Source organism: Apodemus sylvaticus, chromosome 10 (assembly GCF_947179515.1).
Source record: "Apodemus sylvaticus chromosome 10, mApoSyl1.1, whole genome shotgun sequence".
In the NCBI taxonomy this organism is placed as follows: Eukaryota; Metazoa; Chordata; class Mammalia; order Rodentia; family Muridae; genus Apodemus; species Apodemus sylvaticus.
This window is the reverse complement of record NC_067481.1, coordinates 28,625,000-28,695,862: the sequence shown is the minus strand read 5'-3', so window position 1 is coordinate 28,695,862 and position 70,863 is coordinate 28,625,000. Positions and strand designations below refer to the sequence as shown.

General features: G+C 47.3%; 2 protein-coding genes and 3 pseudogenes across 2 annotated transcripts; 2 read left to right on the top strand and 3 right to left on the bottom strand.

Moving 5' to 3' along the window:
* Positions 1–36,777: 36,777 nt before the first annotated feature.
* On the bottom strand, positions 36,778–40,845 carry LOC127693247 (transmembrane protein 92-like). The gene is made up of 5 exons (XM_052193894.1): positions 40,765–40,845; positions 37,928–37,950; positions 37,385–37,468; positions 37,047–37,245; positions 36,778–36,879 (listed from the first exon to the last, which is right to left on the bottom strand). Exons 1-5 carry the CDS (start codon positions 40,843–40,845, stop codon positions 36,778–36,780), a joined length of 489 nt encoding a protein of 162 aa, XP_052049854.1.
* Positions 40,846–43,112: 2,267 nt separating this feature from the next.
* Positions 43,113–44,524, bottom strand: LOC127694364 (cystatin-C-like; annotated as a pseudogene).
* Positions 44,525–45,768: 1,244 nt separating this feature from the next.
* Positions 45,769–46,380, top strand: LOC127695063 (histone H3.3A-like; annotated as a pseudogene).
* Positions 46,381–58,072: 11,692 nt separating this feature from the next.
* LOC127695483 (transmembrane protein 92-like) lies at positions 58,073–59,707 on the bottom strand. The gene is made up of 5 exons (XM_052197678.1): positions 59,627–59,707; positions 59,261–59,283; positions 58,686–58,769; positions 58,348–58,546; positions 58,073–58,174 (listed from the first exon to the last, which is right to left on the bottom strand). Exons 1-5 carry the CDS (start codon positions 59,705–59,707, stop codon positions 58,073–58,075), a joined length of 489 nt encoding a protein of 162 aa, XP_052053638.1.
* Positions 59,708–69,197: 9,490 nt separating this feature from the next.
* LOC127694363 (transmembrane protein 92-like) lies at positions 69,198–70,817 on the top strand (annotated as a pseudogene).
* Positions 70,818–70,863: the final 46 nt, after the last annotated feature.

The following is a 70,863-nucleotide window of genomic DNA, read 5'->3' as shown; positions in this document are numbered from 1 at the left end:
GAGCATAGAGCTGGGAGCACCACGATAGAAAGCATAGAGCTGGGAGCACCACCGCAGAGCCTTCCTACTTTGCCTCCTCTGTCTCTGTTCTTGACAGGGACCTTATGGGAGACTGAGAGGAGCTAGGTGAAGGACCTGGGTACATCTCTATGGTTGACTGCTTTGGCCAGCAGATGCAAGGATAGAGTTTACCATGGGAGGTTTTATCAGAAACAACACCTGACTAAGGGAAGGGGAGGGACTCTACTGCACAGCAGGAGTGGGTAAGGGTGTCTCTAGGCAGGCTTCATTCTGTGGTAAACTTAGACATATCTGAAATTCAATGAGTTTATTTGAGCATTCGGTGCCCATGAATCAAGCAACACCAGACAGAAAGCATTCAGGCTCCCTGGAGCTTTAGAAGGGATTTGTGGAAACAAGACAAAGGATATATCTGATTGATTTAAGTGGAAAAAAATCCCTTAGTTTCAAGTTAGTGGCTGGCTTCTGACGGAGCAAATTTACATTGTACTGTTTTGGGTTTCTGTCTGCTTACATAGGAATCTAATACCTTGTAGGCGTCGCAGCTACACCTCCCCTCCCAAATAGCTATTTTACAAACAAAAAAACCATCTTTTTTTGTCCTTGGATATGGGTCCCATGAAATGAGAGATGGTCTGGGTTGAGGGAGATGGCAGAATTCCTAGGAGTTGGGATGATTTCTGCTTAAAGGAGTTTGGGGACAGCGCATTCCAGACCCGCCATCGAGCAGGAAACATCTTGAAGAAAGCCTCATATATTTTTAAAGAAGTATGAATAGGGACAGAAAAGAAAAAAAAGGTAGGAGTCTTAAGGGGTCAAAAATCATGAGAAGGCAGGGAGATGGTAGAGACGGAGACTTGGGGACTCTTTGTGTAGAGTCCTCTGGGCTGGGAAGGGTCTGGTGTTATCCCTGGTTATCAGTTTCTGTTTTTCCATGTAGAGGGAAATAGGAAGAAGTTGGGCTTGATCCCCGGCACTGCAAAAACTTGGCATGGTGGCACATGTCCCAAATCCCAACACTGAGGCAGAGGCAGGAGGACCATCTTTGGTTACAGAGCCTTGTTTCAGAGCCATCCTTGGTTACATAGCAACTGAGGCTAGCTTAAATGAAGCTGGTTTGTCTCTAAACAAATGAATAAACAAGCAAACAGATACCTTGCCCATAGGCAAGTAAGGGGGTGCAGAGAACAGTCAGACTGACATAGGTCATCTTACTGTACACCTCAAATACTGTGGTGGCGTCTTATTTCGCTCCCCCCCCCGCCCCTTCCCCCCCCCCCCCCCGCGCCATTAGAGGGTTTACAGCACTCTGTGTGGGTGTCTGCCGATGTCTTTCCGACCCCAGGTGTTCTCTTCGGGTCTTGGTGACTCTCATAGAGTTTCAGAGTTTTCCGTTATTGCTATATTTACCATGCCGACTTGCCATCAGTGACCTCTGAGGAGTTGCTTTGGGGTGCTACATACTGTGCCCACACCGCGGAGGAGTTAATAGTTAATCTCTGTGTGTTCTAATGGCGCCACCTACAGGCTGTCTCCCCCTTCCTCTCTCCCTCCCCTCAGGCCTCCCCCATGCCAGACACAACAAAGTTGAAATGAGGTCGATTAATAACCCCACGGTGGCCTCCAACCGCTCAAGGGAAAGGAAAAGCCACACGTCTGTCACTTCAAATAAAAAGCTAGGAATGGTTAGGCTTAGCGGCGACAGCGACTGACGGTTCAGATATCCCAAAGCCAGGCCTCTTATGCAAACAGCCTAGTTATGGGTACAAAGGAAGAGTTTGGAAGGAAATTAAGAATGCGTTTCCAGCCCACGAGGCAACGATAAGAAAGTAGGACAGGCTTCTTGCTGCTGAGTGAAAGCTTTAGTGGTCTGGGTGGGAGATAAACCTGCCAGAGCCTGCCTCGTTGTTCAAGTCTAATCCAGATCAAAGCCATACCGCGCTTCAGTTCCGAGAAGGCTGGGAGAGGTCAGGTAGCTGAAGACGACAAAGCTGCTTCGGGAGGTTGAAGCAATGACAGTATGTGCAAACAGAACCGAGCAAGGCAAGCCAGGAAGCCAGTGGAGGAGCCGCAGCACGCTACCGCTACCGGGGAGTGTGGGCTAAGAGCGCTGCTGCGGGTGACTGGACCACACCTCGGAATTCAGGGAGTAAGTTCAAACCATGTTAAAATAATTTAAAACTCTCTGAGACAAGGGCTTATTATGTAGTAGAGGCTGGCCTTAAAGTTGGAACCCTCCTGACTCACCCTCCCAAGTACTAGGTTTACAGGGATGTGCACAGTTCCCTACTCAAAATATTCTTTTTTTTTTTTTTTTTTTTGGACAGAGTCACTATGTAGTCCAGGCTAGCCTTGAACTCCTGCCCTAGCCTCCAGAGTACTGAGATTATAGGCCTGTATACTTTCATATTTCTTTCATAATACACTTCCAGTTAATACATATATATATATAGGTATATATGTGTGTGTATATATATCTATATGTATGTATATTATATATGATGCCATATATATAATATACATATACACATACATACACATCATATACATGTACATCATATACATAAATCATACACATATACACATACATCATATACATATACATCATATGCATCATATACATACACATCATATACATACACATCATATACATACACATCATATACATACACATCATATACATATACGTCATATACATATACGTCATATACATCATATACATATACATCATATACATCATATACATACACATCATATACATACACATCATATACATAGCCTTAATCAGCACTGGAGCTGGGCAGATATCTACCCTCTATGCTATTATGGCTACTTCCCTGCCAATAACCCCTGGGGAGCAAGGTTATTTAGCATGGCTTGGGTCTAAATGAGAATCTCCTGGTCTCTGGGGGAAACCAGGGCCAGTACTTAGCATTAGGGTACATAGCAACAAATGGAAACATCAACAAACAATCTAGAACATGCCCCGCAGACGTGCCCACAGGCCAATGGATGGAAGCTATTCCACAGTTGAGGTCCCCCTTCCCAGAGTACTGTAGTTGTGACAACACAGGACAACTAACCAGCACTAATACCAGAATCCCTGTAATATATTTTTAATGAACTTTGCTTTTGTTTTTTCATGGACAAAATGCTATTTCACACTTAACTGACGACTGTGTGGCATGAACAGTGTGTGTGTGTGTATTTTATTTTTTATTTAGGAAACAAAAAACATTCATGTGGCTTATTTTACTATTTGCTGTATGGAGACTTGGAGTAGACTCTCATTATTTCCTGGGTATGTCTGAATATGTTTCCTCTCAGCTATCTGCAGCTCAAAATAATTCTTAGGCCAAAGAAACATACTGCAGGGATAGGGCTTTAGTTCAGTGCTAGAGGGCTTGTCCAGAAGCACAGTGTGCTGGGCTTGGGCCTCAGCTTGGGGGTCGGGTGGCAGGGGTGGGGTGGGGAAAGGTATACTCTATAATGACTCAAAGAAGCATCGCCCTGATGGAGAACTGGTGCTTCTTACATTTCACAACTAACTAGTTCCACAACTAGTTAGCTTAGTTTCGTGACTTGAAGGAATAACGAAAGATTACAAGCCTGTGCCTGGGCTTTGAACTAAGATCTGGAAGAACTGGCTTGGGAGAATGGAGAGGCAGTTAGCGATCTATCTATAGTGTACATGACGCCATTGGATCGAAAACTACCTGGCCCTTCGTGATAACAAAGTGGAACAGGTCCTCCATGAGACAGATCAGCTGTCGTCCTGCACAGTTTAACAGAGGCTTGATAAGGGAACTGAACCTTTAACAGGAAAAAGCATAAAGGCAGGCTGTGAGGGAGGGAGTCTGCTTCTGTGTGTGTACCTAGAGTCAAGCACAGCTGTTCTGAGGTAAACGTCACACACAATGAAGAATGGAAAGTACCAGTGTACAAAGCCCAACAGTGCAGGAGAGAGTCCCCCATCTCTACACGATCAAGGGCTCCTTGGAGATTAGGGTTAAACCATCATGTCAGCCACAGAGAAGTGTGGGATGGTTCTGGCAGAGACAGTCTCTCTCCTGAGGGTGTTTAGATATCTTCTGTTGCTTAAATAAATGTGGTTTGGGATTTTGTTGAAGCAGATCAAGGTCAACACCTGTGAATGAATCAGTTAGGTGGAATCTACCCAGCATGCCCTGGGCTAGGCTGGAGAAACCACTTCCTGTGTAGTGGTTGGGGTTGTGACCTAAAGTCTCCTTGGATCCCAGAGGGGCAGCACATCAAACACTGGTGCTACATATTTGCTCATTTCCAAGCTTTATACCCCTATGTGTGTGTGTGTGTGTGTGTTCATATATGTGCATGTACATGTATACTCTGAACATGTGAAGGCCAAGGTTGACTATTCATGTTTTTCTCCACTTTTCTCTGCCTTATCTTTTGACCCAAGATCTCTCACTGAACCTGGAGCTCACCAGTTTAACTGGACAGGCTGGCACTAGTATTCTGGGCACATATTGCTATACCTGACATTTTCTGTGGTGTCTGGATCCAAACAAAGTTCCTCATGCTTGCACAGCAAACACTACTAACTAAGCCATCACGCCAATGTGCCTGTGTTTCTGTTTCTTCTTCTTCTTGTTCTTCTTGTTCTTCTTCTTCTCCCTCCTTCTCCCTCTTCCTCCTCCTCCTCCTTTTAAGATTTATTTATGTTATTGTATGTATGAGTACACTGGCACACTGTAGCTGTCTTCAGATACACCAGAAAAGGGCATCTGATCCCATTACAGATGGTTGTGAGCCACCATGTGGTTGCTGGGAATTGAACTATGGACCTCTGGAAGGGCAGTCAGTGCTCTTAACCACTGAGCCATCTCTCCAGCCCCGGGAATTATCTTTTCTTGCAACTAAATATTTCTGTGCCCTACTCTAAAAATAGCCTGTCTGGTGCTTTAAACACTATTTTAAACATAGTCAGTTTAGTGATTTGAAACAAATCTATTTGTGTAAGAATGCCTTCCTAGTCTTCTCCAATGTATTATTTGCTTACATTTAGTATTATTTGTGTGTTTGCACACGAATGTGCCATGGCATGTGTATAAACACCACATTCCCCTCAACTATCTGGAAATGGCTCCATCCTTCTATCCACGTGGGTTCCAGGGACGGAACAGAGGCTTGAAGGCAAGTGCCCTTACACCCCGAACCAAGTCTCTGACTCTACAACTGTACATCTACATCTACATCTCTAGCTCTATATAGATGTATTTGTTTGTTTGTTTAATGTATATGAGTACACTGTAGTTGTCTTCAGACACACCAGAAGAGGGCATCAGATCCCATTACGGATGGTTGTGAGCCACCATGTGGTTGCTGGGAATTGAACTCAGGACTTCTGGAAGAGCAGTCAGTGCTCTTAACCACTAAGCCATCTCTCCAGCCAACTACATATTTTTACGAAGAAACTCATCGACCATTCAGCACAAGCCATATGTCACACTTCTACCACTGTGGAAATCCGTGGTGTATACACAAGCTTTGACGGACCCACACCCTGGCTGGTCCCACACACTAGGAACCTTCCAAAGTTTACGCTGCCCTCGTTTTTCAAAGCTCCAACAATCCAATTATTTATTTTAGGAAAATGCCAGAGCCATGTGGGGGAGCAGCTTCCCCTACTGGTCCCCATCTCTGGGTAGCCTCCTTCCTGGACGAGGATGACAGCCTTTGCCAAATAAGTCTTGATTCCACTTGGGAAGAGAGACCGTTTATAAACAAGACAGACAGCCGTCTGAGTGTTTCCTGGACTCCTGCTGTTCTCAGATCTCAGCTGGAGTTCCCTCTCTAGGTCCTCCAGGTCCAAGAGGCAGGAGCCTCCAGGTCACATTCCAGCTGCCCCCCAGCTGGCAGCAGGGGGACTGAGGCAAGGAGAGGTAATCCCCCCACCTCCCCTTGTAACTTTGCCAAGATGCCTTTTGTAGCGGGGCCTGGCCCTTTGTCCCATGCCCTTCTTGGTGGGCCTTCCTGCTGCGGGCTGCCACAGAGGCCCAAAGCTCATTAACCTCTCTCCTACGAAACAGGGTGCTCTTTTCTCGCTTTAAGATTTGTTTTGATGATTTTTAAATTTGTGTGTGTGTGTGTGTGTGTGTGCACATGCGCGCACATGTTATGTACATACAATGTTCAAGGAAGCCAGAAAAGAGAGTTGTATGCCCAAGAACTGAAGTTACAGCCACCATGAGACACTGAACAGGGTGCTAAGAGCAGGATGTGGATTATCTTCAATAGCAGTAAGCACTCTTAACAGCTGAGCTGTCTCTCAAGCTCCACAACCTTCTGTTTTTAACAGCTACAGAGCTGTTTTGCTCCTCCGTCTGTAGAAGTTAATCCCACTTTTCATCTCAGTCTCATAGTTACACGACCACCGAACAGTCCTCTTCCAGAAACACAGTGAGCAGAGGAGCTAGAGCAAGACCAGAGAGCTTGGGAGCCATTACACAGTCACATCCCATCCCGAATTCCCAAGAGTCACTTCCAGTTTGGAAATTGAGACCCAGTGACCATGTTCTTTCTCAGAAGTGCCAGGCCCATCCCTGGTAGTAACTTATGTTCACTGCAGACTCAAGGGCACTTTCCCTCTGTCACAGTCTGGCAGACTACCAGGCATCCCGTCCCGCTCTGAGTTCTGGAAGCAGGTCTCCTGGCTCTTCCAATCCCAGATCCTCAAAATCTTAGCTAACTAAGTTGAGGCCTTAGTGCTTCCAGTTCTCATCCGCAAAGGAGCCACACAGGTCACTGCAGGCTATGCACCAGGAGATGCCTGCTCAGTGCAAGGCTTGGCCTCTGTTTCAGGGACAGCCGCTGGCTCTCAGTATTCTCACTATATTCATATTGGTTCTCAGGCCTTGCTGGACTAGGGAACAGGAGGCCTGAGCTGCTCCTCCGCTCCTCTATGAGCCTCAGAAGATTGATACTTGCGCCTTGATTACTGAGGCTAGGACAAGCACTTGACCCCTGAACTGTGTCCCTGCTGTATACTAGTCACTTGCCTAGTGGAACAAAATATCTGACAGAAGCAACATCAGGAAGGAAGGGTTTCTTTGGTTCATAGCTCGAGGGTACAGGCCATCAAGGTGGAGAAGGCGTGGTGGGATCTTGAGGCAGCTGGCGAGGCAGCTGGCCACACAGCGTCTGCAGTTGGGGAGCAGAGACAGAGGCAGCTGCAGCTCAGCTTGCTTTCCTCTTTCTATTCAGTCCTGGACTCTTACGTGTGGGATGGAGAAATCCAAATTTAGGGTGAACCTTCGGACCTCAGTTAATTCCATCTACGAAACAAACTCACAGTCATGGCCAGAGATGTGTTTCTAAAGTGATCCCAAATCCTGTCAAATTGACAAGATTAAACGTCACAGCAGACCTCTTTTTTAAACTCCTGATTTGGGTACAGAAGAAGGGAACTACTCCTTTAAAAAGATTTCAGTTTTGTCCTATATTCTAATGCATTAGCAGCACTTTTAGAAGGCTTAAAAAAAAAAAAAAAAAAAGAAGCAAGGATTTACGCAACCTGGGCTAGCCTTTAACCTCCTGTAAAGCCGAGGATGACATTGAAGTTCTGACCGTTCTGCCTTCAGCTACTGAATGCTGGGAATACAGAGTGCTCCACCATACCTGGCTTATGCCATGCTGGGGATGGAACCTAGGTTTTCACACATGCTAGGCAAGAATTCTACCAACCAAACTGCATCTGCAGCCCCAAGCAGGCACTCTAAATATCACTACAGTCTTCATGCTCCGTTCTCATTTTAAAAAAATATATGATAGAAACACATAAAAAAGCCAGGTGGTGGTGGTGGCGGCGGCACATGTCTGTAATCCTAGCACTCTGGGAGGCAGAGGCAGGCGGATTTCTGAGTTCGAGGCCAGCCTGAAGTTTCAGGACAGCCAGGGCTACACAGAGAAACCCTGTCTGGAAAAAACCAAATCTAAAAATCCAAAGAGAGAGAGAGAGAGAGAGAGAGAGAGAGAGAGAGAGAGAGAGAGAGAGAGAGAGAGAGAGAGAGAGAGAGAGAACACATAAAAGTTTTCATTTTATATCTGGGATATAGAACATTTGCTAAGCATATTAAGACCCCGACTTTGATCCCTAGCAACACACACATACTTCATTTTAAACCACTTGGGCATATGGGAGTTGGTACTGAAAATGCCCACTGTCACTGTCGTGGCTGCCACCACCATCTCCCCAGAACCTTCCCATCACCAGAAATGAAACCCCATGGGCACCTCCAGCCCCGTCAACTTCTGATCTGCCTTCTCTCTTCATGGTTTCAGGTCTTTAGGAAATTCTGTATAAATGAAGCCAGGCAATACAAAACTTTCCTTTCTGTTAGCACAGTGTCCCCAAGGTGCGCCAGCATCACAGCAGGGGTCAGGGCCTCTGCTTTGGATGAAATGGCATTGCACTCTACAGCCCGTGATGCCTTGCTGCTTTACTTACTCGTGGAACTGGGGAGGGTCTTCCCTCCGCTTTAAGCTATTGTGAATTGTTGTATTCTGTAGCTGCCTGCGGCTACAAACTGGTTTCCTGGAACAGAAGCTGAGGGATGGATAGGAAGGGGTGAAAAGAACGAGGCCAGGACAATAGTTTACCGATTGAGGCCCCAACTTTAATGGGGGTCAGACAATTTAACAGTTTGGGCGAGCCCCTTCCCCCAGACTCCAGGCTGAGTTCCCGGGAAATCTTCTGGTGGTCCTTGGTTCTACTGCTCGGGCAGCTGGGTGGGCCACCTGCTTAATTCAGGAATCTGTTGACCTGGAAGAACAATCAACTTAACCTTCACTCTGAGCTTCTACACTCTAGGTGGAGCAGGATCCTGACTAGCACTGGATTCCCTGCTCAACTAAGGCCCGGAGAAGTTCACCTTGACCAAAGTCAAGTGCACTCTGAGCACTCCACCCTAGGATAAAAATTCCTGCTGTAACCTACTTCCCTATTATGCCCTTATGTCAGATTCCTGCCCAAAGCCAGGAATTGTCCTTGGCCAAAGTCAAGTTCCTACCATGTGGCATGACACCCCAAAATGGCTCTGTACAGTGAATTGCATGGTTGTGAACACTTAGGGGCAAAATTTGAGGAACCCCTGTTTTAAATTCTTAGGGTTTTACTGCTGTGAACAGACACCATAACAAATGCAACTCTAACACGGACAACACTTAATTGGGGCTGGCTTACAGGTTCTGTCCATTAGTACCAAGGTAGGAACATGGCAGCATCCAGGCAGGCATGGTACAGGAATAGCTGAGAATTCTACATCTTCATCTGAAGGCTGCTAGCAGAATACCGGGCAGCTAGGATGGTCTTAAAACCCACACCCGCAGTGCCATGCCTACTCCAAATAGGCCACATCTATTCGAGCAGGGCTACACCTTCTAACAATGCCACTCCCTGGGCAGAGCATATACAAACCATCACAAATTCCTTTTTTTGGTACAGACATAAGCATGGAATAGCTTGGTCATTCAGTTATTCTGCATTTAGCATTTCCTAATTTGGGGACAAGCACGCCCTTCCTCACTGCCTGCATGGTCCTCAGATCTTGGTTACCAAGCTTACTTCTGGACTGGAGTGCTTTGCCTCCTTTCTTCCAGGCGGTGAGCTATTTGTAGCAGACGTTCTGTCCTCACAGTTTCGGAAGTCCACTGTCAGCTTGGCGCCTGGCACACTGGTAGTTTTTAGTCTATGTTTAGTTAGTTCCTTTGCTCATTTATCAGTTTTCTACTTCGTCGTTTTGAGACAGGACCTCGTTTTATAGCCCAGGCTGGCCCGGAAGTCACTAGGTAGTTCAGGCAGGCCTTAAACTTACGACCCCTCCTACCTCATCACACCCAGCTCAAGCCTACATTTTGTAAATGACTGTGTCACCCTGTGAAGCCATCTGGGTAAGTTCTATTCCATGTGGCCTCTCTAGAGAGAAGTAAAGACACAGGGAAACGTGGGGCATCAGAAGCTTGAGTGGGCGCGAGACTCCTCCCCACCAGCCACGCTGTCTACAAGGCTGAGTGCTCGCTGGGTGCCAGCTCTTGGAACAAACTCTCCCTGGCCAGAAACGCTTCCTGCAGAGCAGCGTTGCAATCACCCCAGAGAGATCTCCCACAACTCGGCGGCTCTGAATTAGAACCTTCCCATACAACAGAGGAGAAAGCCCAGCCAAATGCACGTTGGAGGACCCCCAGAATGGCCCCCATTCCTTTCAGTCTGTCAGCAAGCATTGATTGAATATCTACAACCTGCTGGGCCCTGCACTTCACGTGCTACTCTTAAATGAGTTCTCGACCCACGGGACGCACGTGTCCTGCTTTTACAGACTGCGGAGTTTGATGGATGAGAAAAACACCAACAAATGCTTATTCAAATAGAAACTGAGTGCACTGGGCTAGAGCAAAAGTGGGGCTCCCAGGGTGCTGTAGGAAGAGACATATCGAGGGAGCCTCATCTCAGTTGTGATCAGGAAGAGCCTTCCTGGGGATGAACATTTCAGGCTGCACCTAATGGTGAGCGGGAGTCATTGAGCAGGAGGGTGTGTTAGAGCAGAAGGGCATTCTGGGAACTTGAGCAGAGGACTTGAGCGAAGGTCTGAGAGTGCTCTGGTGCCTCAAGTCGATGAGTGGAGGGAGGCGGGGGCAGTCCCTAAGCTGGGAGGCTGGGAGGCGCTCAGGCTGGGGTCAGATTGTACAGGGCTTTGGAGATTATATTAAGGTCTTGTCATTTATTCAAGAGGCCATGGGAGATCCTGTTCATTTTTATGTGTGTTTTCCCAAGAAGACTTAATAAAATGTCTGTCTGACCACTCATGGAGTCTCCCCTTTAACTTTCATGGGTTTTTTAGAGTAGTTGCCCTTTAATGGAACCCCCAAGATGGCACCCACCAATTCTTCCTGTCTAGTGTTCTTACCCATGGGGGAGTCTGTCCCCAACCTTCCCACTCAGGATTGGTCTGCGACACTGTTAGAATATGGTAATAATGGTCGCACACAGGATATGATAGGTAACAAAACACTCCCATTTTTACTTCTCTTAAGTCATGTACTGTTGGGGAGCCAGCCCTGTTATCAGGACATCCAGGCAGCTTCCAGAAAGACTCACAGTGAGAAGCAGAGGTCTCCAGCCAGCAGCCATGAAGGAGTCTAGAGTCCTCCAGACGTCTGATGGCCACAGCCTATTCCATGGCCAGACCAGGACGTCTTAAGAGACCTTCAGTCACACAACCAGTCTCAGCTTAAGTCATCCCAGGATGCCGACCTCAGAACCCTGATGATGAACATTTGTTTTAAATTACCACATCTTATAGCAACTTGTAGCACAGCGACAGTTAGTACAGCTGCAAGTATTTCCTAATTCAAGTTCTTCAGTTAACAATGAACAACTGCTGCTACCAAAGAGAAATCACAGCTACTATTATTATTGTTGTTGTTGTTATTGTTTTTATTATTGAGACAGAGTCTCATGTGCTCCTGTCTGGTCTCAGAATCTCCATGGTGACACTGAACTCTCTTGCATCTACTTCCTGAATGCTGGGATTATAGATATGTACCACTCTGCTGCATTTTTGGGGTGTTGGGGATCAAGGCCACAGTTCCAGGATACAAGGCAAGCACTGTAGCAACTGAGTGACATTCCCAGCCCCTAACCTTTGATCTTTATTTAAAATTTGAAGATGTATTAACAAGATTGATTTAATCATTTAATATTATGTTGTGTATTATTCAGGGCTCTCTAGAGTAACAGAACTTATATAATTCTCTCTCTCTCTCTCTCTCTCTCTCTCTCTCTCTATATATATATATATATATATATATATATGCATGATTTATTAGAATGATTTACAGGCTGCTGTACAGCTAATCCAGCAATGGCTGACTATGTCCAAGAACACAGTAGCTGCTCAGTCCACCAGGTTGGATGTCTCTGCTGGTCTTCGGTATATGCTGGAATCCTGAAGAATCGGCTCTAAGGCCAGTGAAGGAATAGATGTGCTAGCAAGGCAAGGGCAAGTGGGGCAAAGAGAAACTCCAAAAGTCCACCCCCAAATACACTTCCTCTAACAAAGCCACGCCTCCCAATCCTTATCAAGAAGCACCACTCTCAGCAGGCAGTAGTGGCGCACGCCTGTAATCCCAGCACTCTTGGAGGCAGAGGCAGGTGGATTTCTGAGTTTGAGGCCAGCCTGGTCTATAGAGTGAGTTCCAGGACAGCCAGGTCTATACAGAGAAATCCTGTCTCGAAGAAAACAAATCCAAAAAACCAAAAAAAAAAAAAAAAAAAAAAAAAAAAAAAAAAAAAAGAAGCACCACTCTCTAAGGACATTAAATACGTGAGCCTATGAGGGCCATTCCTATTGAAACCACCACATGCTGATGATCATAAGATCATCTTGTGCCCACTGGGCACACTAGTGCATGTCTTATATTCCTGCACTTAGAAGGCAGATGCAGGAGGATCTCTCTGGGTTCCAGGACAGCTTGGTCTATAAAGAGTCCCAGGTAGCCAAGGCTACACAGTAAGACCCTGCCTGGCTCAAAAACTAAACAAGGGGCTGAAGAGATGACCAGAGCCTTGGCTGCCTCTGGAGAACCTGGGCTTGATCCCCAACACCCACAAGGAAACTCACAACCAGCTCTAACTCCAGTTCCCAGGGTCTGACTCCCTCTTCTGGGCTCCATGGACACGGCATACACGTGTTCCACATAGGCAGGCAGAGCACCTATACACATAAAATAGATGTTAAAAAAATAACACTTTATAGTCCATAAATGTCTCCATTTTGGCCGGGCAGTGGTGGCGCACACCTTTAATCCCAGCACTTGGAAGGCAGAGGCAGGTGGATCCCTGAGTTCAAGGGCCTGGTGTACAGAGTGAGTTCCCAGACAGCCAGGGTTACACAGAGAAACCCTGTCTCAGCACCCCCTCCCCAATAAAGTTGAAGAAAGAAAAGAAAAATCAAAACAGAGGGTGTGGGGGTTTCGATCTAATTTTTGTGAAAACACGCATGTAGATGGGTATAGAAAATATCAGAGCAAGACTTTGCACAGCACAGCGTCCATTGCTTTCGTCTTGAAATTGTCCTACACTGTCTGAATTTCTCTCCGGTCAGTGTGTAGACGCTTTATAATGCTGCTCCACCATACCAGCTCCAAAACCATGCTAATGGGGCTCTGAGGAGAGCTGTAGGCAGGGTATTCGAAAGGAGCCCCTAACATTCTTTGCCTGGGGCCTTAGACCATGCTAGCTCAGTGCATACCCAGAGAATCCTGAGCCCTGTCTTTGTTGTTTATTTATTATGTATTTATGTTTTAATTTTTAATTATCATCATCATCACCATCATCACCATCATCACCGTCATCATCATCTTATTGTTTTGCCATTCAGGGCATTGTAACCAAGGGCTTGCACCTGGTATATAGACAATTCTACTACAGTCAAACACCCAGCCCCTACACCTTGAAATTCTCCCGTCTCTAGGTGCCGGAGAGAGGAGCCCCAGATTTCAATCTCAGGGTTCTGGGAGCAAATCCTCACTTTGTCCCTAAAATATGGCTCAGTTCAACCTTGGGAACTATACCTATCTGCTTTAATCTTAGGTCTCCGTCTGTCGGGGGATGGGGGATGGGGGGTGGAGACAGAGCTAGAATTTTATGTATTTATTTATTGGATATATTTTTTATTTACATTTCAAATGATTTCCCCTTTTCTGGCTCCCCACTCCCCGAAAGTCCCATAAGCCCTCTTCCCTCCCCTTATTCCCCCATCCACCCCTTCGCACTTCCCTGTTCTGGTATTGCCCTATACTCTTTCGAAGGTCTGAGTTCAAATCCCAGCAACCACATGGTGGCTCACAACCATCTGTAATGAGATCTGACGCCCTCTCTGGGGTGTCTGAAGACAGCTACAGTATAAAATCTGGGCCTGAGCCAGCAGGGACTGAGTGATTAACCAGAGTGAGGGGGGTTGAAGCAGAGCGAGCAGAGGTCCTAAACTCAATTCCCAGCAACCACATGAAGCCTCACAACCATCTGTACAGCTACAAGTATACTCATATACATAAAATAAAATAAATAAATATTTAGATGGCTTTTTAGGTCATTGTCTGGGTTCTTTCCCCACCAGCGCCACTGAGTTTTTATAGCTTTCTTGTGCTGCATCTCTGTCATCCCTATCACTACCAGCAGATGGCAGTAGAGAACCAGGAGAGTCCCAGAGGGAGGCTTCTGGCTTCTTAGCTGATTCCTTGATGGGTGGGTATTTGTTATTTATTATGGTTATTATTTATTTGATATGCTTTTGCCTTTATGAATGGTCTGTGCACAATATGTGTGCCTGGTACCTTCAGATGCCAGAAGATGGAGTTGAATCCAATAGGTGGGTACTTGTAAAGTAAGTGTGTGTGTGTGTGTGTGTGTGTGTGTGTGTACCTAGGATTAAAAACAGGATCTCAGCCAGGTGGTGGTGGCGCATGCCTATAATCCCAGCACTCTGGGAGGCTGAGGCAGGTGGATTTCTGAGTTCGAGGCCAGCCTGTTCTACAGAGTGAGTTCCAGGACAGCCAGGGCTATACAGAGAAACCCTGTCTCAGAAAAAAAAAAATCCAAACAAACAAACAAACAAACAACCCCCCCCCAAAAAAACAAAAACAGGGTCTCTCACAACCAGGTAAGTCCTCTACTAGTGAACTACATTGCCGATTGTTTAAAAACACTTTAATTTGAGAGTTCACTAAGTTGCGGAGGCTGGTCTTGAACTGTGATTTCTGCTGCAGCTCACTAGAAGCTGGAATTTCAGGCGTGTGTATCTGTAAGCCTGACTTCTTTGCCTTTCTCTCATTCGTTCCTGGACAGTTTCCCTAGGCACCTCCACTGCCCTCCGACTCTTGGTTCATCCCCTGGGTAGCTGGGGCTTCACACATGCACCACAACTAGCTACTTGCAAACACTGTAAGCTCTGTTTAGCAGGTTCCAAGACAAACCGCACCATTTCAAATTCCCATTTGTTTTACTTGCGTAGGAGCTAGATTCCAGCGCTTCGGTGTTATGCTACGGGCAGAGCTCGGGACTGAAAATAGGTCATTGTGGAGCGCCACAGTACACGTCTGCTGGGAGCAAATATTCTTGGCACCACAAAAAGAAACACATGAACAAAGCGAAAGAAACTCAGCAAGGCCATTGCTTTTTGTAAAAAGGGCACCGTGCAGCGGAAACCAGGCCGGCAAGCACGCGGGAGGCAAGAAGTTACTTCCCTTAGCTTTTGTCCTAAGGCTGGTGATAACTTGTTTCTTTTCTCCTTGGCAGGGATCCGACCTCACAGTCTTTTGTGATTGGCTAGTTTTAATAGAACTGATAGCCAGGGTTGAGTGTGGAAGTCTTTAATCCCCATAGAGGGGTAGAGGTGGGGGAGTTCTTCAGGGACTTCAAGGACAGTTTGGTCTGCTTATCGATCTCCAGGACAGCCTCCAAAAAGGGGAGGGACAAGGAGGAGGAGGGGGAGGAAGGGGAGGAGGAGAAGGGGGAGGAGGAGGAGGGGGAGGAAGGGGAGGAGGAGGGGGAGGAAGGGGAGGAGGAGGGGGAGGAAGGGGAGGAGGAGGGGGAGGAAGGGGAGGAGGAGGGGGAGGAAGGGGAGGAGGAGGGGGAGGAAGGGGAGGAGGAGAATGAGGAGGAGGAGAAGGGGGAGGAGGAGAAGGAGGGGGAAAAGGAGGGGAGGAGGAAGGAGGGGGAGGAGGAAGGAGGGGGAGGAAGAGGCACAAAGGAAATGAAGAAAAGGAAAAAGAGCTGAGGACCCCAGGCCGCCAAGTTCATTAAGTTTCCAGACTGGGGGAGTGGCTTTTCACAAACAAAACTTTTTCCAGGGTTTGGACTTTTTTGTTTGTTTGTTTGTTTGTTTGCTTTTTCAGACAAGGTCTCTGTGTAGTTCTGGCTATCCTAGAATTTTCTTTGTAGACTAGGCTGTCCTCAAACTCACAGAGATCCCCCTGCCTCTGCCTCCTGAGTTGTGCCACCACATCCCCTTCTGACTTTTTACTTTACTTATTTATTGATTGCTTAGTTTTGGTTACAGAGATTCAAAGACTCAAATTTCTTTGCATAGAAGTTTTGCACAGTGGGAATTTATGGAATACTGGCCCTCAGTGGGGTAGCCACTTTTGATAGAAAAAAAAAGCTTATTTATCAATGTATCTATTATTCTATCGCTCAGGAAGCTGAGACTGGGGGATGGAGAGCTTACGGCCAACTTGGGCTATGTAGAGACTGTCTTAAAAGGTAAAAGTGCGCATGGTGGTGCAGTCTTTAATCCCAGCACTGTGGAGGCAGTGGTAGGTGGATCTCTGTTGGTTCCAAGTCAGTTTTGAGACGCTGTCTCGAAAACAGCAGTGAATAAAAAAGTAAATAAATAAATCAATAAAAATTCAGAAACCCTACAAAGGCCTTACCTGGCACACAGCTCACTCTCGGGTACTAACTTTAGAGTTGGTGAAGTCTCTGTGAAGGTCAACCGTGAAGCACGCTGGGTATTAGAGCCATGGAGGAGGGGGAGGCGGGGCGACAGCGGCCTTTCTATCAGGCTGCAACTGGACCCAACTGTTATTTTACAGCCATGGTTACAACCTGAGGGGGCAGAATCCTATTTTATGCACATGGAGATAGATCCACTGAGGCTGGCTTCATGACATGGTCCTCATCTTGTCAAGTGACAGGGTAGGGGCTGCGGGAGTGAACTCCAAGTCCCTCTGCCTCCTGCTGAGTGGTCCTGGGTTTATTTTCAGGCTGCAGACACATTCCCACAAGGGGGCAGTGTTGCTTCCTTGGTTCTCTTGTCCCAGGGCCTAACTGATCAGGAGTGTGTGTGTTAAGGTGACCCAGGGGCCAGCATGGTCAGTGGACTCTAGACTATCAGACATCGGACCCAGACAGACCACTGGCTTGCTGAGAGCTGAAGAAAACAGAGAATTTAGCATTTATAGTGTCTGGGGCAGAACCAGAGCCTGTCTATGCTAGGCAAGCACTCTACCACTGAGCTACCCAGCCCCAAACAGGAAACCAATTCACTGAGACAGAGAAACTGCTCTCACAGGCCTCTGTTTCCAACCACACCAGGTCCGCTCGGGCTGTCCCTCAGTTTATGTCACACTTCCTCATCCCTGAGGTGGCTTCAAGCCTCTGCTCAGCAGGCTGCCCAGGCCACCATGTTACCTCACAGGGAGGCCTGCTAGGCTAAGCGTGGACTTCCTCACTCCGTCAGGCTCTTCTCGGTGTGCATCACCCACTAACACACTACATATCTGTCAGTTACACTTGACTTATTTCTGCGGGTCCTATGATGCCACGATTATAGTTCCTGTCTTGAACATAGTAAGCTCTGCTTTCTAAACGGCTGTTCCCACAGAGCCTAAAGGAATGACTGTCGCAGTAGGAACTCAATACTAGCCAGGCAGCAGCGGCAGCGGCGGGCAGCGGGCGTCACACGCCTTTAATCCCAGCACTTGGGAGGCAGAGGCAGGCGGATCTCTGTGAGTTCGAGGCCAACGTGGTCTACAGAGTGAGTTCCAGGACAGCCAGGTATGTAGAAATGCCCTGTCTCAAAAAACTAAAAAGGCATGGGGTGGAGGCGTGGGGTCACTCAATACCGAATGAATGAGTGAATGAATAAATGAATGAGTGAATGAATGCATGAATGAACACACAAACTACCTTCATGATCACAAGTCATACATGGACTGGACCTACAATACTGCCCCACAAATGAGTGAAAGTCAGGCCTAGACATGTGGAGACAGGAGACCAACCATGACAGGCACTGTACCAAAATGTGACAAAACACTTAAGGAAGCATAAAACATGCCGGCACACACATGTAGTAAGTGATGGGGCACACATGCAACATGCTGGCACACACATGTAGTAAGTGATGGGATGTACCACTCATACAATGGAAATAAATATTCAGGCAGTCCAGGTGAGGGCACTTCCCTCACTCCACCTGTGGGACTCCCCAAAGCTGATCAGTATTTATTTTAGAGACACAGTCTCACTATGCAGCTCTGATTGATTTCCCTGGAACTCTGTGTGGACCAGGCTGACTTCAACTCCCAGAGGACTGGCTGCCTCCGCCCTCTGAGTACTGGGATTAAAGGCATCTTTGGGTTCGGTTCACCTCAAACAGTGCTTGCTTTCCTGGGTCATTCTAGCTAAAGCTTTGCAAATTCGTTTGTTTACTTAGTGGGGTTTTATTGCCCTTGTTGTTGTTTGGAGACAGGGTTTCTCGGTGTAGCCCTGGCTATCCTGGAACGCACCATGTAGAGCAGACTGGCCTTGAACTCAGAAATCCGCCGGCCTCTGCCTCCTAAGTGCTGGGATCAAAGGCGCGCTCCTATTTTTGTTTTGCTTTTCTAGTCTGTTCCACTTCCGCTCTGCCCCTAACTATTTCCTTCCTTCCGCTCACTTTGGACTTTTTCCCTTGTTCAAATCCTGGGCTCCAGGATCCTTCTGTCTCAGCCCACACCATGCTGGGATGTCAGTGTTCCTGAAGGAGTAGTGGCCAGCTGTTTATTTGAGATTCTCCTTCATTTACGATGTTTATTGTTCCATAAACTAGAATCTGGGTAACAGGCTTTTGCCTCGGGTCAAACACTTTCCTTTAGGCAGTTCTGTGGGGGGGGGGTGGGGGGGTGGGGGGGGGGAGTGGGGAGGGAACCCAAGGATTCTCTCAGGCTAGGTAAACACTTCTGCCTCTGATTACATCCAAACCTGATTTATAAACTTTGACGTGTTGTTTATTTTTGTTGATCGGTGGACCCATTTTTTGTTGTCTTTTATGTTTTTTGGTTTTTGAGGCAGGGTCTCACTACGTAGTCCTGCCTATCCTGTACTCTGTAGACCAGGCTGACCTCAAACTCAGAGAGCCACCTGCTGGGATTAAAGGCTCAGGCTCAGTTTTTCTTCTTTCTTCTTCTTCCCCCCCCCCCCCCCCCCAGACAGGGTTTCTCTGTATAGCCCTGGCTGTCCTGGAACTCACTCTGTAGACCAGGCTGGCCTCGAACTCAGAAATCCCCTTACCTCTGCCCCCCAGAGTGCTGGGATTACAGGTGTGCGCCACCACCGCCTGGCAGTTTTTGCTTCTTAAGAACATTTAGATTCTTAAGAGATTGGGGATAAACTCAGTTGGCACACAGAACTCCTCCTTTGATTCCTAGCACTGAATGAACTAGATGTGGTGGCACAGGCCTCTAATCCCACCATTTGGGAGGCTCGAGAGCTGTAGACCAGCCTGGCCTGCAGCAGCGGTACACGCGTTTAATCACTCAGGAGGTAGAGGCAGGGGGTTCTCTGAATTCATTTTATTTATGCGTACACTGTTGTTGTCTTCAGACACACCAGAAGAGGGCATCAGGCCCCATTATAAATGATTGTAAACCACGATGTGGTAGCTGGGAATTGAAATCCGGACCTCTAGAAGAGCAGTCAGTGCTCTTAAGAGCTCTCTGAATCTAAGGCCAGCCTCCTACAGAGGGAGTTTCAGGACAGCCAGGGCGTTCAGTTTCAAACTGGGACAAAGGGCTGAGGGGCCTATTTAACACCTCAAAGTGGAGCTGGCCTGCAGGCTCTCCCAGCATCCCTCAGTCCTTGTTTCCGCCCAACCCAGTCCTGAATTTTACAGCCCAGGGCTGGGCTTCCCCTCCCTCAGAGGTTCTTCCCTGTACAATACATTTTGATTACCCGCCCTCTTTTGAACCTTTGACCTCCAGGCTGCTGTACTAGGTTTTTTTTTTTTCCTCTCTGCTTTCCTTCCCCGCCTCCTCTCCCCACATGGCTCTGGGCCCTGACCATTGGGGGGTAGGGAATCATTTGTCCCACCCCCACCCCCACCCCTGCTGGCTATGCTCTCCCACATAGCTATAATAAACTTTCTCCTCCTCCATACTAGGAATAGCCATATCTTTCTTTCTTTCTTTCTTTCTTTCTTTCTTTCTTTCTTTCTTTCTTTCTTTCTTTCTTTCTTTCTTTCTTTCTTTTTCTTTCTCTCGCTCTCTTTCTTTCTCTCTTCATTCATTCAAAAGCTAAACAGAAAAACCCTGTTTCAAAAAACGGGGGTGGGGGGTGGTATGGGGGGGATGGGGGAGAGACAGAGGGACAGAGGCAGAACGGGAGCAGGGCAGAGAGAGCCACGTGGAGAGGGAAGCCATGAGGTGCCAGGGTCCTCAGGGTGAGTTAGATGGGCTCCAGTAAACAGGCCTATGATCTATACTATATAGATAGATGCCCCTGTGTCTTCTCAAACCACAAGCGGGTCCCCTGAAAGCCGTGCAGTCAGGGCCCCTCCAAAGGCTTAAAGTGCCACAGCTAGGGATGATAGAGCCCATCACGCCATGCTCTGAGGTGAGACTGGACACTCCTTAGGGCTGGGCTCTGAGGCTGCCTCCCCAGGTTCCCTGCATCAGTGCCCGCCATCGATGTCTGGCTAAGAAACGTCAGGACTAGAGCCTGTGGATCCTGTGCCTTCCTGAGTGGTGGCCATGACAGACAGTCGGCCTGGCCTGGGTGAACATTTGGCAGCTGTGAGGAGGCCCACTGTGTATCCCTCAGCCACCTCACCTCCTTCTATTGGACACAGTTCTCTCATGGGGTTGTAAAAGCTGCCTTTGGTGAGTCGGGCCTCAGGGGCTCACCACTCTGTGGCTGCGGAGGGGGGAAGACCAACTTGCCCGTGGTGGATGGGACCGTTCCCTGGCTGAGATCCTGGCTCTGTGCACTGTAGCATGCTCTCTCTCTCTCCCTATTTAACCCAGATACAGTGTAGCCAGCATCCTCAAGCCCCTGCTACCTTGACTACTATGATGGACTATGCCTCAAACTGTGAAGCCAAAGAAACCCATCTTTTTCTGAGTTGCTTTTGTCAGAATATTCTATCAGAACAGGAAAAGTAGCTAGGACATCTGACCAGTGCCTGAAGGACCCATTACACCGACCTCTCTGTTGCATCCTGGGTTTTCAGGATGACTTGCGGCAGCCCTGATGGCATGCTGGGGCACTGTGGGTACCTAGGAGGGCTGGGTCTAGCAAGTAAAGGAGTTGGGAGCAAGAGAGGTCAGGTGGTGTCAGGTGCGGGAGCTGAGGGCGCCTGCAGGGAACGGCACAGTTCTGCCGACAGGACACCTGGCCTCTTCCATAAGCCATCTGATTTCTATTAAAAAGGAACGGTGGACCCTGAGGTCAGCTAGGCGTGGGGATCCACAGGCAGCCGGCACCTGCGAGAGTCTCTGATCTCTTTTTAGCTGTGCTTAGGAAGACGTTAGTTGGCTCCATTTCATGTGAATCCTGCTTGAAGGGTTTAAAGACCTTCTGCAAGAGAGATAAAGACCCACTTTCCTGCTGTCTTACTTGTGTGAGAGCAGGGTCACGGATGGAGTGTTCTGTCCTGCCTCACACACGGTGGACATTTTTCTCTATTTCTCGTGTCAACTCTCAGGTCCTGGGTCTCCAGTTACATTTCCATGGTTACTTTTTTTGTTGTTGTTGTTTTGTTTTATTTTGTTTTTTCTCTTTCTTTTGTTTTGTTGCTAGGAGGAAGTACAGTTTAATCTGTAACGGGCTCCCAGACCTTAGCACAACACACTCCATGATGGAAGTATCAGTCAGGCTGTGGCAAGACTAAAACAAAGACCCGATCTATCAAAGTCTATATATTTCTGGAAAACTCTCAAAGGGTACTAACCTTGTGTTTTAGCTTCTGTAAGTCCACTTCTTGCTAACGATTCTTGTTAACTGAAGTGTATCAACCCAGAACATGTTTTTTTGGTGTGTGCTTAGCTCTCATTAAGAAAGGCTCATTGTGGGGCTGGAGAGATGGCTCAGTGGTTAAGAGCACTGACTGCTCTTCCAAAGGTCCTAAGTTCAAATCCCAGCAACCACATGGTGGCTCACAACCCTCTGTAATGAGATCCAATCTTCTGGTGTGTCTGAAGTCAGCGACAGTGTACTTGCATATAATAATAAATAAATAAATCTTTAAAAAAGGGGGGGGGCTCATTGCTACACTGAGCTGGCTGGCTGGCTGGTAGCTAATAAAGACTCTGGAGGTCCCAGTGAGATCTCAGAGACCAGAACTTGAGACATTAAGGCCACAGAAAGAGAAATGGTCAAGGGACTTGTACAGGGTACGCAATCTGAGACTCCCTGTGAACAAGCAATGCCTAATCTTTCAGAGAGGTCTGACATCTCCACAAAAGGAATCAAATTAAAAAGACACCTGGTCTGTCATCTCCGGAAGCAAATCTGGTTAAGGAGCCTTCTGTTTGGATCCTGTAAAACTTGACACAAGCTGAGTTACTGCAGAGAAACTCAAGGAGCCTCCCTTGAGGAAATGTCTCCATGAGATCCAGCTTTAGGGCATTTTCTTTCTTTCTTTCTTTCTTTTTTTTTTTTTAAGATTTATTTATTATATGTAAGTACACTGTAGCTGTTTTTAGACACACCAGAAGAGAGCATCAGATCTCATTACAGATGGTTATAAGCCACCATGTGGTTGCAAGATTTGAACTCAGGACCTTTGGAAGAGCAGTCAGTGCTCTTAACTGCTGAGCCATCTCTCCAGCCCCTTTAGGGCATTTTCTAATGGGGAGGTCCTATCCCATCCTGAGCTGGTAGTCTTGGATTCTATAAGAAAGCAAGCTGAGCAAGCCAGGGGAAGCAAGCCAGTAAGTAACATCCCTCCATGGCCTCTGCATCAGCTCCTGCTTCCTGACCTGCTTGAGTTCCAGTCCTGACTTCCTTTGGTGATGAACAGCAGTGTGGAAGTGTAAACTGAATGAACTCTTTCTTCCCTAACTTACATCTTGGTCATGATGTTTGTGCAGAAATAGAAACCCTGGCGAAGAGCCACGTAGGAGAGGTTGAAGGGGGCTGTTGATCCAGCAGCTGGGATTCATGGGAGATGTTACTGGATCCCTTGTCTGTTTAGATGTATGAATGTGTGGTGAGGTGAGCACCCTTGGTTGTCTTTACTGTGTCTTTGTGTCTTTTTGTGCGTGTTTGTCTATGTCTTAAAAAAAAAAAGGTTTATTATTATATGTAAGTACACTGCAGCTGTCTTCAGACACTCCAGAAGAGGGCATCAGATCTCCTTACGGATGGTTGTGAGCCACCATGTGCTCTTAACCACTGAGCCATCTTTCCAGCCCTCTGTGTGTCTTTCTAAGTTTCTGTCAGTTCTGTTTGCCTGTATTGGCCAGTGGCTTTCTCTGATGTGAGAACCCCTTCTGCATGACCTACTCGAGGAGCAGGAGTCCTTGCTTGTTTTGTTGCTTGACTCCTCCTCACAGTCAAGGTTGGTCCCTGTGAGGAGGGAGAGGGGCGGGGCCTCCCATCCAAGGTCCTCACATGTCTTAGTGGAACCCACAGAGAGGAAGAAATAGTTGCCCCAGGTGAGCGGTCCCTCCTCTCTGGGCTGCTCTAGGCAGTCCCAGGGAAGGGGAAAAGTTCCCCTGGGCTGAACCCTAAGGAAAAGAGAAGTTCCACTCCTTTCTCTTTTGTAATTTATGTAAATCCCACCTTCCTCTTGGTGGGTGGGGGTGGGGGTAGTAAAAAATAAAAATAGCAAAAAACCAACAAACAAACAAACAAAAAAACCAAAAAGCCTGCTCCTGGGCTAGGTAGACAAAGCAGTCCGGACAGAATAGATTTTCCCTTCTGACCTAGGAGACTTTTCACATTAGAAAGATAAATGCTAAATAGATTTGCCTTGTCACCCCGTTGGCCCCAGATATTAGTGGGGAAAAGTTATAATAGTTTGAAAAATGTAAAGGTCTAAGTTGCTAGAGGTAATGTAAAGGCCCCAGTTGCTAGAGGTAGCTTTTAGGGGAAAAAAAAAATTATTGATAATGTACAGTGTTCTGCCAGAATGCCAGAAGAGGGCACCAATATCACATTTCAGAAGGCCATCCTGTGGACTCAAGACCTCTGAACCTCTGGAAACGCAGTCTGTGCATTCAACTTGTAAGCCGTCTCTCCAGCCCTAGAGGGTGTGTAGCAACAGAGCATTGACTGGGACTCATCTTTCCCATAAACCGAAAGCCATGGTCACCTTCTCTGATGCTGAGCCAGTTAGACTTACAGATACCCAGAAAAATCTTGGTGTCTCACCCTCTCTGTCAGACAAAACCAGGCACCCAGGACTCACCCAAAGCCAAGCACCTGTAATTAATTGTTCAACTAACCAGTTCAGCTACCTCCGTTCAGATTAAACAATACCCAGTGACCCTGGGACCATAAGGGGAAGTTTCAGTCCATATTACCTAGGTTGAAGAGACAGACATCGTCACTTCACCTGCCTGTGAGGAAACCTAGATTTGGATTTCGATTTCTGGAAGAATCACGAATCTGATTCTTCCAGAGAAACAGCTGCACGCTGTTTCAGACCTGAAAGATTTTTTTTCAGCCTCCCAATGGTAGAGGCGAGTCAACCGATTGTTACCTTTAAATGGACAGACCCAGTGGGAGATTCCAGTGGACAACATACCTGGGCCAGGGTGCCCCAGGATTTAAAGACACTAAATGAAGACTTCCTGCCCTTCCATCAGAAGTTTCCTGGGAAATAGATTATTAAAGGGGCATTGAGGAATTGCTGTAAGAGGTACAGATCTTGGGCTACAAAATCTCAGCTAAGCGAGGCCAGCTTTGTACATCAGAGGCTGCCAACTGAGGGGAGTAGGACTGCTTCATCCTTCAGATCCCAACTCCAAAGACAACGAGGCAGGTTCAAGAGTTCCCAGAGGCAGCTGGGTATTGCTTCCTCTGAATACCAGAGTTTGTGGAATTACCGATGCCTCTATATACCAACATGGGGGACAGATATTAAGCCCCTAATTTTGGTGAGACTAAACCAAAGACAAAAGAGGTTTTAACCCAAACTTTGGGGCCATGGAGATGCCCTGTGACATACCTGTCCAAACGATAGGACCCTGCAGCCACAGGGTGGCCCACCTGTCTAAGAGCTGTGGTAGCTACTGCTAGTTTAGTGCAGGAGAGCAAAGGAGTTAACTCTGGATTGAGATCATATTCCAGAGCACAAGTTGTGGCTCTCCTCTGAGGACCACAAGAACACTGGCTGTCTAATGGCTGTGATCCAGTACCAGTCCTACTCCTGATCTATCCTTGAATCCAGTTTGAAAAACCCACTGCCATCAATCCTGCAACCCTCTCACCTGGTGATGCAGGTGCTCACCCATGACTTGAGATGGAAGATGAGACGATCAGGGACGCAGGAGAGGCCGTAGTTTCTCTAATGGAAACAATTTGGGCCCAAGCCAGGTACCTCAGCCTAGAGAGCAGAATTGATTGCTCTGACTCACAGACCAATACTCAGCATGTGTTTTGTTTTGTACCAGGCATGTCCACAATATGACTTATAAAGAAAGAGAGCTTCGCACCACTAGGGGAAAGGACATTAAAAATAAAAAATCCGCCAGGCGTGGTGACACACGCCTGTCATCCCAGCACTTGGGAGGCAGAAGCAGGCAGATTTCTGAGTTTGAGGCCAGCCTGGTTAGTTCCAGGATAGCCAGGACCACACAGAGAAACCCTGTCTTGAAAAACCAAAAAACCACCCCCCCCCCAAAAAAAAAACCCAAAAATAAAAAATCCTGGCCGTCCTAGAGGTCATTTAGCTTCCCTTACAAACTGCTGTCCTCCACTGCTGGGCTGTTGACCTGGCTGCCTGACAAATGGCCCTATGGCCAGGGGCCTATTGATATTCTGATAATACACAGTGATCCTGTGCTGCCTGAGACTCTCCAAGATAAAGAAGAAAAGGACAGCTTAAACCCACAGGTTCCCTCTGGAGGACACCAGAGGGAAAGGTCATTCTCCCGGAAACAGTTGGCAGGACTCTGGTAACCAGCCTTCACCAGGCTACTGAGTTGCTTAGACCAAGGGATGTTATCCCTAGGCTGGACAGCCTACAGTGGGATGCCTCAGCCAGATGCCAGGTTTGTGTACATGTGAATCCGAAACAGAGAACCCTTACCCAGGAAAGGGGTCCAAATGAGACCAGCACCCCCAGGAAAAGCAAATCAGGATCCAGCCTGCTGGGGGAGGCTAAAAGCACTTGGCAATTTTTTTTTAAAGAATTATTTATTGGGGGCTAGAGAGATGGCTCAGCGGTTATGAGCACCAAATGCTCTTCCGAAGGTCCTGAGTTCAAATCCTGGCACCCACATGGTGGCTTACAACCATCTGAAATGGGATCTGATGCATCTTCTGGTGTGTCTGAGGACAGCTACAATGTACTCATGTAAATATAAGTAATTCTTTTATTTGTTTGTTTGTTTGTTTTATTTTTTTTTGGATTTGGGTTTTTTGAGACAGGGTTTCTCTGTATAGCCCTGGCTGTCCTGGAACTCACTCTGTAGACCAGGCTGGCCTCAAATTCAGAAATCCGCCTGCCTCTGCCTCCCAAGTGCTGGGATTACAGGCGTGCGCCATCGCCGCCCGGCTGTATTTTTAAAAGATTTATTTATTTATGATAAGTAAGTACACTTTAGCTGTCCTCAGACACACCAGAAGAGGGCATTAGATCCCATTACAGATGGCCATGAGCCACCATGTGGGTGCTGGGATTTGAACTCAGGACCTCTGGAAGAGCAATCACTGCTTTTAACTGCTGAGCCATCTCTCCAGCCCATACTTGCCAATTATTAAAGATACCTTTTCCAGGTGCGTAGAAATATTCCTTGCCTGGACTGAAACTGCTTAAATAGTAGCTAAAAGGTTCCTCTAGGAACGGGTACCTTTGATTTAGCTTCTTCCTAGCAATGGGGTCCAATGTTAACCTGGCTTTCATAGCCAAACCTTTTCAATGAATTGCTAAAGCTTTAGACGTAGATTGGAAAACATCATTGTGACTATAGATCTCAGTTATGGCTGGGTAAAATGAACATACAGGACCTAACAAACTCTCATAGTCTACCAAAGGACGGATAGGTGTCCTTCCTGGGCTTTGATTTGCTTTGGGCTGCATCCCATATAGAGGGGGATTTATCTCCTGTGAGATTATGTTTGGAAGATCTTTCTAACGGCTTCCCAGGCTCAGGAAGTAATGCCGGCAGAACTCCCCTGCTAATGTGCCTGCAGACCAGCGACCCAGATTCCACCCTGGCCTTTGCCTGCTGACGTCCACTTTAAATGTCTGCTTGTATGGGGGAAAAGGAAAGCTATGTGGATTTATCTTTTTAGATAGGAATGTGGAGTTTACAATTCTATATGTGCCCCACGGCTGGACCCCTTAGTTGCCAAAAACTATGGGGGTTTTCATTGTAAAATTTGGGACTTCCTAAGAAACTGAGGCTTCAAAGAAGAAGAAGGAGGAGGAGGAGGAGGAAGAGGAAGAGGAAGAAGAAGAGGAAGAAGAAGAGGAAGAAGAAACCTGGGGAATCAGATTCTATGTCATAGGAAGGGTTGCTGGCGATAGAGTTAATCACTTCTAGGCAGAAACCAGCCAGGATTGCTGGTTATGGTTAGATATTGGGCACCTGTACTATATAGGGATAGGAACTAACCAGACTGTCAGACCACTGACTAACCTAACTCACTGTGACTGTGGGCAGCCCAAATTAATGTTAGAGGATTTATAAGGAGCTAAACTTTAATGTAGGCACTTGCCCTTATTCTGATGCCTGCTGTTCTACCTTATGGGTTAACTCATGGATAACGACAGACAACATTACTGGGCCTCTGAGACTACTTTGTGGCTATATAATAATAGTTTGACTAAACAAACCTCTTCTGTACTGGCTAGTTTTGTGTGTCAACTTGACACAGGCTGGGGTTATCACAGAGAAAGGAGCTTCAGGTGAGGAAATGCCTCCATGATATCCAGCTGTGGGGCATTTTCTCAATTAGTGATCAAGTGGGGAGGGCCCCTTGTGGGTGGTACCACCTTTGGGCTGGTGCTCTTTGGTTCTATAAGCAGGCTGAGCAAGCCAGGGGAAGCAAGCCAGTAAGAAACATCCCTCTATGGCCTCTGCATCAGCTCCTGCTTCCTGACCTGCTTGAGTTCCAGTCCTGACTTCCTTTAGTGATGAACTGCAACGTGGAAGTGTAAGCTGAATAAACCCTTTCCTCCCCAACTTGCTTCTTGGTCATGATGTTTGTGCAGGAATAGAAACCCTGACTAAGACATCTTCTAATGCTTTCCAAACTAAGTAGAGGGGTTGATCGGGACCTAAAGATATTGAAAGTTTTAGTTTCTAAATTAAAACAACAGATTCGGTGCTGGAGAGATGGCTCAGTGGTTAAGAGCACTGACTGCTCTTCCAGAAGTTCTGAATTTAAGTCCCAGCAACCATATGGTGGCTCATAAACATTGGTAATGAGATCTGATGCCCTCTTGTGGTGTGTCTGAAGACAACTACAGTGTACTCATATATAAAATAAATAAATCATTTAAAAAAAACTTTAAAAAAACCAGATTTCCTGGTAGAAATGGTCCTACAAAATTGGAGAGGCTTAGACTTGTCAGGGATAAAGGTGGCTCACAACTGTCTGTAACTCCAGCTCTAGGGAATCTGACACCCTCACAGATATACATGCAGGTGTTAAGAGTGTTTGGCTTTAGCCTGGCGGTGGTGGCACACGTCTTTAATCCCAGCACTCGGGAGGCAAGGCAGGCAGATTTCTGAGTTTGAGGCCAGCCTGGTCTACAGAGTGAGTTCCAGGACAGCCAGGGCTACACAGAGAAACCCTGTCTCAAACAAACAAACAAACAAACAAAGCCAAGGCTAGTAGCATATACTTATAATCCCAGGACTGGATTGTTGTCTGGCCTTCCAAATCTACTTGCCCAAGGCTCTAGACCAGGAGACACTGTCTCAGAAAGGTGGGCAAAGCCTGAAGAACAATACTCGGGGAGGCAGAGGCAGGTGGGTTTCTGAGTTCAAGGCCAGCCTGGTCTACAGAGTGAGTTCCAGGACAGCTTCCAAAACAGAGGACCTTAAAGGAAATTGTCACATGCTGCTGTCCTTGTTTGTATTAAGTAGTTAATAAAGAGAACTGTTTGGCCTTGTTGTCCTTGTTGTGCATGAAAAATGTCCTAATCAGACAGATTTTGCAAAGGTAGAGGTTTGAGGACAGTTCCCAGCTCAGGGACACCAAGGATTGTTGGCCTCCATTCCCAGAGTCTCTGAAAGGAACAACCTGGCCAGTACCTTCACGTTACACCTCTTGTGCTCAGAACTGAGAAAGCATGCCCTTTGATAAGGATTCTGGGATTCTGAGAACAGTCTCCTCCAGATCTTTGCAAACCCTGACCCTTGACCATTGTTCTTTGCAAACTACTTTCTACTTCTCCTCTTCTACAATTAGCTCAGCGTGACTTCCTCAAAGAGAACAGGCCTGGCCTCTTTATCTGAGCAGTCTCTGTCCCACCCCCTCCTTGGGAGGGAGCTTTCTAGTGACACCTGTTGGGGTTTTTCCCAGCACTCAGCATGCTCTAGAAGCTGACTCGCTTGTTGGGTTGCTTGTGTCTTTAACAGGGACAGGAATGGTGTCTCCTTGAGGTACCTCCTACCCTCCAACAACCACGGTTCCCCTACAGTGTCTGGTATTTTTGGAGGGGATCCCTGAGAACTGACTGAAGAAAGGAAGAAGGAAGAAGAAGGAGAAAGCGCTCAGGCACCTTTCTTTCAGCGCTGCAGGGAAAGGGGAATGGCCTAAGAGAGCCCCAGGCTAGCTACAAACTCCTGACTCAGCTGGAAGGATCTGAAAACCTGACTAGAACATCTACAAATCAATAAGACCTGAGACACTTGAGGAGGAGGAGTGCTGAGACGAAAGTCATCATGTGATAAAGATATTCGCTGGCACTTTACAATCCAGAGACTGCAATCTGCAGATGGAATTTTTGTACCCTAAAAGTTCCTTTTCTTTCTGCCTTATAAATCCCTCAAGCCCCCTTGCACCTCTGCACTGAGTCTCCCCTCCCTCAGGGAAACTGCTGCCCTTCGTGTTCTGATCGATGACCATATGCTCCTAATAAAGGACGGGCTCTGCCCTCTTTTCTTTTATTTCTGGGCTACTTCCATCAGTCCCCTCGTTTCACCTGAAGACCAAAGTTACAGGGGGTACCAGGTGTCTCCAGAGCCACTTCCCCCCAAGACATCTGGCTTTTCTTCTGAGCTGCCTATGACTGTTGTGGTCCACAAGACGTCAATCACCAAGGTATGACACCCACTATGCCTGGGCCACTATGCCTGGGCCTAGACTCTGGCAATGGAGGCCGACAATCCTTGGTGTCCCTGAGCTGGGAACTGTCCTCAAACCTCTACCTTTGACTTTGCAAAATATGTCTGATTAGGACATTTTTCATGCACAACAATCACGATGTCTGGATTGCCTTGTGACAGTGGCACAAATGTGACAAGTGGCCCTCCTTAATGGAGCTTGGGTGCAGAGAGTGGATGCAGTCCGTGAACACACATGACAACACAACGCAAGGCAATTTTAGGACAGGGGGCTCCTTTCTCTGCCCTATCAGAGAGGTCTCTCAGACAGGGAGAAACTGGAGCCTGGATGGTGGAGAAAAGCCCTCTGGGTAAGCCCAGCTTTGATAGGGCGTGAGTTTAATTTTCCTGGAAAGATGGAATCCCCTGAGGCAGGCTCTGACCAGGGACATTTAAGGTGAGAAAGAAACAAGACTAAGGCCTGAAGGGAGAGATCTCATCTTCAGTCCTGCTGGTCACAGGCAGAGGTGTGTCCTATGCCCCTAGTGGGGACTGAGGCCGGCCTGAGGAGCAAGTCTTCTATCTCTGCTACCAAGGATTACCCTGGGGGCTAAGCATCAACTCAGTTGTACTTGCTTAGTATACTTGAGTCCAGAGGCTCAGTCTCCAGCACTATCTGTGTGTGTGTGTGTGTGTGTGTGTGTGTAAGGAGATGAGGAAGTGGATAGCCAAGCCTGGTGAGGCATACTTATAATCTCAACACTCAGGAAACTGAGGCAGGAGGGTCTCTATGAGTTCAGTGCTATCCTGGGCTGTATAGTGAGTGAGGTCTAGGCCAGTCTGTGTGTGCTACTGGTGTCGAGATCCTGTCTCAATTTTTTTTTCTAGACAGGGTTTCTCTGTGTAGCCCTGGCTGTCCTGGAACTCACTCTGTAGACCAGGCTGGCCTCAAACTCAGAAATCTGCCTGCCTCTGCCTCCCAAGTGCTGGGATTAAAGGTGTGTGCCACCAATGCCTGGCGTGTCTCAATTTTTTAAAAAGGGAAGAATACTCTTAGTGTACTGCACAGCAGGACCCGATGGGGCAGGATGGAGATTACAGCAGAGGCAGAAGTCTGCAGAGTCCTAAGCACAACCTAGGGACAGTCCTCTGCACAGCCTGGAGTGGCCTGCTCTGGACTGTGACCCCGAAATAGGGAGAGGTAGATGTGGGTCTGTTTTGGGTGCCACTAAGCAGGGCAGGAGAACAAGGAAAGAAAAATCAGAAAACACCTCTGGTTTTGTTTGTTTTTAACCAGAACAGCTAGGTTTTTGATGGTCCATCCACCTGTGAGAGGACACCAGGAAGGACCCACTGAGGAAGGGCAAAAAGAAGAAGCCAGAGCTCGCTTTTGGCCTTGAGGTCCTCCACAGGCTCCACGGGACAGAGCGGTGTGGTGAAGTATGTCTAGAGTTCAACAGGGAGTCTTGGCCAGAGATAAAGATCCCAGATTCAACAAACAAAACACTGTCTGTGGAGCTGATGGAGGAGGAACTGAGAGGTAAAAGCTGCTGTTAAAAGATCTACTCAAAGCTGGACGGTGGAGGCACACGCCTGTAATCCCGGCTCTCTGGGAGGCAGAGACAGGCGGATTTCTGAGTTCAAGGCCATCCTGGTCTACAGAGTGAGTTCCAGGGCAGCTAGGGATACACAGAGAAACCCTGTCTCGAAAAAAAAAAAAAAAAACAAATCCAAAAAATAAAAAATAAATAAGAAGATCTACTCAACTTGCTTAGGAAATAGAAGTAGAACTTGGCCATAGAAGCACACAGGGGTAGGCTGTATAGTTACCAGGTCCTTAGAAAGCACAGGGACAAGGAATGTGTGTGTCTAACATAGGAAGTTCAGTCTTGAGTGAAACTATAAGCCAATGGCGATTGCAGAGAGAAAAGGGAGGCAGAGAAGCTGATAGACTGCATCTCAACAGGCAGGGCTCCAACCTTTCCTTGGGATGAAGGATGAGTATGTTAAGGGGTCCCAGGGGAGGAAGGAGAGCCAGGCAGTGGTGGTGCACACCCTTAATCCCAGCACTCAGGAAGCAGAGGCTGGTGGATCTCTTGAGTCTGAGGGCAGCCTGGTCTTCCAGGACAGCCAGGGCTACACAAAGAGAGAAACCTTATCTAGAGGAGCTGGGGGAGGGGACTTATACATATACATAGGCAGCTACAGGAAGTGACAGCCATCTTTTTATGGTTTGACTGGGAACAGGGTGGGTTATTTTCCATACCCCAGGATATTGTTCCCACAGGTGGACCAGACTGGTCAGGCTGTGGCCAAAGAATTATGTATAGCTAGGGTCTATTACCTGGTATAGCCTGACTCAATTCCTCATGACCAGAGCCTATTACCCAACAATCTCTATTCAGAGCTGGCTTCCCTTTGAGTATTAGCAGAAGTAGTCACCTGGTACAACAGTTTTCCTTTATCATCTCTCATTATCTCTAAGCACTCTGAGTGATTTCTCACTGGGAAGGTGTATTGGTCCTGTAACAAAGTCACAGGAGGTATGACAGGCACTGTGGGAGTGAGCACAGATTAGGACAAAGATAGATCCTCAGGTCCCCTGTCACTCAGAGGTGACAGAGGGGGTGGAAGATGCAGCCAGTGCTGGAGAGGAAAGCTAGGCAGAGTGGACGCAGACAGGGATGTGGAAATTGTTGGAGCAAGAACACTGGCCATGTGGGTCAGATGCTAATGAGGTGAGATCAGGAAGCAGACATTGGCTGCAGCAAAGCTGTGTTCAAATGACCAGGATGTAAGTGATGTCCTGGAATAGTGGGAACAGAAGAGAAGAAAGAAGGAAGAGAGGAGGTGGGTCAGCAGGACAGGGGTGCTGAGGTTCTCAGAGGTTGGTGTAGGGCAGGTTATAAAGAGACCAAGCCTCCATAATGGCAAATAAATTACAGGAGTGGGACCTGGATGTCATTGGGAATGAGAGGGGTCACCCAGGGCCCAGTTGATTTCCAGGGTAGCAAATCTGTGCATGATTTCTGTGCAGGCAGCAGAGAAGTTAGATTGATAGAACTCTTTATGGAGGCCAGGTTGGCCTCAAACTCACAGAACTGCCTACTCCTACCTCCTAACTGCTGGCACTAAAGGAGTGCAAATCATGCCAAGATGGCTTCTGTCTTTTTGCTTAGAAGAACTTGAGGCTGGCGTATGAGAGTCTGAGAAGGCAGGTCTGCATGAGTTGCCTTGAGACTCTGGAGTGTGTTGGAGGAGTGGAAGGCCTCGAGAGACACATGGACTGGATTTGAATGAGAGTCTGCACGTGCAGGTGTGCTGGTTCTGTGGAAAAACCAATTCACCCCGAGTCTGGCTTCTTCCTGGATGGGCAGGATGGATGGTAGACGTTTGATGTGAGAAGGTTGGAGTTATACTGAGGTAAGCAAGCTGACTCTGAAAGCATGAATGTGGGGGTCAGGAAGGCTTGGAGAAAGGCCAGTATGGAGGCTGACACACCTGGACCAGAGCAGCAGATGGTGCTCACAATGGGAGATGGGAGGCTAGGAGGATGTCCTAGTTAGGGTTACTATTGCTATGAGGAAACATCATGCCCAAGGTAAGTTGGGAGGAAAAGGTTTATTTGATTTTCATCTCCTCCACGTTATAGTCTATAACAGAAGGAAGTCAGGACAGGAACTCAGACAGGGTGTGAACGTGGAGGCAGGAACTGATGCAGAGGCATTGAGGGTGCAGCATACTGGCTTGCTCCTCATGGCTTTCTCAGACTGTTCTCTCTCTCCCTCCCTCCCTCCCTCCCCCTCTGTGTGTGTGTGTGTGTGTATGTTTCTCTTTCTGCAATAAATAAAAAGGAAAGAACATGACCTCTGCTAGGTATGATGGAGGAGGAAGTTCACTGTAGACAAAGGTAGAGCACAGGCAGAGACAGGGAGATCCGGGAAAGTCCAGAGTCTACATGACCCTGAGTCACTGGGGTTGGTGACAGACAGAGGGGCGGAGCACCAGGACAGGACAGGACAAGGACTAGGTGCAGTGGCCAAGAGGATAAAGGTACAAAAGAATCGTAACAAAAATGGATTACACAGGGAAGAGCATCTGGAGGAAGGGCAGCCCAGTTCTGTGCTGCAGAGGGCTGGGTACCAGCCACGCGCTGTAACAGACAGGGACTGAGGGATGCTGGGAGAGCCTGTAGGTCAGCTCCACATTAATATAAAATAGGCCCCTCAGCCCTCCATCCCAGGTGTGAAACTTAACACTTTCTCAACCCCCTTTCTCTCCAGACTGGGTTTCCTCTGGCTTTCCTTGTTTAAGGCTGGCTTTTTAACTCACAGAATTGCCCACCTGCCTCTGTCCCTGGTGTTGAGATTAAAGGCATGTGCCACTGTGCCAGGCTCAGCTTGCTTTCTTATAGAACCCAGGACAACCAGCCCAGGGATGGCCTCACTCACAACGGGTCCTGCATGCACACTGGTACACAGATACACATGCAGGCAAAACACTAACATAGAGTAAAAATAAAATCTTAAACTGGGCAGTGGTGGTGCATACCTTTAATCTCAGCAATTGGGAGGTAGAGGCAGGTGGATTCTCTGTGTTTGAAGCTAGCCTGGTCTGCAGAGTGAGCTGGGGTTAGCTAGGGCTACACAGAGATGCCCTGTCTTAAGGACAGGTTTTTAAAAAGTCCCCCCAAGCTAGCCACCTGCCTACTGCTCCCAGAGGCTTTCATACAGTACTTAGAGTTGTGGGAGCAACAGCTGAGGGCTTACCTCCAGGTCTTGACATGATAGAGAAAGTCTTTACCACTGAGCTAAGTTCTCAGTCACCCTCCCAACCGTGACTTTAACTCATTGTAACTCTGGCTAGACTCAGATTCCTGACTAAGTTGGACTACGTCACAGCTTTTGACTCTTGATCTTAATAGATATGCAGAGAAACACACATAGACACACACCTTTATAAAAATGTAATGCTTAAATTTATTTTACAAAACTTGTCTTTTCTGCCTATAAGACAGACACAATGTAGGTTGGCATGATAGATCCTTCATCATTAGGGGATGGGGGGTTCAGTGTGGGTTCAGGTCTTACAGAACAAGTTTCCATAGGTCAATGGATGTAGACCATATCATGCACACTCCACCTGGTCCAGGGCACCAGAAGATGGACATCTGCATCTTTGTGAGCTTTGGTGTGGGCCTCTCTGCAGGCTTATTCTTAGAAGTGGCACTGCACCTGGCCTCATTCTGAATACCCAGGACAGGAACGGTAGAGTAGGGACTTTATAAATATTGGTGGAATTGACAGTGCAAGGTCGCTTCTGAAAAGGTGACTCTCACCCACTGTAGTGACTATACTGAGTGGAAACAGAAATCACTCAGGGGACTTGAGAGATGGCTCAGTGGTTGAGAACACAGGTGGCTTTTCAGGACTCAAGTTCCATTCCCAACACCCAACTCATAACCATCTGGAACACCAGTTCTAGGATCCGTTATCCTCACAGAACTCTGATGCACATTGCAAATATAATATTTCAGTCACTGAACTTCAGGAAAGCCAGTGAATGCAGGCCATACCACTGAACTAAAAGCCCTATACCATCTTCAATGAATGTCAGGTAGGTGACATTGAAGTCCTGCTTCAATGACATTGAGGTGACCTCCTTAAGGGAAAACCCCACCCACATCAACACAAATACCTGCCTGCCCACCCTCATGACTGTATTCCTTTCCCTGCAGAGCGCCATATTGTAAGCATCTAATGCTCTCCCCCTCAGAGTTCGAATCTAGCCGGAATTCCTGTCCAAGCTTTCTCCCCACCCTACCTTCTAGAAGGATGTTTCTGGCTTGTATCTCCTTAAGAGTCCCATGCTTAATCAAGTTCTGGCCTCCCAGAAAAGCAGGTCATGGGACTAGAAGAGGATAGCAGTAGGTTTCCAGTTTGTTTCTTTAGTGCCCCAAGATCCCAGGAAGCTGAAGGTCTAAGCCTTCCTCACATCTTGGATGCTCAGTCCTCCCATCAGGTGTCAGTGCAGTCAGTCACCAATGGAAGAAGCTGGAAGTGTTTCCTCAGCCTCTGACCTTGTCTCCATCCTCCAGCCGTTGACACTTAGTCTTTTTGTTTTCTGCATTGCTATAGAGGGACAGCGAGGCCCTCTCTGCCCAGGTATGGTAGGAAGATGGCTCAGAGTCTGTGCTGTTCAGTCTTCAATCTCTTCCAGGCACAGAAGTGCTTCTGTAGGATGGCAGAGCGAGCTGTCCTGTCAAGGTTGGCAGTCCACTAGCAATGATCTCTCTACATCCACTACAGGCACTGCCAATTCTTAAAGCTGTCAACATCCTAGAGTGTGGGACAGAGATTCTGGACACAGCTTGGCTCTAATGACAGAAGGGAAGGGGGCAGCGGTGTATAAAAACAATAAATTAAATAATAGTACAAGAGACGTGATGGGATCAGCAGTCATTCCAGGGTCCTGAACTTAATCCAAGAAGTCTGTGTTTGAGGGAGCTCACAGAGTATCATAGCCAGTCCCTGTCATCTGACCAGCAGGGCCCTCAGGCCTGAGGCTGTAGGGAGGAGGTGGTTCTGTGGGAGTTGCCTTCAGAACAACCTGCAGGAGAAAAGGGATACTTGTTTTATTTAGAGTCTGGGCAAAGAATGACAAATAGGGTTGTCAGAGCCATGGCCCATCTGATACCCCCCTTCCCCAATCCATTATGTCAACATGTTGGACAGTCAGCTATGAAACACATTAGGTACTGGGACAGAAAGATGCACCTGACTGTAGGGTGGTGGGGGATCCAAGGAGGTGACCCAAATGTTCTCCAGGGGAGCAATGGAGGGCGGTTCTGGAGAAGTCTGCTGATTCCCTGTTCTGACGTCATGGTGCTGTGCTCTACAATTAGGACAGAAGCGCCTCACTAGGCCACAGATGCACAAAAGGGGGAAAATGATGCATGCGATGATGAACACAATCCTAGGGAGGGAGGAGGGGATTGTCATGAGTGCCTAGGCCATGCTCCCTTGTCGAACCCCCTCCATCTCCCACCACCACCTTGTCTCTGGTGGACCCAACTCTCTGTGAAGATGCCCAGAAGTGGTGGCCCCGGGCTTACATGAAAGGGTCATTTGTAGAATTCCAGTTCTTTCTTTCTGGGCAGCATGCAATGCCACAGCATATGAATCCTTTGGGGCAGCTTCTAGTCAGGACAAACAGACATGGGGAGATACTGATGACATCAGAGTATCCAACCAAAGGGTCCCTGATTCCCTAGACTCTTAGACCCTCAGGTTGAGAGCCACCCTTAGTGGGTGTGAGCTACAAATCCATCCTGGGTTCACTGGGAGGAATCGGGGTCTGGACTTGAGGCCTGAGTTCAGAGTTCATCAGGGCAGGATGCCATTGTTCCTCAGGCAGAATGCTCATGGTGCTGATCTTCCATGGGAGGCAGCAGTGGGACATTGCCCATGTGACTCCCCCTCCCCCAGCTGTGAAAGGTTGGGGATTAGCAGCAGATCCTGAGGTTGGGTAAGCTAAGAGGGGCTATGGTTTCAGCAAAAGTGATAGGAATTAGGTGTCTGTCCCCTTATCCAGGGCAGAATCTGAGCACACACTGTCCCCACTGCATTTAGTGATAGTGACAAAATCCCATACTTACAAGATGTCACATTTGTGTACAGCCTGTGAAAGAAAAAAGACAGAGATCAGAGCTCAAAGTCTGGGAGTTGGGTCTCAGGTGTGAGAATGCTTCTCCAACATGGCAATAAATCAGGTAGGTGTGTGTAAACCAGTGGTGCTTGTCCATCATGACAGAACTCAAGAGAACACAGAGCTATTCGAGGCTACAGAGACAGTTTGAGGCCAGATTGGGGACAGGAATCTCTGTCTCACAAAGAACTGTAGGCTAGTCTCTGCTCAGAAATTGTTCCACTGGGTCTCAGCCTCTCCCTCCCTCCAACTGCCATGTCTAGGGTCAACAGCTAGAGCGTTCCTCTGCCTCCCCAAGTGCTGGGTTTAAAGGCATGAATTACCAAGCAAGCTCCTTCACCCTTTTCATTGAGACAGGCCAGGGTCTCACTGTGTTGCCCTGGCTAGCCTGGAATTGGGAGATCTTCCTGTCTGTGTCTCTAGACCACTGGATTAAAGATGTGGACCACTACTCCTGGCGCAAGCACGCAAGCACACACACACACACACACACACACACACACACACACACACACACGGAGATTGACCTAGGAAGCTACTTTTAGTGGATCCTTAGCTTCAGAGCCCCCCCAGAAAGCATCCTAATGACCTTACTCCTTCTAAACTGATACACTGATGATCCACTGTCATAGGTAGACTGGGAGTTCACAAAATATACTCAGGTCCTATTGGTCCTGAGGGCCCTGCTGGGAACCCCCTGCCCTGTATCTTTCAGCATTTTAAGGCAACCAAGGTCTCCACAGAATTCCATTGTTGACAGCAGTACTGTCGAAGCTCTTAGGCCTCTCTTCCCCCAGTAATCAAGGCCTTACCATCTCTGGCTACTTCATTTAAAACCATTGCTAGGTGTGGTGGTACAATCCTTTAACCTCAGGACTCCAGTTTCTAGTGCAGCCAGAACTAGGGCCTCTCTCAACAAATAAAGAACGGGGCTCTCATCCTCTTGTTCTCTTGATCTCTCGCCTTCTTGCCCTGCTCTGTCCCCTTGCCCCTTCCCACCTCTCTCCATGCTCAGGGGCAGGCTGCTGCACTCCTCTTCTGTGCCTCTCTCTGCCTTTCTGTCTCTAATACCCTCTTAACTACCCTCCCTGTGCGCTGAATAAACTCTATTCTATACAAAAACAAAAAGAAAAGAAGAAAAAGAAAAAGACTAGGAAACCAGCTTTTGGCTGTGCTAAAGATCCTTACAATAGCATTTCTTTTGCTAAAGAAAAGACTAAGAGACAGGTGACAGTCACAGCTGGGATTATTCCCTCTCCATGCTCACAGTAGCTCTGTTCTTTGGTGAGGATGGGCACAGTAAGATAAAGACACAAGGGGCCCAGGAACACAGAACTAGGTCTCACCTGGAGACTGAAACTCTTGTCTATCTGTGTCTCTCTCCACTCTTCCAAATATCAGACTCTTGCCTTGGACATTATTTGTTTTCCAGGAGTTTCAGGGGTTTCTCTGTGGCTCCCTGGCTCTCCTGGAATTGGCTCTGTAGACCAGGCTGGCTTAGAACTCAGATCCACCTGCCCCTGTCTCTCTCCTGAGTGCTGGGATTAAATATGTGAGCTGCAAATACCACTGGGCTCTTGTACTAACTACATTTAAGCAACAGTTAGGCCAGGCATGGTTGATAACCCCCTTTAATTCCAAAATTGGGGTACCTAAGCAGATGTCTGTTGAATTCAAGGTCACATAATCTATATAGTGAGACCCTGTGTGTGTCAAAAAAAAAAAAAAAAGTTGATAGGTTTGATAAACTAGACCAGGATTTTCCCTTTTCCCCTGTCCCATCTTGACCGGGTGGTCTGATCAGGATGGTTGGGAGCCTGAGTTTTAGTGACCGTGGATTTACTGGAACTGATGCAGTGGATTGACAGTTCCTATGCTTGGGGCTGTGGAAAGGGGTCAACAAGAGATGCAGAGGTCCCAGACTGGAAGTGTCTTGCACCTGGGTTGACTCATGCATGGCCTTGGAAGGACAACTACAGGTTCCAGACAGCCCGTGGACGCTGGTCTGGGGAGCAGATATGCGACTTCACTTACCACCACCACCACCACCACCACCCCAGCAGATCCTCATCCAAGATTGTAAATTTAATCTCTGAGGTGAGGCCAGCCTGGACTACAGAGCTCTAGGATAGCCCAGGCTAGAGAAACCCTGACTCAAAATAAACAAAACAAACAAGATGATTGTATTAAACAAAGGCTTGTTCTGACCACCTCAGGAAAACTTGCCAACAGAAAACACTTAAGAGTTTGATTATGAACAAGAGCTCAAACCCTGCCTCCCTGGGATCAAGGCATGAGGCCACTCAGTCCAGGCAGCCCAGTCTACTCAGAGATCAAATTTGAAGTAACCAGAGAAGTGAGAACTTCCACTTCCCTTGGCACAGATAAGTCCCAGAGATGGCCAATAAACTACACCTCAAGGTCGACAGCCGGAGGAACAGGGAAGGAGAGACCCCCTTACCCAGACAAGCAAGACCCCAGGTTCTTCAGCCTGATTTAGAGCTTAATAAGAAATGCCAACACTAAAACGGGGGTCAAAGATCCTGTTCAAGGCTGTTGTTGGGGCTGGTTCCCAGGTAGCAACACAACCCTGCCAAGATTAGGGGCCCAGGTTTCCCCAGGGCCTCCCTCTGAGGTCCCTCCCTCCACTTTCCCCAAATGCAACAGAAAGGAAGTTTCTAATTGCCAGTGGTTAAGGGAATTCCTGACAAGTTAAGGTGGGGACTGGGCTCCTAGGCAAGCCTCTGCCCCATAGGGTCCTCCCAAAGTCACAGAAGACTGGCTTACCTCATTGGCGCTTACTCCTTGGAGACTGGGAAGCAGGCCAAAGATCAAGGTGAGTGCGCCCGGGACCCAAATGTCCCACATTCTGTGAAGGGGGCCACTGAGCTCCGAAGTGTAAGAACAGAATGACAGGGCAAGACTTTTCAACTTCTCTCCACCTGTGGGGCCCAGCCCAGCTAAGGGCGGGGTTAACATGCCGGAGTTGGGCGGGACCAGGTCTTTGACCTGAGCCAGATCTCAAGGAAGGGAAGTGGGGAGTAGTTGGCTTTGCTTGAGTTTGAGCAAATTGGGAATTGTGAGGTTAGAAGAGATTGATTTGCCAACTTTGTTAAGTCCCTCTGCTGGGTTGTGCTTAAATAGAGGTTAGAGCAGGGCATGGTGACACAACCTTTAATCTCATCAGAGAGAAGAAGGCAAACAAATCTCTCTAAGTTCAAAGCTAGTGTGATACTATTAGTGGAATCCAGGATAGTAAGGGTTAAAGTAAAAAAAAAAAAGAAAAAAAAAAGGCAAGTTGTAGTAGCCCAAGCCTTTAATCCCAGCACTCAGGAGACAGAGACAGGTGGATCTCTGAAGCCAGACTGATCTACAGACTTAGTTCCAGGATTTTGTTATTGAGAATTATTTCAATTGGGTGGACCTGGCCCAAGAGGCTTCAGTGAAAAATTCAATATGTGGCTTAGAGACTTCTTTGTAGAATTTTGGTGGAGAATATGTCTACTTTCTGTCCTTGTGTGAAGAGTCTACCTAAGGCTGAGGTGAAGAGACTCAAATTAATTGCATTGACAAAGTGTCAAAAATGCCCCATAGAAACTTTGTTCTCTGGTTAAGTCTCATGACGAGCATTTTGACTGAGCCTCGAAAGCTGAGAAAGGAAAAACATAAAATGTATGATTGAAATAGTAACGGGGCCCCAGGAAGTGAAATGGCGCTGAATCCTATGTTCTTGGAGAGAGCAGATTAAGGGATTTGGGGTCGTGGTCCTACTAAATTTAGATCCGGGCAAGGTGATTCATATCTTTGATCCCAAGAGACAAGGCCAAACAGATCTCTGAGGTCAAGGCCACCCTGGGACAAAGCAGTTCTAGGTGAAGAAAAGCTTAAATCTAGGCTAGGCGCTACTTATGTTTAATCCTAGAATTACGGGAGACCGAGACGTGCTGGTCCCTTAGTTCAAGGTCAATCTACCGAGCAAGTTCCAGGAAAGCCAAGCTGAGGCAGAGAGGGAGTGGGGAAACAGAAAGCTGGTGATAGGATAAGGGGGGAGGGGCAGGATCCAGCTCCTACAAGCAGCTGCAGTCAAGTGGCTCTGGCTCTAGAATGAAAAACAGAAGGGACAATTGGGACAATTGATGGTTAGCGGGAGCTAAGAAATTAGCTGTGATTAAGAAGAAAACAGCAAGCCAGGCGGTGGTGGCGCACACCTGTAATCCCAGCACTCTGGGAGGCAGAGGCAGGTGGATTTCTGAGTTCGAGGCCAGCCTGGTCTACAAAGTGAGTTCCAGGACAGCCAGGGCTACACAGAGAAACCCTGTCTCAAAAAAAAAAAAAAAAAAAAAAAAAAAAAAAAAAAAAAACCCAAAAACACTACATAACAAAACAAAAAACCAAACAAGAGTGTTACAGAGGGCAGAGATGGAGAAGTGATGCCAGACATTTGGTGGAGCCCACAAGATCATGTGTCGGTCCCAGACAAGAAGCTGTATCACTGGAGCTGCCTCGGAGACCCCAAGATTTTTGAGATGCCAGAGCCAAAGGATATTTCCTGAGGAAAGCTGCTAAAGGAATGGAACCAGCCCAGGAAAAGAAGCTTGTTGTAGTCAACAGAGATGAGAAAGGTGCTGGAGATCGGAAGACAGCTTAGACATCAGACATGGAGAGGCAGAGTTTGGAGTTTGCCCAGCTGGTTTCCTGTCTTGATTCTGGGATTACAGTTAAGTGATTGGATGGATCTCAGAAGAGACTTTGTGTGTGTGTGTGTGGAATTTTTTGAGACAGGGTTTCTCTGTGTGGCCCTGGCTGTCCTGGAACTCACTCTGTAGACCAGGCTGGCCTCAAACTCCTAAATCTGCCTGCCTCTGCCTCCCAAGTGCTGGGACTACAGGCGTGCGCCACCACCACCACCACCCGGCTTCAGAAGAGACTTTTAACTTCGGACTTTTTTTTTTTTTTCCAGAGCCAAGGTATTTCTTTAATTGAGCAAGGCTTGACAGGCACTGCAAGAAGAGTGGGACCGGGGGACAGGTGTTCAGATGTGCAGAGCCTGCCTGCCGTACCTTCTGAGAGATGAAATACTGTAGGGACGGAGAACAGGTAAGCAACAATCTGCATGATCCTACTAGACTGAGCCCTTAGGCGTTTGTGCAGCGGAATTTTGTCAGGGAGTGTGTGCCTTTCCGGGGCACGCTGTAGATCTGGAAGGAGCAGAGTGCTCCTCAGATGGGGCTGGTCATGGAAAGGACAGTCAGTCGAACTTGGCTGGGACTTGGTACATGTACTTCAGCCCATTTCCACATGCAAAAAAAAACGTCGTTAACTCCAGCCTGGAGCTGCTTACGAGCTCTCACCGCCTGTATGGTGCGGCTGGGGTAAGCATCGGTGCTGCCCGTGTTGTGCTAGCTCACAGGGAAGTCGGATGCTCGCTGCATGCTTTCCTAGCTGGCATCTGCCTCCTCCGGGGCTTCCAACATTCTCGGGCCTTGCCTTGGGGTCGAGCCCCAGGCCAGCCAGCAGGAGCAGCAAGGAACACAGTGGCTGGACATGGTTGGCTAGGACAAAGGAACGGAGCTCCAAGAGTACTGGGAGTTGGTACAGAACGAGGAAAGGAAGAACTGGCTGTGTTCTGTTTCCTCCCTGGGCACTTTATCCTCCATCCCTTGCTTCTCCACACTCTACTAAAACTCCTCTGTGTCTATGGCACCAACAGCACAGGGCTGTGGCCTCTTCCAAGGAGGGTGAACACTTGCTGTAGCGGGGTTCCGCCTACAGGGGCAGTACTGAGTCATTTTAGCAGATATGTCACTTCTGGCTGGCTGGCTGTGTGACCATAAGCCATGAAGTCTCTAACTGTCTCTGAATTCATTTGTAAAAGGAGGACGGATGAGTCGGGGACAAATGAAATGACACACACAGGCTGTGAAGGGATGACGTGGATTGCCTAGAAGTACTGAGCAATCTCATAGAAAACTGAATACTGTTCACTTCTCATCCAGGGTCAGCTGGGCAGGCACAGGCAAGGTCTCTCTCTCCCCAACCCCAGTTACCCATCATCCAGCATCCAGCAATAGCAAATAATCATGAGCTGATTTTTTTTTTCGTGGCAGAATGAAGCCAGGAATGAAGGGTCTTGCCTCTTTCCAGAGCAGTTGTCACTCTGTCCCTCCACACAGGTTGCAGGAGACAAGCACTGTTGCTCCTGAATGGCTCAGCTGCCCCCTCTGCTGTCCAGTTCATGTTCTGCACCCCAGCTAAGGTCAAATTAGAAGGAGTAGGACAGTGACCTGTCTGGGAGGACAAGGATGGAGAGAGAGAGGGGGTGGGGAGGGAGGGGGAGAGGAGGGGGGAGGGAGGGAGAGAACGCCTGGGATCTCAGCCCAAAAGAGGCTAAGACAAGAGAACAATGAGTTTAAGGCTAGCCTGTGGTACATAGTGGGATTGTGAGTGTGTGTGTTCCAACCTCACACTGGTGCAGTGCCACCACCTCAGAAGTTGACCTGTTCCTTCGTACAATCTTCTCTGGTGTGAGCAGGAGCCACGTGCCCATCCCTGAGGGTGAGTATAACTCCATTATCTTTCATTCATCTCTGCAGTGAAAGATCAGCTAATTCTTGCTGTGACACTGAAATTCCTACAGTTTAAATAAAGCTCCTTCCTGGCCAGGAGGAACAAGATCTGCATCCACTCAAATGGCTTTGGCCACCATGAAAAGCTCTAGAGCCCAGCGGCTGAAAACTGAGTTATTAAAATAAACTTTCAGGGTTTGGAGAGATGGCTCAGGAGTTAAGAGCACTGAATGCTTCTGCAGAGGACCAGGGTTCAATTCCCGGCAGTGACTTGACAATTCCTGACTATCTATAACTCCAGTTCCAGGGGATCCAGGTCTTCTGGCCTCCCCGGCCACCAGGCACTTGGTGCACAGACATATGAGCAGTTAAAACACCCATACACAGAAATAATAATTATTATAATCGTAACAGAGCATTTTAAAACTCTATTAATGTTTCATTCAGTATAGTGCAATAAGTCATAAACTGTACAACAAGGCAGCAGGAGACAGGACACTGTTCACATGCCTGTAATTCCACCAATCAGTCTGACGGGGCAGCATTGAGAATTCTTGGTCAAGCACCTGGGCCTGGAGTAATTAGAGCCCGGCAGAGATTGTTGAGGGGAAGTGCTTCCTGCACAACTGTGAGGACCTGAGTTTGAATTCCCAGCACACAGGTAACAAGCTGATCATGGTCACATAAGTTTCTTTCTTTCTTTCTTTCTTTCTTTCTTTCTTTCTTTCTTTCTTTCTTTCTTTCTTTCTTTCTTTCTTTCTTTCTTTCCTTCCTTCCTTCCTTCCTTCCCTCTCTCTCTCTCTCTCTCTCTCTCTCTCTCTCTCTCTCTCTCTCTCTTTTTGTTTTTGTTTTTTGTTTTTTGTTTTTGTTTGTTTGTTTTTTTGAGACAGGGTTTCTCTGTGTAGCCCTGGCTGTCCTGGAACTCACTCTGTAGACTAGGCTGGCCTCAAACTTAGAAATCCGCCTGCCTCTGCCTCCCAGAGTGCTGGGATTACAGGTGTGCACCACCACCGCCTGGCACATAAATTTCTTATTAACCCAGTGCTGGTGGGTGGATCCCAGAGACTCCTGTCCAGCCAGCTTCTCTGAAATGGTGAACTCTGGGTTCAATAAGAGGCAGAAGCCTTGTCTCAAAAAAAATAAGGTGTTTGAAGCCTTGGCTGTGTTGCCACCGCTCTCTAAGGCCAGCACAGCCTCTCAGTTGCCCAGCTCCAGCCCTAGGAGAAGGAGGGTAAGTAAGGAGGTGCCCACGCCATGGCTCGTACAAAGCAGACTGCCCGCAAATCCACCCTGGTGCTAAAGCACCCAGGAAACAATTGGCTACAAAAGCCGCTCGCAAGAGTGCGCCCTCTACTGGAGGGGTGAAGAAAGCTCATCGTTACAGGCCTGGTACAGTGGCACTCCATGAAACACTCCATGAAACCAGGCATTATCAGAAGTCCACAGAACTTCTGATTCGCAAGCTCCTCTTTCAGCATTTGGTTCGAGAAATTGCTCAGGACTTCAAAACAGATCTGCGCTTCTAGAGCGCAACTGTTGGTGCTTTGCAGGAGGCAAGTGAGGCCTATCTGGTCGGCCTTTTTGACGATACCAACCTGTGTGCTATCCATGCCAAACGTGTAACAATTATGCCAAAAGGTATCCAGCTAGCACGCCCCATACGCGGAGAGCGTGCTTTAGAATCCACTATGAGGGGAAACATTTCATTCTCAAAAAAATTTCTTTTCCTCTTCTTCCTGTTATCAGTAGTTCTGAATGTCAGACATTTTTTCCATGGGGTCAAAGGTACCTAAGTATATGATTGCGAGTGGAAACATAGGGGACAGAATCAGGTATTGGCAGTAATATAAATGCAAGATGTAAAGCATTAATGCAAACAAAATGTTTCAGTGAACACATTTCAACAGTTCAACTTTATAACAATTACAAATAAACCTGTTAAAAATTTCTGAACAATGCAGCATTTGGATTTTTTTAAATAGGTAAATTTCTTATTGACAGCAACTAAATGGTAATTGTAGCATTTTTATCAATTGTAGATATTTTATCATACAGTAGATCCCGTCCATTCACTATAATTTTCTCACTGAGTTGTCCTACATGCAAGTACATATTTTTACTGTTATCTGTCTTCTGTGCTATCCCTGTAAGTTTTCTATTAAAATACATTTTCTATTAAAATACAATCTATAAAAATAAATAAGTACGTACATACATACATATTCCTAAATGTGGTAGATAGAAGAGAAGTGGGTGACTCAGTAGCTCTCCGACCTCTACACATAACCATGAGAGGGCACACACATGCAGAACACATGTGCCCACGGTCCCAGGTTCACTGTTGTGACAATCATGCTGACTAAAAAAAGCACCTTGGGGGACACAGGAGTTGATCCTGCTCACAGCCCCAGCTGACAGCTCACCCTGCAGGGAGGTTACAGTAGCTGGAGCTTTGAAGCAGCCGCTCCCATCCCAGCCAAGAGCACAGAGAAAGGACTGCAGGTTAGGTAGGGAACAGAACTTTGACAGGCTTGCTAGCTCAGTCTCTGGGGCTGGGTGCCTGAGCATCCCCATCCTGGTCCTGGAGCAATCCTGGACAGCTGCTGGCCTTCAGTCAACCTGAGAAGCCAGAAGAAGCCGGTTCTGCTGTCACTGGAGGAAGCAGCAGAGGCAGCACCAGGGTAGATGAACTGACCAGCGAGAGTGAAGGGCAAGGAGGTAGAAGGCAAAGCTTGCTTCTCTCAGCTCCCTTTATCTGAGTTGCTACCAGAGGTGCCACTCACGTTTAGGGCGGGCCTTCACCCTCCAGTCAATACAAGAGAACTGCCATGGTCCTGCCCACAGGCTAGTCTGATGGAAACAGTCCTCATCGAGGCTCTTCCCTGTGATTCTAGGCTGGATAAAGTTGACAAAACTAACAAAAAATTATATATATAATGCCCATACATATAACATTCACACACATATCCAACACGTATATATAACACACATATAACCCATAAATATATACATACATATACACACATAGTCCCAATCTCCGTTTGCCCAGCTTCTCCCACAGGTTACACTCTTTGGGGATGACTGATGGTTACATATTGTGTAAAATACCACAATCAGGAAACTACAAGGGTACCAACTATAATTCTGCCTTACTTAATGTCATATAGATCTCCCCTACACACATCCTTTCTCTTTTTTTGTGTGTGAGCTGCATTTAGTTGTTCCTTTGCAGAAGGATCTCACTACGTACCACTTGCTGGCCTTGGAATACTATGTAGACCATGTAGACCAGATTGGCCTGGAACTCAGAGATCCACCTGCCTCCCCTTCGTAAGTGCTAGAATCAATGCATGCACCACCATGCCAGGGTCACATGTGGAAGCGTATGTAACCACTGCAGCAATTAAAATACAGGATGACAGGAAGGTTCAGCACACAGAGCAAGTTCCAGGATGACCAGGGTTACCTACACATGCACACACACACACACACACACATACACACACACACCACAGTAGCACCCACTTCTGCACTTCTTTGTAATGTCTCCATTATAGGAGTCTGAAAGTCAGTTCTCCCAGTTGTCTTGATAATGAGGCAAGGCCACTTTCCAGCCATGTTTCCATGGAATGGAGAGAAGGTAGCACTCCCTAGGGATGAGGGACAGGAGGACAGGATTTTGTGGTCACTAACACAGGGAAGCACTGTATCACAGAAGGGTGAAGCAGTTTCCTTCTGTGGCCGACTCCTCAGCTCCTCACCTCAGGTGAGTCAGGGATTTTCAGTGTGAGCGGATCGCATTGGCCTTTTCCAGATTTACTTGAGTGGGGAATGTTCCCACCAGCCCTTTATAGGAGTCAGAGTTCTCTAGAGGAACAGAAATGATACAATGACTCTCTCTATAGAAAAGGGATTTATTGGAATGGCTTCCAGGCTGGAGTTCAGCTAAGCTAACAATGGCTGTCTACCAATGGGGAGTCCAAGAATCGAGTAGTCAGTCAGATCACAAGGCTGGATGTCCCCACTGGTCTTCAGTGTGCACCAGAATCCTGAAGAAGTAAAATCTAATGCCAACAAGGAATGAATTTGCTAAGGTTTAAGGTGTATCTTCCTGCCTCTAAATATCTCTGTTAAGGTTGGTCTTACTGCATCATTTGATTTAAGAAAAAAATCCCTCACAAGTGAACCCAGCCAGTTGGAATTTCATCAATCCCAGATGGAGTCAAGTTGACAACTAAAAGCAGCCATCACACTAGGGGATGGCATGAGGTGGAGTGGGACTTTAAGATGTGCTGTTTTGGGTGTTCTTTTAGGTCATAAAAAGGTTTACATATTTTTATTTTATGTGGATTCATGTGGATTTATTGCCCACGTGTGCATGTGGCATCACATGCCTTGGGATTGGTGCAGAGAATGAAACTGACGACTTGGGCAAGAACAACAAATGTTCTTAACCACAGAGCCATCTCTCCAGCTAGTTGAAGTCCTTTCTTTTTAGGACTATCCAGATCAGATGTTTGTCCTCTCACCACCACTTCTTCTTCTTTCTCTTCTTCTCCCTCCTCCTCCTCTTCCTCCCTCTCCTCCTCCTCTTCTTCTTCTTCCTCCTCCTCCTCTTCCTCTTCTTCCTCCTCCTCTTCTTCTTCTTCCTCCTCCTCCTCTTCCTCTTCTTCCTCCTCCTCCTCTTCTTCTTCTCCTCCTCCTCCCCCCTCCTCTTCTTCTTCTCCTTCTCCTCCTTCTCCTTCTTCTCCTTTCTCCTCTTCCTGCACCTCCTCCTTCTTCAACAATTATTCATTTTATATATAGGAGTACATTGCCCCTGTCTTTAGACATAGCAGAAGCAAGAATTGGATCCCAATTACAGATGGTTGTAAACTACCATGTGGTTGCTGGCAATTGAACTCAGGACCTCTAGAAGGTCAGTGCTCTTAACCACTTTGCTATCTCTCCAGCCTCATTTTCTTACTACTTTAGCTCCCTATATTTCCAGCACCCCCTGGAAGCCCAGGATGAGAACTTATTTGTGATAGGGCATGTTATGTGACACTGCTCTTGGGGATCCATGGACAAACATCTACTTTTCTCAGAGAATCTAAGGACACCACCAAAGACCAAACTGGTGAGGCAGTAAGTTTTATTGTGGTTACTTACAGAAGAATGGGTGAGGGATGATTTATAGGAGCAGAAATGGATCAAAGATAGGTGTATTACCAAAAGTTCACTCCAACACTGGAACAGCTCACAAAGGCTGGAAACCTGTAGCCCAGGGCACATCATGTGTGCAGCTCAACAGGTTGGAGAGTGTCTCTGTCAGGGAGCTCAGCTGCTGGACTGAGCTTCTTGAGGTAGCTTTGCTGGTCAGAAAGCAACTTTCAGCTGTCCTTACTGCTTATGTATGCTTAAGGAGGAAGAGAGCAGTGAATCTTGTCAGTTTCAGGTACTTCCTGAAGCCTTTGAGTTTTTTACTTCCAGGAATAGATATTTCTTTATCTTAAGGAGCTTCCAAAACAGAAGTTTACCTTAAAGGAAATTGACTCACAACACTGCCCTTGTATTTAGTAATTAATAAAAGTTATCTGGTTGAGGTTGAGTCCTCAGTCCATGAAGAATGTCCTTATCAGACAGATTTTGCAAAGTCAAAGGTAGAGAGGTTTGGGGACAGTTCCCAGCTCAGGGACACTAAGAATTGCTGGCCTCCACTACCAGACCCTCTGAAAGAGCAACCAGACCAATATTTTCCTGTCACTATTCTGGTGCTCAGAACTGAGAAAGCATGCTCTTTGATAAGGATTCTGGGCTTCTGAGGCCAGTCCCCTCCAGATCTTTGCAAACCCTGACCCTTGACCCTTGTTCTTTGCATGCCACATTCTACTTCTCCTCTTCTACAATTAGCTCAGTGTGACTTCCTCAAAGAGAATGGGCCTGGCCTCCTTATGTGAGCAGTCTCAGCCCACCCCCTCCCCCCAGAGCTCTCTACTGTCTCCTGTTGGGGTTTTTGTCCCAGCACTCAGCATGCACTAGAAGCAGACTCCCTTGTCGGGTTGCTTGTGTCTTTCACAGGGACAGGAACAGTGTCTCCTTGAGGTACCTCCTACCCTCCAACCACCACGGCTTCCCTACAGTGTCTGGTATTTTTGGAGCGGATCCCTGAGAACTGACTGAAGAAAGGAAGGAGGAGGGAAGAAGGAGGAGAAGGTGTGCAGGCACTTGCAGTGAAAGGGGAATGGCTGTGAGAGCCCCAGACTAGCTAGAAACTCCTGACTCAGCAGAGGGATCTGAACACCTGCATGACAAGAATATCAACATAGTGACTAGAGCTGAAACAATGAGAGGGAGGAGGAGCTCCTCGGAAGAAAGTCAACACTGGATAAAGACCTTCTGTGGCATTTTACACCCCGGAGAGTGCAGGAAACTAATCTGCAAATGATAGTTTTCTAACCCCCCAAATTCCCTTTCTTTTCTGCCCTATAAATCCTTCAAGCCCCCTTGCACCTCTGCACTGAGTATCCCCTCCCGCAGGGAAACTGCTGCCCTTCATGCCTTGATCAATGACCTTATGCTTCTAATAAAGGACAGGCTCTGCTCCTTTGATTTCTGGGATGCTTCCATCAGTCCCCTCATCTCACCTGGGCACCAAAGTTACAGATGGTACCAGGAGTTACAAAGCCATTCCCCACCCCCAAGACACTTCTGGCTTTTCTTTTGAGCTGTCCATGACTGTTCCACAAGAACTCAATCACCAAGGTATGACACCCACCATGGACTGGGCCTACCTAATAACGACTATGAACTGTTTTGTGACAGTGGCAGGTCCTTTCTTGATGGAACTTGGGTGCAGAACTGACACAGTCATTGAACACACAGGACAACACAAAGCAAGGCAATTTCAGGACAGGATGGGGCTCCTCTCTCTGCACTATCAGAGAGGTCTCTCAGACAGGGAGAAACTGGAGTCTGGATGAGAAAAGCCCTCTGGGTAGGCCCAGTGGTGATAGGGAGTGAGTTCAAGTTTCCTGGAAAGATGGAATCCCCTGAGGCAGGCTCTGACTAGGGACACTAAGGGTTGAGAAAGAAACAAGACTGAGGCTGGAAGGGAGAGACCACATCTTCTGTCCTGCTGGCCACTGGCAGAGGTGTGTCCTATGCCCCAAGTAGGGGGTGGGGCACATGTGAGCAATGAATCTATGCTAAAGAGGGATTGCCCTGGGGCTAGTAATCAGCACAATTGAAGCCAGAGGTTCAGCCCCCAGCAGTGTGTGTTAGAGGCAATGGGTGAGTGGATAGCCAGACTTGGTGGGCCATACTTGTAATGCCTACACTAAGGAAGCTGAGGCAGGAGGATGTCTATCCTCTGCTATACAGTGAGTTCTAGGTCAGTCTGTGTGTGCTACCAGTGTTGAGATCCTGTCTCAACTTTTTAGAAAGAGAAGACCACCATCACTGTACTGCACAGCATGACCTGCAGGGGGCAGGATGGACATTACAGCAGAGGCAGAAGTCTGCAGAGTCCTAAGCACAGCCTAGGGACAGTCCTCTGCACAGCCTGGAGTGGCCTGCTCTGGACTGTGACCCCGAAATAGGGAGAGGTAGATGTGGGTCTGCTTTGGGTGCCACAAAGCAGGGCAGGAGAGCATGGAAAGAGAAACCAGAAAACACCTCTGGTTTTGTTTGTTTTTAACCAGAACAGCTAGGTTTTTGATGGTCCATCCACCTGTGAAAGGACACCAGGAAGGACCTGCTGAGGAAGGGCAAGAAGAAGGCAGAGCTCGCTTTTGGCCTTGAGGTCTTCCATAGGCTCCAAGGGACAGAGTGGTGTGGTGAAGTATGTCTAGAGTTTAACAGGGAGGTCTTGGCCAGAGATAAAGATCCCAGATTCAACAAACAGTCTGTGGAGCTGATGGAGGAGGAACTGAGAGGTAAAAGCTGATGTTAGATCTACTCAACTTACTTAGGAAATAGAAGTAGAATTTGACTCAGGAGCACACGGAGGGGCTGTATAATTACCAGGTCCTTAGAAAGCACAGGGACAAGGAATGGGTGTGTCTAACATAGGAAGTTCAGTCTCTGAGTGAAACTATAAGCCAATGGCCATTGCAGAGAGAAAAGGGAGGCAGAGAAGCTGATAGACTGCATCTCAACAGGCAGGGCTCCAACCTTTCCTTGGGATGAAGGATGAGTATGTTAAGGGGTCCCAGGGGAGGAAGGAGAGCCAGGCAGTGGTGGTGCACACCCTTCATCCCAGTGCTCAGGAAGCAGAGGCAGGTGGATCTCTTGAGTTTGAGGGCAGCCTGGTCTTCCAGGACAGCCAGGGCTACACAAAGAGAGAAACCTTATCTAGAGGAGCTGGGGGAGGGGACTTATACAAATACATAGGCAGCTACAGGAAGTGACAGCCATCTTTTTATGGTTTGACTGGGAACAGGGTGGGTTATTTTCCATACCCCAGGATATTGTTCCCACAGGTGGACCAGACTGGTCAGGCTGTGGCCAAAGAATTATATATAGCTAGGGTCTATTACCTGGTATAGCCTGACTCAATTCCTCATGACCAGAGCCTATTACCCAACAATTTCTGTTCAGGGCTGGCTTCCTTTTGTGTATTAGCAGAAGTAGTCACCCGGTACAACAGTTTTCCTTTATTATCTCTTATCTCTAAGCACTCTGAGTGATTTCTCACTGGGAAGGTGTATTAGTCCTGTAACACAGTCACCGGAAGTATGACAGGCACTGTGTGAGTGAGCACAGATTAGGACAAAGATAGAGCCTCAATGTTGTGGGAAATATTAAAAAAAGAAACAGCATGTTCCTGTGTTTGTGCCTCTGCTCTGGCAGCCTGACTGGCCTTTCACTGACGGGAAATGGCCGACCTGTTTTTATCTCATGGAGACTCTGACTCAGAACTCCACAATCTCTCCACTCAGCTCATTAGGTTCCCACTGGTATGTTGCTATCACACCAATCTTGTGCTTCAACCCCCCCCACCCCCCACGGCCTTTGTGGTGTGCATCTGTCAAGCCCATGCTTGGTCACTGTACTGTTCTCTCTTGAACCCAGACAAGGGGCAGCGTGAAGGAAAACGCAATACAAATTTAGTTCAGAAACAATGGTAACTCAATTTCTGGGCGTAACAACTAAAACCTAATCTTGTAATCCTTATTAAAATCTAATTCCTCCGATGGTGAATCCTTGAAAATTCACCATGATACCTGGAAACTCTAGCAGCTATACCTTACCCATATGCTTCTCCCTGCGACAAAAAAATAGTAACTCTCTTCTGCTTCATCTCTTTCTCTATCCAACCCGGAGGTCCTGCCTACTTGCCCAGTGATTGGCTCCTTTATTCATTAGGGGATTCATTCACAAGAACAGCATGAGGCCCATCCACAACAGCTCAGATCCACCTTCACTCAGAGGTGACAGAGGAGGTGGAAATTGCAGCCAGTGTTGGAGAGGAAAGCTAGGCAGAGTGGACTCAGACAGGCATGGGAAATTGTTGGAGCAAGAACACTGGCCATATGGGTCAGAAAACAGACATTGGGGGCTGGAGAGATGGCTCAGCGGTTAAGAGCACTGACTGCTCTTCCAGAGGTCATGAGTTCAAATCCCAGCAACCACATGGTGGCTCACAACCATCTGTAATGAGATCAGATACACTCTTCTGGAGTATGAAGATAGCTACAGTATACTCATCACATATATAAAAATAAATAAAATCTTTAAAAGAAAAGAAAAAAGAAAACAGACATTGGCTTCAGCAGAATTGTGGTTGTCCTGGAATAGTGGGAACAGAAGAGAAGAAAGGAGGAAGAGAGGAGGTGGGTCAGCAGGACAGGAGACTGAGGTTCTCAGAGGTTGGTACAGGGAAAGTTATAAAAACCCCAAGCCTGCATAATGGCAATGAAATCACAGGAGTGAGAGACACCTGGAGGGAGTTGGGAATGGGAGGGGTCACTCAGGGCCCAGCTCAGTTTGGGGCAGCAAATCTGTGCAAGATATCTGTGTAGGTGGGGCAGACATTGGATGGCCTTGTTGAGATAGTTTCCTTTGGCTTGGTTTGGTTTGAGACAGTGTGGGTTTCCCTATATATAGCTCTGTCAGGCCTTGAACTCTCTATGGAGACCAGGCTAGCCTCAAACTCACAGAACTGCCTACCCCTGCCTTCTAAGTGCTGGGACTAAAGGAGTGGGCCATCATACGAAGATAGCTTCTGTCTTTTTTGCTTAGAAGAACTTGAGGCTGGGGTTGACTCTGAAGGCATGAAGGTGGGGGTCAGGAGGTCTTGGAGAAAGGCCAGTATAGAGGTTGACACACCTGGACCAGAGCAGCAGATGGTGCTCACAATGGGAGGTCGGAGGCTAGGAGGATGTTCTAGTTAGGGTTACTATTGCTATGACCAAACACCATGACCAAAGCAAGTGGAGCAAAAAGGGTTTATTTGATTTACATCTCCTCCACGTTATAATCTATCACAGAAGGAAGTCAGGGCAGGAACTCAGACAGGGTGTGAACGCGGAGGCAGGAGCTGATGCAGAGGCCATGAGGGTGCAGCATACTGGCTTGCTCCTCATGGCTTTCTCAGACTGTTTCTCTCTCTCTCTCTCTCTCTCTCTCTCAAATAAAACAGAAAGGACATGACCTCTGGTTGGTATGATGGAGGAAGAAGTTCACTGTAGACAAAGTAGAACATAGGGAGAGACAGGGAGATCTGGGAAAGTCCAGAGTCTACCTGACCCTGAGACATTGGGGTTGGTGACAGACAGGAAGGCGGAGCACCAGGACAGGTCAGGAGGATGATGAAGTCCAGTGGCCAAGAGGATAAAGCTATCAAAGAATCTGGTAGCAAAACTGGTTGGATTCTATAGGGAAGAGCATCTGGAGGAAGGGAGGCCCAGTTCTATGCTGCAGAGTTCAGGGCAGAGGGCTGGGTACCAACCATGCCCTGTAACAGACAGGGACTGAGGGATGCTGGGAGAGCCTGCAGGTCAGCTCCACTTTAATATAAAATAGGCCCCTCAGGCCTCTGTCCCAGGTGTGAAACTTAACACTTCCTCTATCCCCTTCCTCTCCAGACTGGGTTTGTTTGGCTATCCTAGAACACTGAATTTGTTTGAGGCTGGCCTTGAACTCACAGAGTCGCTAGCCTGCCTCTGTCCCCCGGCCTGATATTAAAGACACGTGCCAGCATGCCAGGCTCAAATTGCTTTCTTATCGAACCCAGGACCACCGGGGATGGCCTCACAATGGCCAGGCCCTCATTCTTTTTTTTTTTTTTTAAATGCCTTGTAGGCTTGCCTACAGCCAGATGTTAGAGGTATTTTCTCAACTGAGATTCTTTCCAATGATTCTAGGTTGTGTCAAGTTTTGCACATGAAAAGCTGCAGGGCTTAAGAAGATAGCTACATCCTCCCTCCCAGCTCTTCTCAAAATGGAATCAGCAATGTATGTCCAAGCTGGGCCTGGTGGGACACACCTTTAATCCCTGATCTTAAGGAGCAGAAGCAAGTGATCTCTGAGTTCTGAATTCTAGGCTATCCTGGTCTACAGAGAGAGTGCCAGGATAGTTAGGGCTATACAGAGAACCTTGTCTTGAAAAACAAAAGGGGGGGGGAGCTGGAGAGATGGCTCAGCGGTTAAGAGCACAGACTGTTCTTCCGATGGTCCGGAGTTCAAATCCCAGCAACTATGTGGTGGCTCACAACCATCTGTAATGAGATCTGACACCCTCATCTGGAGTGTCTGAAGACAGCTACAGTGTAAATAAATAAATCTTTGGCAAAAAGAAAAAAACAAAAAAAAAAAGGAAAGAAATAAAAAGAAAGAAAAAAGTAAAAGAGAATCACAGATAGAACAAGCAGAGGAGGGAGGGAGATATTCTATCCATTAGTGACTTGTAAAGGGCTAATCTCTTTTTGGTTTTTCAAGACAGGGTTTCTCTGTGTAGACCTGGCTCTCTTGGAACTCACTTTGTAGACCAGGCTGGCCTCAAACTCAGAAATCCTCCTGTGTCAGTCTTCCAAGTGCTGGGATTAAAGGTGTGTGCCACCACTGCCCGGCATGTTTTTCTGTTTGTCAAGACAGGGTTTGTCTGTATAGTCTTGGCTGTCTTGGAACTCAATCTGTAGACCAGGCTGGCCTTGAACTCAGATATATGCCTGCCTCTGCCTCCTAAGTGCTGTGATTAAAGGCATGTACCACCACTGCCTTCAGGAGTTTTTTTTTTTTTTTTTCTTTTTTTTCTTTTTTTTTTTTTTTAAGAGTCCTCCCAAGCTAGCCACCTGCTCACTGCTCCTAGTAGCTGTCATACAGTGCTAGAGTTATTGGACAAGCAGCTGGGGACTTACCTCCAGATCTTGCACATGCTAGGCAAATTCTCTACCACTGAGCTATGTTCTCAGACACCCTCCCACCATGACTTAACTCATTAAATAACTCTGGCTAGATTCAGAGCTGTAATCCTCCTGCCTCAGATTTCTGACCAGCTTAGAACTACACCATAGCACCTGGCTCTTCCAGATCTTATCAAGCATGCAAAGAAACATGCAAACACACATTTATAAAAAAATGTAACAATTACATGTATTTTACAAACCTGCTATGTAATTTTCTTTTCTCCCAATAAGACAGACACAATGTAGGTTGACATGACAAATCTTTCATCATTAGGGGATGTGTGCCTGTCTTACGGAACAAGTTCCCACGGGTCAATGGATGTGGACCAGTGTTTCACAGCCTTTTTGGTCCAGAGCACCAGAAGATGTGCCTGAATCGTTGTGTGTCTCAATCCACAGTAGTCTAACCATGCCAGCATCTCCAGGCTTTCTCCCTCCCCTACCTTCTCATAAGAGGCTGTTTTCTGGCTTGTATCGCCCTAAGAGTCCCATGATGTGTCAAGTTCTGGTCTCCCAGGAAAGCAGGTCACAGGACTGGAATAGAATTGTGGGAGCTTTCCTCTTCATTTCTTTAGTGCTCCCAAGTCCCAGGAAGCTGAAGGTCGAAGCCTTCATCACATCTTGGATGCTCAGTCCTCCCAGCAGGTGTCAGTGCAGTCAGTCACCACTGGGAGAAGCTGGAAGTGTTTCCTCAGCCTCTGACCTTGTCTCCATCCCTACACTGCAGTCAGCCATTGGCACTCAGTCCCTGGGTTCTCACATTGCTATAGAGGGACAGCAAGGCCCTCTCTGCCCAGGTGTGGTTGGAAGATGGCTCAGAGTCTGTGCTGTTCAGTCTTCAATCTCTTCCAGGCACAGAAGTGCTTCTGTAGGATGGCAGAGTGAGCTGTCTAGTCAAGGTTGGCAGTCCACTAGCAATGATCTCTCTGCAACCACTTCAGCCACTGCCAATTCTTAAAACTCTCAACAGCCTTGAGTGTGGGACAGAGATTCTGGACCCAACTTAGCTCTCAAGACAGAAGGGGAGGGGGCAGCGGTGTATAAAAACAATAAATTAAATCAAAGTACAAGAGACATGATGGGATCAGCAGTCATTCCAGGGTCCTGGGCTTGATCCAAGAGGTCTGTGTGTGAGGGAGCTCACAGGGTTGCATAGGCATTCCCTCTCATCTGACCAGCAGGGCCCTTAGGCCTGAGGCTGTAGGGAGAAGGTGGTTCTGTGGGAGTTGGATTCAGAACAACCTGCAGGAGAAAAGGGATACTTGTTTTATTTAGAGTCTGGGGGCAAAGAATGGCAAATAGGGTTGGCAGAGCCCCTGCCTATCCATTATCCCCCTTCCCCAATCCATTATGACAACATGTTCAACAGCCGGCTATGAAACATGTTAGGTATTGGGACAAAAAGACACACCTACCTGACTGTAGCGTGGTAGGGGATCCAAGGAGGTGACCCAAATGCTCTCTAGGAGAGCAATGGAGGGTGGTTCTTGGGTAGTCTGATGATCCCCTGTTCTGATATCATCCTGCTCTCTTCTACAATTGGGACAGAAGTACTCCACTAGCCCACAGATGCAAAATATGGCGACTGTGACCAATAAGATGATGAACAAGACTCTAGGGAGGGGGATGGTATTGTCATGAGTACCTAGGCCATGCTCCCTTGCCAAACCCCCTCCATCACCCACCCCCACCTTGTCTCTGGTGGACCCAGCCCTCAGTGAATGATGCCCAGAAGTGGTGAGCCCCGGCTTACAGGAAGGGGTTGTTTGCAGGATCCCAGGCCTTTCTTTCTGGGCAGCATTCATTGTCACAGTATGTGAATCCTTTGGGGCAGCTTCTAGTCAGGACAAACAGACATGGGGAGATACTGATGGCATCAGAGTGTCAAACCAAAGGGTCCTGTTTCCCTAGACTCTTAGACCCTCAGGTTGCAAGTCACCCTTAGTGGGTGTGAACTACAGATCCATCCTGGGTTCACTGGGAGGAATCAGTGTCTTTCCTCCAGGCCTGAGGTCAGAGTTCATCAGGGCAGGATGCCATTGTTCCTTAGGCAGAATGGTCATGGTGCTGATCTTCCATGGGAGGCAGCAGTGGGACATTGCCCATGTGACTCCCCCTCCCCCAGCTGTGAAAGGTTGGGGATTAGTAGCAGTTCCAGACTGCAGATCCTGAGGTTGGGTAAGGTGAGAGGGGCTATGTTTTCAACAAAAGTGATAGGAATTAGGCGTCTGTCCTCTTATTTAGGGCAGAATCTGAGCACAGGCAGGTTCCCCCACCCCCACCCCGCCTTCCTTTTACTGATAATTCTAGACAAAGTCCCATACTTACAAGCTGTCACATGTGTTTACACCCTGTGGAAGAAAAAAGACAGGTCAGTTCTCAAAGCCTGGGAGTTGGATTTCAGGAGTGAGAATGCTTCTCCAACATGGCGGTAAATCAGGGAGGTGTGTGTAAACCAGTGGTGCTTGTCCATCATGACAGAATGCAAGAGAAGCAGAACTATTCAAGGCTACAGAATGAGTTTGAGGCCAGATTGGGAACAAGAAACTCTGTCTTACAAAGAACTGTAGGCTAGTCTCTGCTCAGAAATTTTTCCAGACAGTGGGTCTCAGAATCTCCCTCCCTCCAACTGACATGTCCAGGGATAAGCCTCTGCCCATAGGGTCCTCCCAAAGTCACAGAAGACTGGCTTACCTCATTGGTGCTTACTCCTTGGAGACTGGAAAGCAGGCCAAAGATCAAGGTGAGTGTGCCCACAACACAGGCGTCCTTCATCTCTGCAAGGGGCCACTGAGCTTCTGTGTGTAAAGACAGAGTGACAGGGCAAGACCTTCCCAACTTCCCTCTACCTATGGGGCCCAGCCTCAGGATAGGGGCTCAGTTAACACACCGGAGTTATTCACAACCAGGGCCTTGAGCTGACCTAGAGCTCAGAAAAGGGAAGTAGAGAAGACCTGGCCTTGCTTGAGTTTGAGGAATTGGGAATTGGGAGTTTAGAAGAGATTGACTTACCAACTTTGTAAGTTGGATGGAGCAGAGCGCTGTGGATGTCCCTGTGCTCTGCTGTGCTTAAATAGTGGTTAGAACAGGGCGTGGTTACCCAACCTTTAATCCCACCAAGGATAAGAAGCCAAATTTCTGTGAGTTCACAGCTAGTGGGATTTAAGTAGTGAGATCTGGAGCAGCTAGGATTGAATTTAAAAAAAAAAAAAAGCCAGATGGTGGTAGCACAAGCCTTTAAATCCCAGCATTCCAGAGACAAGAGACAGGTGGGTTACTGAGGCTAGCCTGGTCTACAGAGCAAGTTCCAGGTCAGCCAAGACTACACAGAGAATCCCTGTATAGGATGGGAGGGGCAACATTTGGGAAAGATGACTAACTTTGAGAGCAGACATCTGTGGACCTGGATTCTGCTTCCAGCATCTGTATACAAGATGGCGCATAAGCACCTGAAACTCCAGTTCTAGATGATGCCGGCTTCTGAACTCTGAGAGCACCAGGCATGCATACAGTGCACATACATCTACGTAATAAATTCTCAGACACATAAAAATGAAACAAATTTCCAACAAAACAAGCCAGTAAAGCCAGCTAGGTGATTCCCTGAGTGTATGTGCTTACCACCAAGTCTGAAAACCTGAATTTTGCTTTGTTTTCTTTTTTTTCTTTTGTTTTTTATTTATTTATTTGTTTGTTTGTTTTTTGTTTTTGTCTCCCCCCCCCCCCAAACAGACAGGGTTTCTCTGTGTAGCCCTGGCTGTCCTGGAACTTACTCTACAGACCAGGCTGGCCTTGAACTCAGAAATCTGCCTGCCTCTGCCTCCCAAGTGCTGGGATTAAAGGCATGCTCCACCACTGCTGGCTTTGCTTTGTATTCTTTGTTGGAATTGTTTTCTGATAAAGGGTCTCTGTACAGAGCCTGGCTTTCCTGGCTCTCATTCTGTAGACCAGGCTATCCTCCTGCTCACAGAGATCCCAGTGCCTCTGCCTCCTGAATTCAGTGATGAAAGGCCTCTGCCACCACATCCAGCTTTGAAAACCTTAATTTGATCTCTGGGACCCATGTGGTAGAAGGAGAAAGTCAACTAAATGCACTTTACTTCACACACACACACACACACACACACACACACACACACACAAGGGGGGAGAGAGAGAGAGTAATGAATGAATGTAATTAAAATATCTTTCGATATTATTTTAGTTTTTCAATTTTTTATTTATTTTATGTATATGAATACACTGTAGCTGTACTGATGGTTGTGAGCCATCATGTAGTTGCTGGGAATTTGAATTCAGGACCTCTGCTCATTCTGGCCAGCACCATTTTATTTTTTCAAGATAGGGTTTCTCTGTGTAACTCTGGTTGTCCTGAAACTCACTCTGTAGACCAGACTGGCCCTCAACTCAAGAGATCCACCTCCATCTGCATCCAGAGTCTGGGATTAAAAGTGTGTGCCTGCACCATCAGATATCAGAAAAAAAAAAAACAACTTTAAAATAAAAATTTAAAAGCAGTAATGTTCCCTTGGCCATGGTGTCTTTTCACAGCAGTAAAACCCTAACTAAGACAGAATTTTGTACGAGAAATGGGGTATTGCTGTGTTAGGCCTGACCATGCTTTTGTTTGTTAGAAAGTAGTTTTTGGGACTTTGGATTTGGAAAGTAGAAGAATGCTTTAAGTAGGGCTAAATGGGCCAGCCTAATAGGAATGTGGAAGACTTTGCTAGTGAGAATGATTTCAATTATGAGGACCTGGACCAAGCCATTTCAGTGAAAAATTTCAGTATGTTGTTTAGAAACGATTTTTGTATTATTTTGCTGCAGAATGTGGTGATTTTTTGCCCTGGTCTGAAGAGTCTGCCTAAGGCTAATGTAAAAAGACTTAGATTAATTGCATTGACAAAGGAAGTCTCAAAAAGCCCAGCAGAAACTTTGTTCTCTGGTTAAGTACTCATGCTAAGAAAGGAAAAATATAAAATATGTGGTTCAAGTATTAGCAGGGCCCCAGGAAGTGAAATGGATCTAAATCCTATGCTCTTGGAGAGAGCAGATTAAGGGAGTTGGGAGCGAGATCCTGCCCAGCTTCATTTAGGTCCAGGTATAGAGTACACACCTTTAATCCCAGGAGACAAAGCCAAACAGATCTATGAGTTCAAAGCCTGCCTGGGAAAAAGTAGGTTCTAGGTGAGGAAAAGCCTAAATTCAGGCATACTGGTACATGCCTTTAATCCCAGCATTCTAGGAGACAGAGGCAAACAGGTCTCTGAGTTCAAGGTCAATCTGCAGAGCAAGTTCCAGGAAAGCCAAGTTTAGGCAGAAAGTTGGGAAACAAAGAACTGGTAATAGAATAAGGAGGGCCATGTTCCATCTCCAGAAGCAGTAGAACTCGGCAGCTACTGAGGTCCTGAGTTCAATTCCCAGCACCCACACGGTGGCTCACAACTTTCTGTACAGTGATCCCATGCCCTCTTCTGGTGTGTATGAAGACAGTGACAGTGTACTCACAGACGTAAAATAAAAATATATCTTTGGGCTGGAGAGATGGCCCAGCTGTTAAGAGCCCTGAGTGCTCTTCCAGAGGTCTTGAGTTCAATTCCCAGCAACCACATGGTGGCTCACCACCAACTATAATGGGGATCTTATGCCCTCTTCTGGTGTATCTGAAGACAGAAACAATGAAATAAAGAAATATTTAAAAAAATATTTTTAAAAAAATTGAAAAGAAAAAAGAAAATGCTGGGCAGTAGTTGTGCATGCCCTTAATTTCAACACTTGGGAGGCAGTGGCAGGCACATTTCTGAGTTCAAGGCCAGTTTGGTCTACAGAGTGAAGACAAACAGGGCTACACTGAGGAAAAAAACAAAACAAAAGAATACAATAAAAACAAAATAAAAATTCTTAAATAAACAGACCTGCCTCACTAAGGTGAGGCAAAGTGTTATCTGAGAGCACAAAGAAGCTGTGTTCCACAGATAGCCAAGGTTGTACCTCATGCTGCAGCTGTACTTGATAATGTGCAAGATTCATCCAGGTGGTACTAGTTTTCAAGGCATGAAGGGGTCATGAATAGCAGCTGAGCCGTGGCACTGTGAGAGGCCATGGAAGGCCATTGGTGACAGTGCAGACTCAGTTGTACCTGATGACCCAGGGATCAGACAAGGAATTGAGGCTTGGAGAAGTGATAGCAGACCTTTGGTGGAGCACACAAGATCATGTGTGGATCCCAGACATTGGAATGTGAAGCTGCAACATTGAATCTGCCTTGGAGACCCCAAGATTTTTGAGATGCCAGAACCATGGGATATCTGCTGAGAAAAAGCTGCTAATAGGAAGTGGAACCAGCCCAGGAAAAGAAACTTGTCAGTCAACAAAGATGAAAAAGGAATTGGAGATCTGAAGACTACTTAAACATCAGACAGACATGGATTTGCAGAGTTTGAATTTTACCCAGCTGGTTTCCTGTCTTGATTCCAGAATTACAGGTAAGTGATTGGATGGATCTCAGAAGAGACTTTGTACTTAGGACTTTTAACGTTGTTGATACTGGTATAAAGTATGGAGTCTTTGGACGTTATACTGAATATACATTTTTATTATATTATGGTCATATGTGGCCCCCATAGAGTCACATGTTTGAGTAAGCCAACGGGGGCCAGGGAGTGGAATGTGATGATTTGTCTGTGCTTGGATCAGGGAGTGGCACTAGTGTAAGGTGCTGCCCTGTTGGAGTAGGAGTGTCACTGTGGTTTGAGACCCTCATTGTAGCTGCCTGGAAGCCAGTATTCTCCTAGTGGTCTCCAGATGAGGATTAGAACTCAACTTCTCTTTCACCATGCCTGTCTAGATGCTACCATGTTCCTGCCTTGATGATACGGGACCGACCGTCTGAACCTTGAAGCCAACCCCAATTAAATGTCTTTATAAGAGCTGCCTTGAGAAGGGCGGTGGTGACACATGTCTATAATCCCAGCACTCTGGGAGGCAGAGGCAGGCAGATTTCTGAATTCTAGGCCAGCCTGGTCTACAGAATGAGTACCAGGACAGCCAGGGCTATACAGAGAAATCATGTCTTGAAAAAACCAAATCCAAAAAAAAGGCCTGCCTTGGTAAAGTGTCTATTCATAGCAGTAAAATCCTAACCAAGATAACTTATTTAAAAAAAGATTTATTTATGGCACCAACAGCACAGGGCTGTGGCCTCTTCCAAGGAGGGTGAACACTTGCTGTAGCGGGGTTCCGCCTACAGGGGCAGTATTGAGTCATTTCAGCAGCTATGCCACTTCTGGCTGTGTGACCATAAGCCATGCAGGCCTCTAACTGTCTCTGAATTCATTTGTAAAAGGAGGACGGATGAGTCAGGAACAAATGAAATGACACACACAGACTCTGAAGGGATGACGTGAATTGCTTCGTGATACAAAACCGAGAACCTTTCTCTCCTTCCTCCCCAGGGTCAGCTGTGCAGTTCTCATCCCCATTCCCAGTTACCCAGCGTCCGGCATACAGCAATAGCAAATAAACACGAGCTGGTTTTGTTTGTGGCAGAATGAAGTAGCCAGGAATGAAGGGCCTTGCCTCTTTCCAAAGCAGCTATCACTCTGTCCCTCTATATAAATGCAGCAGACATGCTGGAGAGATGGCCCCAGTCCTTAAGAGCACTGATTGTTCTATCAAAAGTCCTGAGTTCAATTCCCTGCAACCACATGGTATGCACAACCATTTGTAATGAGATCTGATGCCCTCTTCTGGTGTATCTGAAGACAGCTACGGTGTACATTAAATAAATGATACAGTTAGGTTTTTTGTTTTTATTGTTGTTTGTTTGTTTGTTTGTTTGTTTAAACTTTTGGGCAGTGGTGCAGCATACGTTTAATCTCAGAACTTGGGAAGCAGAGACAGGCAGATTTCTCAGTTCGAGGTTAGCCTGGTCTACAGAGTAAGTTTCATGACAGCCAGGGCTACACAGAGAAACCCTGTCTCAGCAAAAAGAAAGAAAGAAAGAAAGAAAGAAAGAAAGAAAGAAAGAAAGAAAGAAAGAAAGAAAGAAAGAAAGAAAGAAAGAAAGAAAGAAAGAAGAAAGAAAGAAAGAAAGAAGAAGGAAGGAAAGAAAGAAAGAAAGAAAGAAAGAAAGAAAGAAAGAAAGAAAGAAAAACTCAGCAGACAAGCACTTTTGCCCCTGAATGGCTCCGCAGCCCCCTCTGCTGTCCATTAAGTGTTCCTCACCCCAGCTAAGGTCAAATTAGAAGAGGGAGGACAGTCACCTGCTTGGGAGGATGACTGGAAATGACCCTTCCACATGGCAGGAGGGGAGACTGAGAAAGAGCCCTGAGATACATATATCTCCCCGCATCTCTCTTTCTCTCTCTCTGTCTCTCTCTCATAAACACACACATATACAGAGAGAGAGAGAGAGAGAGAGAGAGAGAGAGAGAGGAGAGAGAACTGGGTATAGTGGCAAATCCCTGTGATCTCAGCCATCAGGAGGCTAAGACAAGAGGGCAATGAGTTTAAGGGTGGCTTGTGCTACATAGTGGAATATGTTTGTGTGTGTGTGTGTGTATGTATGTTCCAGCCCCACACTGGTGCAGTGCCACCACCTCAGAAGTTGACCTGTTCCTTCCTACAATCTTCTCTGGTGTGAGCGGGAGTCATATGCCCATCCCTGAGGGTGAGTATAACTCCAGTATCTTTCATTCATCTCTGCAGTGAAAGATCAGCTAATTCTTGCTGTGACACTGAAATTCCTACAGTTTAAATAAAGCTCCTTCCTGGCCAGGAGGAACAAGATCTGCATCCACTCAAATGGCTTTGACCAGCATGAAAAGCTCTAGAGCCCAGGGGCTGAAAACTGAGTTATTAAAATAAACTTTCAGGGTTTGGAGAGACGGCTCAGGAGTTAAGAGCACTGGATGCTCCTGCAGAGGACCAGGGTTCAATTCCCGGCAGTGACTTGACAATTCCTGACTATCTATAACTCCAGTTCCAGGGATCCAGATCTTCTGGCCTCCCTGGCCATCAGGCACTTGGTGCACAGATATATGAGCAGTCAAAACACCCATACACAGAAATAATAAATACTATAATGGTAACAGAGCACTTTAAAAATCTATCAATGTTTCATTCAGTATAGTGCAATAAGTCATAAACTGTACAACAAGCCAGCAGGTGACAGGACACACTGTTCACATGCCTGTAATTCCACTATGCAGTCTGACAGGGCAGGATGGAGAATTCTCGGTCAAGTACCTGGGCCTGGAGTAATCACAGCCTGGCAGGGATGGCTGAGGGGAAGTGATTCCTGCACAACTATGGGAACCTGAGTTTGGATTCCCAGTACACAGGCAACAAGCTGATCACGGTAACATAAATTTCTTATTAACCCAGTGCTGGTGGGTGGATGCCAGAGATTCTCTGTCCAGCCAGCTTCCCTGAAATGGTAAATTCTGGGTTCAATAAGAGACAGAGGCCTTGTCTCAAAATACATACATACATACATACATACATACATACATACCTTTCTTCATACATACATACATACATACATACATACATGTAGCAAATGGAAGAGAAGCGGGTGACTCAGCAGCCCTCCAACCTCCACATGTAACCATGAGAGGGTGCGCACATGCAGAACACACGTGCCCATGGTCCCAGCTTCACTGCAGTGACAATCATGCTGACTAAAAGCACCTTGGGGGACACAGGAGTTGATACTGCTCACAGCCCCAGCTGACAGCTCACTCTGCAGGGAGGTTACAGTAGCTGGAGCTTTGAATCAGCCGCTCCCATCCCAGCCAAGAGCACAGAGAAAAGACTGCAGGTTAGGTAGGGAACAGAACTTTCACAGGCTTGCTAGCTCAGTCTGTGGGGCTGGGTGTCTGAGCATCCCCATCCTGGGCCTGGAGCAATCCTGGACAGCTGCTGGCCTTCAGTCAACCTGTGAAGCCAGAAGAAGCCGGTTCTGCTGTCACTGGAGGAAGCAGCAGAGGCAGCACCAGGGTAGATGAACTGACCAGCGAGAGTGAATGGCAAGGAGGTAGAAGGCAAAGCTTGCTTCTCTCAGCTCCCTTTATCTGAGCTGCTACCAGAGGTGCCACTCACGTTTAGGGCGGGCCTTCACCCTCCAGTCAATACAAGAGAACTGCCATGGTCCTGCCCACAGGCTAGTCTGATGGAAACAGTCCTCATCGAGGCTCTTCCCTGTGATTCTAGGCTTGATAAAGTTGACAAAACTAACAAAAAATTATATATACAATGCCCACACATATAACATACACACACATATACAACACATATATAACACACATACATCCCATAAATATATACATACATACATACACACACACACACACACATATATATATACAGGGTACATACAAATACATATGAAATACACAAATATACAAACATTGTCCCAAGCTTAATTTGCCCAGCTTCTCCCACAGGTTACATTCTCTTGTGTTCACTGATGGTTACATGTTGTGAAAAATACCAAGATCAGGAAATGACTTGGGTACAAACTATAATTCTACCATATTTTATGTCATATATTTTCCCCTACACACATCCTTTCTCTTTTTGTATTTGTGTGAGTTGTATTTGTTTGTTCCTTTGTTTGAGGAAGGGTCTCACTGTGTAACCCTGGCTGTCCTGGAACCTAACGTGTAGACCATGCCAACCAGGTTGGCCTGGAACTCACAGAGATCCACTTGCTTCCCCTTCCTAAGTGCTAGAATCAATGCATGCATCACCATGCCAGGGTCACTTGTGGAAACGTATGTAACCACTGCAGCAATTAAAATGCATGATAACAGGAAGGTTCAGCATACAGAGCGAGTTCCAGAATGGCCAGTGCTACACATGATACACACAACACGCACGCGCGTGTGCGCACACACACACACACACACACACACACACTGCACCCAATACAAAGCAGTCACACTTCCTTGAATCTCTCTCTGGTACACACCCTACCCAGTAGCAAGCAGGCCTCCACCTCTTAGTCTTGTCTCCATCTCTGTCTTAGGAGGAGTGTGAAGCCCAGCTCCCCAGGCTCTGTGCCCTTTCCTCAGGTGCTTGTTGATAATGAGGCAAGGCCACTTTCCAGCCACCATTCTGTGGAATGGGGAGAAGTCAGCACTCCCTAGGGATGAGGGACAGGAGGACAGGATTTTGTGGTCACTAACACAGGGAAGCACTGTATCAGAGAAGGGTGAAGCAGTTTCCTTCTGTGGCAGACTCCTCAGCTCCTCACCTCAGGTGAGTCAGGGATTTTCAGTGTGAGCGGATCACATTGGCCTTTTCCAGATTTACTTGAGTGGGGAATGTTCCCACCAGCCCTTTATAGGAGTCAGAGTTCTCTAGAGGAACCGAAATGATACAATGACTCTCTCTATAGAAAAGGGATTTATTGGAATGGCTTCCAGGCTGGAGTTCAGCTAAGCTTACAATGGCTGTCTACCAATGGGGAGTCCAAGAATAGAGTACTCAGTCAGATCACAAGGACGGATGTCTCCACTGGTCTTCAGTGTGCACCAAAACCCTGAAGAAGTAAAATCTAATGACAATAAGGAATGGATTTTCTCAGATTCAAGGTGTATCTTCCTGCCTCAAAAGATCTCTGTTAATGGTGGGTCTTACTGCATCAATTGTTTATGAAAAAAAATCCCTCATAGGTGAACCCAGTCAGTTGGATTTTAATCAATGCCAGATGCATTGAGTTGACAACCAAGAGTAAGCATCATATTATGGGAATGGGGTGGGGTGGGGTGGGAATGTATTTTGAAATATGCTGTTTGGGGTATTGACTTTGGTCCTTATAATGTTTACTTTATGTTGAATCTATGTTTTGCACACATGTGTATGTGTATCACATGCCTTGGGACTGGTGCAGAGAATCAAACTGAAGACCCGGAGAAGAGCAGCAGGTGCTCTTAACCACTTCAGCATCCCTCAAGGGAGCTAAATTACTTTCATTCTTTTCTTGTCAGGATTATTCCAGAGGTTTGTTCTCTGGTGCTCTCCCTCTCTCTCTCCCTCTCCCTCCCCATTTCTCTCCCCCTCCCTCCCCCTCTCCTCCTCCCTCTACTACTTCCCTTTTCTGAGCACTAGGTCAGCTCAAAGCCCTGGTCCTACCCAACTCTGGTGTGTTAACTGAGCCCCTATTTTGAGGCTGGGCCCCATAGGTGGAGGGAAGTTGGGAAGGTCTTGCCCTGTCACTCTGTCCTTACACACAGAAGCTCAGTGGCCCCTTGCAGGGATGAAGGACACCTGTGTTGTGGGCACACTCACCTTGAACTTTGGCCTATTACTCTCCAAGGAGTAAGCGCCAATGAGGTAAGCCAGTCTTCTGTGACTGTGGGAGGACCCTATGGGCAGAGGCTTATCCCTGGACATGGTGGTTGGAGGGAGGGAGATTCTGAGACCCACTGTCTAGAACAATTTCTGAGCAGAGACAAGCCTACAGTTCTTTGTGAGACAGAGATTCCTGTTCCCAATCTGGCCTCAAACTGGCTCTGTAGCCTTCAATATTTCTGGCCTCTCTTGAGTTCTGTCATGCTGGATAAGCACCACTGGTTTACACACACCTACCTGATTTATGGCCATGTTGGAGAAGCATTCTCATACCTGAGACCCAACTCCCAGGCTTTGAGCCCTGACCTCTGACCTCTGTCTTTTTTCTTCCACAGGGTGTAAACACATTCGACAGTTTGTAAGTATGGGACTTTGTCAACAATTGTCAATAAGGCAGGGGAATGGGTATGAGCTCAGATTCTGCCCTGGATAAGGGGACAGACACCTAATTCCTATCACTTTTGTTGAAAACATAGCCCCTCTCACCTTACCTAACCTCAGGATCTGCAGTCTGGAACTGCTGCTAATCCCCAACCTTTCACAGCTGGGGGAGGGGAGTCACATGGGCAATGTCCCACTGCTGCCTCCCATGGAAGATCAGCACCATGACCATTCTGCCTGAGGAACCATGGCATCCTGCCCTGATGAACTCTGACCTCAGGCCTCAAGTCCAGACCCAGATTCTTCCCAGTGAACCCAGAATGGAACTGTACCCCAAAACCACTAAGAGTGGCTTGCAACCTGAGGGTCTAAGAGTCTAAGGAAGCAAGGACCCTTTGGTTGGACCCTCTGATGCCAACAGTATCTTCCCATGTCTCTTCATCCTGACTAGAAGCTGCCCCAAAGAATTCACATGCTGTGACAATGAATGCTGCCCAGAAAGAAACTTCTGGGATCCTGCAAATGACCTCTTCAGGTAACCTGGGAGTCACCACCTCTGGGCATCATTTTCTGAAGGCTGGGTCCACCAGAGACAAGGTGGGAGTGGGTGATGGAGGGAGTTTGGCAAGGGAACATGTCCTAGTTACTCATGACAACCCCCTCCCCCTCCCTAGTGTCCTGTTCATCATCCTATTGGTCACGGTTGAGCTCTTGTTCATCTGTGGGGTAGTGGAGTGCTTCTGTCCCAATTGTGGAATAGAGCAGCATGACGACAGAACAGGGGATCAACAGACTACCTGAGAATCTCCATCCATTGCTCCCCTAGAGAGCATTTGGGTTACCTCCTTGGATCCCCCACCACGCTACAGTCAGGTGCATCTTTCTGTCCCAATACCTAATGTGCTTCATAGCCAGCTGTTGAACATGTTGTCATAATGGGTTGGGGAAGGGGGATAATGGATAGGCAGTGACTCTGCCAACCCTATTTGCCATTCTTTGGCTCCAGATTCTAAATAAAACAAGTATCCCTTTACCCCTGCAGGTTGTTCTGAATCCAGTTCCCACAGAACCACCTCCTCCGTACTGCCTCAGGCCTGAGGGCCCTGCTGGTCAGATGAGAAGGAATGCCTATGCAACCCTGTGAGCTCCCTCATACACAGACCTCTTAGAGCAAGTGAGGACCCTGGAAT

Coding starts and splice junctions, on each gene's coding strand:
- LOC127693247 (XM_052193894.1), bottom strand. CDS start 40,845: ATGTGGGACATTTGGGTCCCGGGCGCACTCACCTTGATCTTTGGCCTG. Junction 37,951..40,764: donor AAGGAGTAAGCGCCAATGAG/GTAAGCCAGTCT, acceptor TTTCTTTCACAG/GCTGTACACAAATGTGACAT. Junction 37,469..37,927: donor GTACACAAATGTGACATCTT/GTAAGTATGGGA, acceptor TGTCCTGACTAG/AAGCTGCCCCAAAGGATTCA.
- LOC127695483 (XM_052197678.1), bottom strand. CDS start 59,707: ATGAAGGACGCCTGTGTTGTGGGCACACTCACCTTGATCTTTGGCCTG. Junction 58,770..59,260: donor GTAAACACATGTGACAGCTT/GTAAGTATGGGA, acceptor TGTCCTGACTAG/AAGCTGCCCCAAAGGATTCA. Junction 58,547..58,685: donor CCTGCAAACAACCCCTTCCT/GTAAGCCGGGGC, acceptor CCCCCTCCCTAG/AGTCTTGTTCATCATCTTAT.